The sequence below is a fragment of the Pleurodeles waltl genome, chromosome 11 (genome assembly GCF_031143425.1).
Source record: "Pleurodeles waltl isolate 20211129_DDA chromosome 11, aPleWal1.hap1.20221129, whole genome shotgun sequence".
Classification (NCBI taxonomy): domain Eukaryota; kingdom Metazoa; phylum Chordata; class Amphibia; order Caudata; family Salamandridae; genus Pleurodeles; species Pleurodeles waltl.
The window spans coordinates 578,446,608-578,518,696 of NC_090450.1; positions in this window are offsets into that span (position 1 = coordinate 578,446,608).

Here is a 72,089-nt window from a genome sequence, read left to right on the forward strand (position 1 = left end):
TTCTCTCCCCGGCCTCCCTGGCCTCTTCCCTTGGGAATGGGAAGCAGGGTGGTGAGAAAGAGGCTGCACAAGCTCAACCTGTCGAGTATGGTGAAGTACAGGGTCCTATGTTGATGAAGGCTTTAGAGCCAGGTCCATCCTCTCATGATTCTGTGGTACAGAACCTCTTGATTTCTCTATCAGAAGAGATCAGGGGTAAATTTGAGGTATCTGAACACAACCAAGCAAAAATCTGAGAATCTTGTGCTGCATTGGAAAGTAAACATAATGCGCTGGCGGAGAGGATGAGTAAATTGGAGACAGCAGTCTCAGAGCAGGAGGCCTGAGTACTGTCTAATTCCCAAGACATTTCCCAGGTAACACGTAATGGCAAGATGGTCCAGGAGAAGCTGGAATCTTTATAGAATAATATACAGAGGAGTAACATTAGGCTATTGAATGTTCCTGAAGGGCTGGAAGGGGATGATATTAAGGGTTACGTTATAATGCTTTTTAATCAATGTTTCCCTCTGTGGATCAGTCCAAGTTGGAAGAAGACATTCAGAGAATTCACAGTGACCCCTTTAGAAGGAAGCTAGACAGGAAGACCCCAGGAAAATTCTTGTTAACTTTGGCACTTACTCCGTAAAAGAGAAAATTCTATTTGAAGCCCTCAAGGCGGACAGTTTTTCTATGGACGATTGGTCCTTTCCGATACGCTCTGATCTTTCCAAAGCAACTCTAGATAGGCATTGGGAACTGGGGAAACATATGCAGGACCTCAGGTCTTTTGGTGCCACGGTTCAGATGAGGTTCCCGGCGTTCTTGAAGATTATGTGGAACAATACTATGTATAATATTAGGGAGCCCGTAGAAGTTCAGGCATTAATTGAAAAGATGAAGATTTCAGGATGATGGTCTATTTCTTTTAGAAGAGCCGACCGGAAACTGATTTGGGTCATATGGGTGGTAATAGTCACCCTATTAGAAGGCAAGGGAGGGTTCCCATGGGTGGTGGTGGGATGGGGTATACTTGGGATATAGGTTTGTGGCGTTTTTTCAATAGGGATGGGTTATGGGGTGGGAAATGGGGAACTATGCATATGTTTGAAAATGTCCTCAGTAGTGTGGTATGCAGTTGTGTGAGGGGTTTTGATTACTTGTCAAGCTCATGGTCTTTTCCTGATAATTTTGTTTCTTTGGACAATGGCTAAAAGAGGGCTTTGATTACATTTCTATCTTGGAATGTTAACGGTTTGCAGGTTCCAGGGAGGAGGAGGAGAATCTTTGAGTTCTTAAAAAGGATAGAAGAGAAAGTGATCATCTTACAAGAAACTCATTTGTTAGAGTCTGAATGGAATGAGTATTTAAAGCATTTGAATTGGGTGGGCTATTGTGCATGCACTAACCAATCATGTGCTGTCAAGGGGATGGCAATTCTCATCAAGAAGCTGGTAAGCGTGAAGGTTGCAAATGTCAAAAAGGATCCTAGAGGTAGGTGGTTGATTGTGGAGGCCGGCCTGTATGGAGTCTGGTTCACGATTGCTGGGTATTACGGGCCTAATGTTGATGACCCCTCACCTTTTCAAGATCTTTATAGCCATTTTTTGGTTGCCAAGTATCCGATTGTAGTTGGTGGGGATTTTAATGTTTTATTGGACCCAATGTCAGATAAGTCCACATCAAGACCAATGGAGAATTCACCTAAAACTCGGTTGTGGATAAAACAAGGAATGTTAGATCTCGGTTTGATAGACATTTGGCATCAGAAGGGCAGAGAAGGTCTTAGGTTCACATTCAATAACAAGAAGTATGGTCATCGTTCTAGGATCGATTTTTTCCTAATTCAGCATCAGTTAAGGGACATGGTAAGATTGGTTAGTCATGCTCCGGCACATCTTTCAGATCATTCAGCTGTAAAAATGCACGTCTCCGTTAATATTCAAGTGTCTACTCCTAGGTCCTTTTTGGACGAGCTGATTGTGGATGGTTTGAGGAGGGATACCAAAGAATTTTTTTAATTTAATTATGGATCCACCACATTGCAGATATTGAGGGATGCTTACAAAGCATTTATTAGAGGTAGGCTTGTGGGATTGGCCACCTAGAGTTACAGGGAAGAAAAGAATCAGTTAAAACAACTTGATTTTCAGGTGGCCTCCCTGCAGGAGGCCACTTTAAAGGGTGAGGAGAGACAGTTGGGTTATTTCAATGCTCAGTTAGAATCGGCCAGAACCAAGTTGGGGCTATTTCTCGGGAGGAAAAATAGAAGGACGTGGGAATGCAGCAGGTTTGCTCACTTGGAATACGGGGAAGGGTGTGGGAAGCTTTTAGCTTGGAAAACCAAATCAGACCACTCCAGGAACATTATTTCTTCAGTTAGATCAGAGGTTACTGGAGCTTTATCCACAGCCGAACCTGAGATAGAGTATGCTTTCGTTGGCTTTTTTCAGAATCTTTACACTGAAGATTTGTACTTTTATGAAACGTTGGAAAGGGCTTATTTGGCTGTCCTTCATCTCCCCCGGTTAACAGATATGGATCAGAAACAACTGGTTAGGGAGATAGATTTTGGGGAGGTGAAAGCAGCAATTCAGAACTTAAAGAAGGGGAAGGCCCCAGGCCCAGATGGTCTGCCAAATGAGTTATATGGCAATCTCTGTGAGGAGCTAGTGCCAATTTTGATAGAGTTGTTTAATCTTCTATTACAGGAGGGGGCCGATATGCCTAAGTCTTGGGGTGAGGCTGTTATTAGTCTCCTTCTAAAACCAGGGAAAGACCTGGCCTTTTGTAGTTCATATAGGCCAATATCTTTGTAGAATTCAGATTATAAGCTTCATACCCATATCTTGTCCAAAAGGCTCCAGGGCGTGATTAGCAACTTGATCCATGTGGACCAGAAGGGGTTTGTCAGAGGTAGACAATTGCACGAGTTAACTCATGACGTATTGGGTGCGGTGGATTTGGCGATTTCTGAAAAAGTTCCCTTATCGGTTCTTACTTTTGACGCGGCCAAAGCTTTTGACCAGGTGAATTGGTGTTTTTTACAACGTGTTATGGAGGGTTTTAAGTTGGGCTCAAATTTTATTGGGGCTATTCAGGCTATTTATAAAAACCCGTCCGCTTGTATTTTGATCAGTGATAGGATCTCCTCTAGATTCAGGATTGAGAGAGGGACGCGTCAGGGTTGCCCACTATCCTCCCTTCTTTTTGATCTATACATTGAACCTTTAGCAGCAACAATTAGGGCGGATAGAGAGATTCTTCCTTTTCAATGTCAGGGTTGGGAGGAAAAGGTTGCTTTTTACGCCGATGACCTTATGATCTACACTGGAGACTTGACATATGTTTTTTCCAGAATTTTACAACGTTTAAAGGATTTTGGTGAAGTGTCGGGCTACTCTGTTAACCCCGAGAAAACTGAAATCATGTGTTGGAATACTACCTTTGATAGCCCTCTGGTTAAGCAACAGATCAGATACCTGGGGATTCAGGTTATCCCCAACCTTAATGAATTAGGCAGGATTAACTTTGATAACCTTTGCAAGGAGACTCGTAAAGCTGGGCTTCCTTTGTCTTTTATAGGAAGAGTTAATGTTCTTAAAATGATTATTCTTCCTAAATTCACGTTCTTGTTTAATGCCATCCCCCTGGAATTTAAGAAGAGTTGGTTCCAAAAGATGCAAGAAGATTTAACTTTGTTTGTATGGTCCTCTAGAGGGGTTAGGATCGCCTGGCAAAAATTGTGCAGGCCCAAGGTAAAAGGGGGGATTACAGCTCCAGATTTTTATAATTATTACTTGGCTTTTCATCTGAAGAATGTTCGGATTTGGTTACGTGACAGTTCTGAATATACGTCCTTTTGGGGTGCAATGACTCAAGAGTTTTTAGTGACTGACAGTTTCTTCTTGTGTAAGTTTGGTCATCCCAAATGTTTTAAAAAGATTGGTCTGAAGCTTCTTAAGGATGCTGCTAGAGTGTGGTGGTTGGCACAACAAAGATTGGGTCTCTATTATTATAGTCCTCGGGCCCGGTCTGGGATTCACCCGTTACTCCCGTGCTTCTTTTAGATAAACTGGCTCTTCCATTAAAGGGAGTGACGAGGTGGGGACAAATTCTGGAGGAGTCCAAGTTGGTGTCTTGATCTAGGCTCGAGGAGCTAACAGATCACAAGCTTTCACAGTTCAAATATTTGCAGTTAGTGAGCTGGGCGGCCTCTCTCAAAGAGAAAGGGGGGGGGTGTATAAGTATTGGGAAGAGAAATTATCTTCAGCCTTGGTTCATAAAGAAACCTCTGTCTGGTATCAGGCGTTATTTGATGCTTCAGATTCAGTGGTTTCTGTTTCCGAGAAGAAATGGGGAAGGGTTCTGCCAGCCCTAGACATAGCACACACTTGGGAATCCTCATGCTCTATGCTCTGGTCAGTAACTAGATCAGCCGCCTTGAAAAAGAATCACTTGTTTACGATGCATAGGGTCTATTGGTCCCCCCAGAAGTTACCTACTTTAGGGAAGTCAGAAAGAAAGTGTCCACGTTGTGGTGAGCCTAATGCGAATGACATACATATGTTCTGGCGCTGCCCTAACCTTTGTGTCTTCTGGTCTTCGATCAATGGTTTTCTCAAACAGATTATAAGCTTTGAGGTGGAAGTGACCCCCTCTTTAGTATTTTTTGGGGTCTCTCCTGGCTCCCCATGGGACCGGAAGCTTTCTAGGCCGCATTAGTGCATAATGTTTTTATTGATGCTGTTGGCCAGAAGACAAATATGTTTAAAGTGGATTATGCCCACACCTCCGAATGTATCTGATTGGTTGTCATCTATAGATAATTTTTTCTGTTTAGAACGTTTTGGCGCAATGGGTAATAGAGTTGAATGCTGGGCCATCTGGGAAAATGTTTAGCAAAATGGGAATATATAGTCTCGGTATATAGTCCAATGATTACTATCTTTCTTCTCTCCCCCCTTACTGGGTGTGCTGGGTGGCTAATTCCTACAGTTTTTTTCTGATCGCCTTGGAATGTACTGTGGGACTGCCATACCCACAAGCATAGGTTCTGTCCTGGAGAAGGTGAAAAGCTGTGTCTGCTCAGGTTTCAACCGTTTAAATTGGATCACCTTGCTGGACGCAGGTTGATGACCCTCAAGCTGAGAGGCGGGATTTCTTATGAAGACAAAAAAAGAAAAAAAAAATACTGGAGAAAAGTCCTACCCAACGTTAACGCTACACCACGTTCAAATGTCACTAGTCACTTCTGCACCACAAACTAAGACATACCCTCAGAAAAACATTTAGAGTTTTCTCGTTGGACCTCACCCTGTCAGACCTTTGCCCGAGGTGGGCAGGATGTGCAACTTTACATTATCACTTTGCAAGTCACTTTGCGCAGGTAGGCACATGCTGCAAGCACAGAGGAAAAAAAGGTTTTAGGGGAGCAGCAGGACTATGCGTTGCATACCACTTTTTTTGCGTTTCATCCTAAATCTCCTCCTCTAAACTAGGCCAGCTTAATAAATATAACCTGGCTGGTGAATTAACTTATCAAGTAGGATTACTATTCAAACTGCAGCTGAGTTGTAGTCCTTTTAACACCTCGTGGAGTAAGCCTCGACTGCTCACTATTGCACCGTTTGTGAGACAAGTTTAGAGAATTAACATCTCTGGTATCAAAATGAAAATGAAATGAAATAGTCTTACGCTTTGAAACATCAATGGTTAATTAATGTCTATCATGCATATGGTCCAGTAACCACCTATTGCCTAGGAACTAAGATACTGGACATCTAATCTCAGCTTTACTACTTCACCTAAATATGCTGGAAATAAACCCAGTAATTTGTAATTTAAAGCTGGGCAGGTACCACAACACAGTGACATTTGAGGGCAGCCTTTTGCCCCTTGTGTTAGAATCCCTGCCACCTAAGATGTAGTCTAGTGGACTATGTGGAAATGTGAAACACTGAAATACTTTCTTTTAAATCCAGGACTCCCATTTGTACTCTTGGACAATCACTTTTATAATACACCCCTCACTCCCTTTTTGACAAGATTGTAAGTATTTAGAATAATAAGTGTAAAAGCGGCCAGTAAGCATGTAGTTAAAGGTCTAGGGACTTTCAGGAGTACCAGATACAGCACAATTACCACCTGTGCCCCTATCTGTGCTCAGTCTTGTCTTTTTGTCCTAACTTTCACAGGATGAGCAAGTCCTCTCAGTAACATTTCACGGCTGCCAGTTATTCTGGTGGGACGCCAGTACACTCTCAAGGGCAGCGACGCACTGGCAGTTTTCGGGAGTATCCTTGGAGCCAGGCTTCCACGACCAACCTTCATTTCACAGTGGCCTCCTCATGACGTGTAGTTGCTCACCTGAAGATCATTAATCCTGAGATGACACAGTCCCATAGGGGTCCCTCGCAATCAGTAATTGTAGCCCACGCCTGGTCTGATTGATGGGACAACAGGTGTAGCCCATCCGAACAAGGCTACATAGACTACTTCCCTCTCTCTGTAGGCTTCTAGCCACTTTAGGGCATGTACACTGCTTTTACAGCACGAAATCCAGAATTCGGATGATGTCCTCTCACCCCTGGAGGACCGGCTGTCAGTCAGACCCAACCCTTGCTGTGCAGCCACCCTCTGAATACTCTGCAGAACAATTCCTTCCTTGTTCATAAAGGACTTGGAACTGGAACAGAGTGGGGTAGTTGGGATACCACTATTATATACGAGTAGAAGAAAGGAGATGTGGGTCCAATGTCTCAAAATATAGCGGTTAGGTTTGCTTTATTTTTCAAGAGTCATTTCGAGGCTGTTTTCCAGATACACATAATTTTGCATAGCGTGATGCTTCTCACGGCAGGCAATCCCAGTGCATCCACAACAGACACACAAAGAGGTGTGATATTTCTGTACCTTGCTGCCATCATCCCAACTGAAGAAGTTATGAGGAAAAGACATAAGACAAGCCCCACCTAAAAACCTCCTCACATTTCCCAACATAGTCTACAGTCTCAATTTCAACCCCATTGTCCACCAAATACGACTGTTCAGGAAGACTAATCAGCAGTTCCTTCTATCCAAAAGGCCTCATGGAACATCCTAAGGACCCATGGCTCCACTCCTCCCTTCAGTGTCTAGGTATCCTCCCTTCAACTGCACTTCCAATGTCTTGAAGCACTGACCTTCCACTCCATCTTAGCAAGGCCAGTCCAGGGATATCCAAAAAGGACTACACTAGTTTACATTACTCTGGCTCACTCTCACACAAGCTATGCAGGTCCCACACAGGTTACACAAAGAACTGGGTGTGCGCATAAGAGCAGAATGTGTGGGCCAGCAGGCCTCTGTAGGAGGCTGGCCTGGTTTGTAGTGGGTACCTTGGATACGTACACCTTATACCAGGTCCAGTTATTAGTGAAATGTAGTAGTGTTCTAGCAGCTTAAGCTGATAGAGGTAGCTGTAGCAGAGGAGCTTAGGCTGAACTAGGAGACATGCAAAGCTCCTGCAATACCATTATAGTGACACAGTACTTATACACAATAAAGACAATACTCTGTGTTACCAAAAATAAAGGTATTTATTTGTGTGACACAGTACCAAAAATATCTTAGAGACAATACTCCTTCTGGAGGTAAGTATTATATACAATATATACACTAGACACCAACATTAGACAAGTAAATAGTCATAGAACAATGCAAACAATAGGAAATGCTATAGAATGCAATGGGAGAAATGTGTCTAGGGGCAACACAAACCCTATACTAAGAAAGTGGAATGTGAATCAAGAATTCCCCCCTAGACAAGTGTACTGTGTGCAGAATCGCTCGGAGAGTAAGAATACAGTAGAGATAAGTAAATTCCCCAGAGCATGCACGCCGTGGAAACTGTTGCAGTTGCAGACTTGGAGCTGAGGTTGCTGAAGAAGTGTGTCTCTTGTAGACACTTTGTTGCAGTTACAGCGTTTCCTGGAGCAGGCTGCAGTTGATCTGAGGTCAGAAGAGTCTGAAGTTACTGCAGAGGATTCCTGAAGGAAACTTGCAAGCAGAATCTGAAGAGAACCCACAAGAGAGACCCTAAATAGCCCTGAGAGGGGGACTGGCTACTTTATCAGGCATGGACCTATCAGGAGGGGTCTCTGACATCACCTTCTGGCACTAGCCACACAGAGCCCTCCAGAGTGCCCCCACACCTTGCAAAGGAAGATGGCTGAAGTCTGGGACACACTGGAGGAGCTCTGAGCACCACCCCTGGGGTGGTGATGGACAGTGGAGTGGTCACTCCCCTTTCCTTTGACCAGTTTCCCGCCAGAGCAGGGGAGAAGGGGTCCCTGAACCGGTGTACACTGGTTTATGCAAGGAGAGCACCATCTGTGCCCTTCAAAGCATTCCCAGAGGCTGGTAGAGGCTACCCCTCCACAGCCTGTAACACCTATTTCCAAAGGGAAAGGGTGTAACACCATGCTCTCAGAGGAAATGCTTTGTTCTGCCTTCCAGGGACTGGGCTGCCCAGACCCCAGGAGGGCAGAACCCTGTCTGTGAGGTAGCAGCAGCTGCAGTGCAAGCCTCAGAGAGCTGGTTTGGCAGTACTGGGGGTCCATGGTGGAGCCCCCAGGATGCATGGAATTGGCTCCCCAATACCAGATTTAGAATGGGGGGACAATTCCATGATCTTAGACATGTTACATGGCCATATTCGGAGTTACCATTGTGAAGCTACATATAGGTATTGACCTATATGTAGTGCATGCGTGTAATGGCGTCCCCGCACTCACAAAGTCCGGGGAAATGGCCCTGAACTATGTGGGGGCACCTTTGCTAGTGCAAGGGTGCCCTCACACATAGGCCCTCATTTCGACCTCGGCGGTAATTTTTTAAAGACCGCCGAGGTACAGCCCTGCTGAAGCCCGCCAGTGCAGGCGGTTTTCCACGCAGTGTATTATGACTGCTGGCAGCCCTCCAGCAGCCATACTGGCTGTCGGCGGGGAAGTGGAGGCTGCTCCACCTCCACCGTGACGTCATCAGAACACCGTCCACCGAATCACGTCCCATGATTCGGTGTTGCAGTGTTCTGGTGACTGGGTGCTGGCGGCGGAGCAGCCCCCATGGATCCCGTCCCCTCCTGGAGGATCAACTGACAAGGTAAGTTGATCGTCCGTTAGGGGAGGGGGGTGGGAGGGTGTTGTGTGCGTGCATGGGGGTGTGCGTGTGAGTATTTAGAGGAGGTGTGTGAGTGCGTGTATACATGCGGGGGTGTTGTGTGTATGGGAAATGTGTGCAGGTCGGTCTGTGTGCATGTCTGTTTGTATGTGTGCGAGTATGTGTTGTAGTGGTATGTGTGCATGTAGGGGTGTGTGTATGTGCATGTTGGGGGTGGGGAGGGGGGTCCTGCCACCTTTGGGGGGGTCGCAGGGGGGTGGGTGGTGTGGGGGGAGGACTCGTGGTTGGGGGTGGGGGAGGGGGCTGGGGGAGACCCCTATCAGTGCCAGGGAAGGAATTCCCTGGCACTGATAGTGCCTACCGCCATGGATTTCATGGCGGTTCCAAACCACCCGAAATCCATGGCGGTATGCAGGGTCTTGATACCGCCAGCAGTCTGGTGACGGCCACCGGGCTGGAGACCGAAGTCTCCAGCCCAGCGGTCGTCACCACCCTGGCAGTCGGAGTGGAGAAGTGGCGGATGACCATGGCAGTAACCGCCATGGTCATAATTAAAAAAAAATCCCACCGGCCTGTTGGCGGTATTACCGCCCCTTCTCCCCCGTCCTCCAGGGTCGTAATGAGGGCCTTAGTAACTTTGCACCTAACCTTCAGCAAGTGAAGGTTAGACATATAGGTGACTTATAAGTTACTTAAGTGCAGTGAAAATGGCTGTGAAATAGTGTGTGCACTATTTCATGCAGGCTGCAGTGGCAGTCCTATGTAAGGGTTTGTCTGAGCTCCCTATGGATGGCAACAGAAATGCTGTAGCCCATATGGATCTTCTGGAATCCCAATGCCCTGGGTACCTAGGTACCATATACTAGGGACTTATAAGGGGGGTCCAGTGTGCCAATTGAAATTGGTAAATGTAGTCACTGGCCTACAGTGACAAATTTAAAAGCAGAGAGAGCATAAGCGCTGAGGTTCTGATTAGCAGAGCCTCAGTGACACAGTTAGGCACTACACAGGTACACACATTAGGCCATAAACTATGAGCACTGGGGTCCTGGCTAGCAGGATCCCAGTGAGACAGACAAAACACACTGACATATAGGTTTTTATCTATGAGCATTGGGGTCCTGGCTAGCAGAATCCCAGTGACACAGTAAAAACTCACTGGCACACACTCACAAATAGGCCAAAAGTGGGGGTAACCATGCTAGACAGAGGCTACTTTCCTACAGCCTCTACTCCTGTGACCCAGATAAAAAGGTCTGGTCACACTGTAGTTTCTTAAAACAAAGTATACTACTACCAATTTTGTATGTACTAAAGCCAATGACAGCAATAGTAGTCCCTTGTCACAACAGACAGCACACTTGGCGTGCCCTTCCAGGTCTCAGGTCAAGTCCAACACCTCATATAGTCAGGGGAAAATGAACACATGCTAGATTAGTGAGACACCAAGGTCAAAAATAAAGAAAACTCAGGCAACCTTAGGGACCATTCCAGTCCCAACAGCCCCAGAAACAGGCAACCACCTCCAGCCATAGACATAGGATCTCAGATCAAAGTTTGAAGTTCTGTCTTGTGAGTTCCAGTGGACAAGTAAAGAGGTAGGTACAAGCACTGTACGATACATGGAGTGTTGGGGTTAGAGCTCATACACCTATACAGTTTTTTGAAGGCAACAGAGCCTCTCCTGAACTCAGATGTTGTTTTGCTAGGTGGTCTTTCTCCTTGATAGCTGGCTCTGTGACCTTGTGGCTCCAGGCCAATCCTTGGTCCACTGAGATGACCTCCACAGAGATTCTTTCAATCAACTGAGCCTTGCTTTTCTCTTGCAGATGAAGTTGCTTATTTTGGTAGGCAAAATTCTGCTCCTTTCCAAAGCATGTATGTTTCCTTCTCTCCACAGGGCACAACCAGCCAACTTTCTGTGGACTTAAACACAGTCCAGAATGACAGTACCAACTTATCATTCACCCATCAAGGTACACGTGCCAACACACATAACCACCCATACCTATATGGGCAGGCAACCTTCATTCATGTCTCTGGCATCATGAAGACAAAAGACTATAGAATGTTTCTGGAGGAATGGTGGTTATGTATATCCACCATAGCTGTAGTTGTAAAAAACAAAAATGGTCTGTACCCAGACTACAGATTATGCTGCTATCAGTTTCAGTCCCTCAAGGGCTGGTCTGAGGCATGACGGTCACCCTAAGAACGAGGGATGCTCTTTGGCTGCCCTCTCTACATAATAGCTCAGCACCAATGTCTTACAACATTAAATACAAGGGTACCTCCACTAGATTCCCATGTCTGTCGAGCGTACTGTGGGAAAGCACACAGAAATTACCAGAAAAACAAACATGGATCGTGCATCAAGAATGTTCCCAATCCATCAGCAATAAATAAAAACATAATACATCAGAAAAACAGGACAGGATGACAATAGGTGGGTGGGTCTAAGGAAGAGATCAAGGAGGAGGGAGACAGAGACCTGCTTCTTTTATGGTCCATTTAAAATATATAGAATGTTCCAATTAGCAGAACAAACCTAAATATGCATACGTCCGGCCATAAAATGTGAAGCTCTTATAATCTCCCAATTCCAGTTGTGATTTTAAAGCTTGGAAGTCAGTTTTACTTATTTGTTTTGTGGTCACATTGTGAACTTCTAAAAGCACTACCTTCTGATAAGCAGCAGCATCAAATTGTATGAGTCAAACATTCATTATTTTAGTGTCTGGCTAGAATGCATTTTCAAAATAAACTAGGAATAGCATTTGACCTAAAAAATAGAAGTAAAAGAAGTGGGGTTCTAACATAGGTGTAGGTGGGTCACGTGGGTTGTGACATCATGTGATCATGTTAGCCATGTGCCCCAGTGTCTAGAGCTATGAGCTGTGTAAATTGGGAGCCCTGCTGGTGTTCACCCTGTTTCTGCGCCTAAGAGGACAAGTCTGGACATGTCAGACAATCAGGATCATGTGGCTGCTGGGTGTCTCCTCACAGGGAGGAGCAGTGGAAATAAATGTGAGGCCAAACCTCCAGACTGCTGGCTAATCCAAAAAAGGGGGCTGGTCAAATATTGAAAAGGATATGACACGTGGTTAGCGTCACGTGTAACCCCTCAACGTATCAGAACCATCAAGGAGAGCAGGTGACCGCTAAGTGTTGTAGAGGAGTATGCCCTTTTGAAACAAAAAATACATATAAGGAGCCTGCTAGAGCCATATGCCAAACAGTGAGCCACAGCTGAAAAAGATTTTTAGGGCATTATGAAGAGATGCAACCCTCTCACCAAAAAAGCCGCCTCCACAGGTGCCTTGAACACTATCAGTAGATATTATCATACCCTAACACCTTCGGTGATGGATGAGAATGCACAGCCGGCTGCCCCTAAATATGGGGGTTCCGACGTTACCGGATTTCAAGAGGTACCATCGGCTTGAAAAGCTCAGCCTCAAGGATTTGCTGCAACTGATATCCCCTATTAAGGCTGACAGCAGCGGCAGCGAAGTTTCGAAAGGCGAATTAAATGTTGGAATCAACTTCATCGACACTGAAGATGATGAAGAAGGTCTAGCACCACTGAATTCGCCGGTCTATGAAGATATGGGCTTTCAGTAGGACTCTGACCCTGAGGCATTCATCGTACAGCCGGCAAGTGTAAACTTTGACGCCGCTTATGCACCAATGGATCTATGCGACTCCCAAGATTTCAGAGCAGCCGCTGAGTGTGACGAAAATTATGAGGTTCATACTTTTAACTAATAGTTTGTCTTTCTTTCTGTTTGAACCATAGAAAACAGCCGCAAAAAGAGATGTGCTAGAGGGGTCGGTGCCAAAGGTTGACAATGTAAATTGTTACTGCTTATGCTGTTCCAAACAGTCTGTAAGTATTACAAGCCAGAACAAACAGCTGCGTAAGAAATGTGTTTGCACCTACAATAGCACAGATTTTGAAAAGAAAACCCTGGGTGTACCCTATGTGGCCTGTTAAGAGTTTTGCGGCGACTGCTGTGAACACATGTGTTAAACGTGACTATTATAACCTAGGGGATGCTCACGAGTGTCTATATGAGTTGTACACAGCAAGAACAATTTGAGACGTATGTAGCAGGTTAGACCCGCACAAGGTATATAAGTTGTTAAGGGTGGTGTACGGGTTGTCCGTGGAGGAGAAATATGTCCATGCTGATATGATTAAGGGCTTGGCAGCAGAGCTCAATTAGATCCGATAAGCAGACAAGCCCTGCTCAAAATTGGAGCGTATGCAAGGCATGTGTACTTATTTTGACAGAATATGGATAGAAAGGTTCATCGAAAGACGAATGAGTGATATTTATCATAAAAATAGAGGGAATCGGATCTTTAGCCCCACAAAAATACAGAGATCGAGGGTAGCGGGCGATAACTGTTATTTAACGTAACGTACGTACTCACTTTTAGGATGAGAATCAAGATGTCTATGAGTTACACCCAGGATACATATGCATTGCCAGAATGGTATATGTGCTGATTAAAGAAAGAATAGCTGACATACACCCTCTAACTCAACAGAACCTGAACATTTCTGAGCCAGCAGCTACAGGGGTGTGTGACATTCCTGAATGTATAACCAGATTTAGTATCAAAGCGTGGATGCCTACAACGGATAACTACTGGAGCGTGTACAAAGGACTTGTGCAGGAGTTAAGTCTATTGCCGATGACAGCGTTACGCACAGCTTTGGAGCTTCTGACCGATGATTATTTCACAAATAAGGGTTTTGTACTGTCCGGCCTAGAACTGTACGAGCTTATGAATGCTGTCAGTATCCTGAGTGTTCAAAGGTATAGGAGGGGTGAGAGGGAAGTTGTGTCTTGAGCTGTCGAGTGTATATCTATAAAAATAGCAAAACTGGTGACAATGAGACCAAGTAGCGACGTGGTCCCTAGTAATGTATGTAGCATGTGTCATACTATGCACACAGTGAGAAGTCAACATACTGTCCAGCAATGCCGCCCATAAGACTGGTAGCTAGAAACTGTAAAGTATGATGTGTTTATGCTGTGCTAATAGTCTTTATTTTTAATAAAATGGCCTCACACAAAACAGTTGTCTTTCATTTTGTGGATTATAACAGCTATTAACATGTCCAGTGGCAGTGGGTTAAGGAAGCTTTATTACGATACAAGTGGTGTCGGTAGCTTTGGGGGTGCTGAAGCACGGTTTAGAAGAGCTCTTGTTGAAAATAAACCAGTAAACAGAGCACAGTTGAAGACGTGGTTATCTGGGGAAGAGGTGTATTCACTCCATAAGCCCGCCTGGAAGCGGTTTAAGAGAAGACCTAAGATCAATAACGCTCAAGTAGATTATCAATGGCAGGCGGACATAATCAGTCTTCAAGATTTAGCAAAACATAATAACGGTGCTCGATATATATATATAAGCTGTCATAGATGTCTTGTCTAAGCACACCTAAGCCTTATTTGATAAAAGTGGGAACAGTGTGACCGCCGCCTTTAAAGCCATCTTCAGGAAAGGACGAACACCTCAAAAACGACAAACATATGCTGGAATACAGTTTTTAAACAGAACGTTTCAGAAATTACTAAAACAGCACAATGTTAAACATTTTGTAACACATACTGAGGTAAAAGCTGCCATTATAGAGCTTTTTAACAGAACCTTAAAGTCTAAGATGTGGAGATATTCACGGCCTATAACACTTACCAATACATGGATGTTCTACTGGGTTTTATAGACGTTTATAACGCCACTTACCACAGACCCAGCAAAACGGCACCCGTAAAATTAACAACAGATAATTTGTTAAGGGTGTGGAGAATGGTGTACGGGAACTGGATTGCCGCAGGTGTAAAGAAGCCTCTTTTAAAAGAAGGCAACCATGTTAGGGTTTCAAAATTAAAAGGGGGCTTTACAAAGGGTTACCAACAGAATTTTAGTGACAAGATATTTATAGTTGAAAGTATGGAGCTCAAAGAAGATGTATATATTTACAGGCTAAAGGACTATGATTGGGAAAAGGTGGCAGGCGTCTTTTACAGGGAGAAGCTATAGAAGTTACCTAATGATCCGAACAGGGTGTATAGGGTTGAAAAGATTCTGAAAAGGAAAGGTAGTGGCGCTAACCAACAGGTTTTTGTCAAATGGCGAGGGAGGCCCCAGAAATTTAACAGTTGGGTGCTGGTTGTGTGAGTACGACGAGGTGTTGTTGTAGATGCAGAGATGGAGACAAAACCATTTTATAGTACGCTGCCATCCAACACCTCAAAAGACATGTTCTCTGAAAATCAAATTTCTAATTATACGGTGAAATTGGCTAAACCCATAGACCTGAAAGGGGATTGGGAGTTAGCCTTAACAGAAATCCAATACCCCAGAACATGGAATACTTTTTCAATGCTCAAGGCCAAATTTAATGTAAAGCATGAGCAGGACCCTTTGAGCATCCACGCATGATTTCCTCAAGGCTATTAGCCAACCGTCGCTTCGGTGGTCGACGCCATCAACAAATCTATAGCCAACACTCAAACGTATACAAATGTTCATTTAGTGTTAGATAACGTTAGACGGAAGGTGTTTCTTAAAGCTCCAAATCGCTATACCATGTTTAACTGTTCTGGTAAATTAAGAAGGGCTTTAGGGACAGTACAACATATCAGAAGTCATATAGAACCGGACCATTCGTGCCCCGATATTAATGGTGGTTTCTATACACTCTACGTGTATAGCGACATCGTAGAGTCTCAGAGAATAGGGGATAGTTATTTGCCATTGTTAAGATGGGTCCAGGTGAAGGGTGAAAATAACACAATGGTTAATATACAATACAACAAACCCAACTACATGTCAATTTCTAAAAAAACATTTTGACACCATTACGATCATGATCTACGACAATCAGGCTGAGCCGGTGTCCTTTAAATACGAGAAAGTTATTGTTAAGCTTCATGTAAGACCGCGACGTGACAGTGACTTTTAACAAGTCATCATGGTGATTATGAAAACATACGGTGACCCCGCTACGTATAGGGATTATTACAGAAACCAGGCTGGATATGGAGCTCTGCCGCTGTACTTTCAAGGGGCCCCTGTTATGTACAGGGCCGGTTGGGGGGTTTCTTCTGTAGTTTGTTTAAAAGAGCTATGCCATAAGAAATTGCAGAACCGCACATCAAAGCGGCTGCTATGAACATTGCGCAGGACGTGGTGGGTTCCGTGACCTCAGTAGTTGTCGAACGTATGAATAAACAGCCTCAAGAAGGAGCGGGGCTGGTGTAAGAGCCTCTCACACACACATTAAAAGGAAGCGCAGTGCTTCAAAGCGCAGGGGGCCACCTGCCCCCTATAAAAAAAGTCGCCAATCTTCAAACGGCGCTCACAAACGCAGATCCACAAGTCGGGGGAGAGCTATGAAGAAGAAGAGAAGGGGTGCTAACATAAATATTTTTTTTAAAAGCTGAACACTCTGCAAACATGGCCTTCATACATTGCGCATCGGGTGAATGCGCTAAATCTGAGTTAGACCTCTTTACCCTGAAACCCACGCAGACTAGCATTGAAAACTGTTTTTTCATGGAGGCATCACCGCTAGCCTCTTTAAAGCCTTTGGCGCCGATAGAGTTTTGTGTGTCAGGGTACAAGGATATGTATCTGGATCTCAAAAATACGCCAGTGCACCTCACCTGTAAAATTGTAAAAACGGATGGTTCCAACACAGAGAACGATGCTAAAGTGGTGACGATCGCTTATCCCATAGCAACCATGAATAATCAGGTGGACATCACCCTCGGGGATCGGCTTATCACGCAGAATGATAACATGTACGCGTATAGGGCATACATTGAGAGTATTCTGAATTACAGCAGTGATGACCTGGACACCCAACTTTCAGCGGAACTCTTCTACAAAGATACTTATGGCCATTTTGAAGCTATGGCGCAGGATGGTCACAATCAGGGTTTTATATCAAGAGCAAACTTCTCCGCCGGCAGTAGACAGTTTCACCTCCTAGGACGCTTACATCTGACCTTTTCTACCAACTACTTGTCAATTGTATCAATCTTAAGATCAAACTAACCCGCAACAAGGACTCGTTCTGTCTCATCAGTGGGAATGCGGAACAGTATAAACTTGTTATACTGTCCGCCAGTTTGTTTGTAAAGAGAGTAAAAGTGTCACCAAGCGTCAGACTGGCTCACTCAGAGGCCCTACAGTTATCAAACGCCAATTACGCGAAGGTGTAGCTCTGAAGATATTCAGCATACCAACCAGTAGCAGATTAACCCAACTAGATCATTTATTTCTGGGTCAGCTAATGAAACTTATTATCATAGGGTTTGTGGACAATACCGCTTTTAGCGGTCTGTGTACCTCAAACCCTTTCAATTTCAAACACTACGACATCAACTACGCTGCACTGGTACACAAGGGTGCTGTGATTCCTGCAAAGCCGTACATGCTGAGTTTTGGAACATCTAATTTTATCAGGGAATATCTCGGACTGGTGTTGATAACAGGAAAACATCTGAGGGACTCAGGAGTCGTGTCAAGAGAAGGATATGGGGCTGGGTACACCATTTTCGTTTTCAATCTGATGCCCGACATGGAAGATGGGGATCACTATAATCTGATAAAAAAGGAAATCTAAAAGCTGAAATACACTTTAGTCTACCCCTAGCTACCAATGTGAACATGGTTGTATTTGCGGTGTTCAACAGCGTCATTCAGGTCAACCACACCCGACAGATTATGTTTGACTATCTTTAAAACATTGTACAAAGGACACTGTACAGATATGTGAGTTCTTAAGATGACATAAATATGCAAATATATACTTTTTTAGATGTTTTCCCACGCGAAGGGCTAACCATGTAAATGGGAGCAGAAAGACCACGATCGCTAGTCTTTAACACAGATCCACATTACAAGGGTGGAACACACTGGGTGGGAATGTTTTTGGATAAAAACAAAGTTACACTGTTTGACAGTTCAGCAGCTTTCCCAAAGCATAGCATCTATACAAAACCCGTATTCAGGTATCTAAAGAAAGCAGCTGTTAGGGTTGAGTATAATAAGATGTGGGTGCAGGATCCTCTAGCCATTACATGTGGGGATCACTGTACATATTTTATTAGTAAAATGTCTGTGGGTGTGATGTTTAGAAATTTTCTAAATCTGTATTCGAACGATCTAGTAAACAATCATAGTATTGTTGTGAAATATGTAAAAGAAAACGCAAGGTCTACGTCGAGCTCTGTTCAAACAGAATACGCCGCCTGTCAAAAGTGTAAGGCCTTGTAATGCATATATACGCGTAATGTTAAATGTCTACAATTAAAGAATTTAAGCTCAAAATCAGACTATACATTTTCATTCTGCCGCCAAGACCCACATTAAAAACATTTAAAAAATGTTAAAATATGATATAAGAGTGATGAAACAGTTAAAGCGCGTTTATTACACATAATTTTAGTACAAGCATTAAGCATCCAAGCATACTAAAGAAAATAAAAGATGAAAGCAGGCAAACAATACATTAACCGCTGTAAAACTATACACACAGACATTGTAAAACAAAATACATAGGATCACAAGTATCACACATTTAACCATGTTCTCCTTTTTGACAACGGCTTTTTAGCCTCCGAAGGTAGAGGCGGCGTGTTCAAAGAGGGGGATAGATTGGGGATAGCCAGGGGCATTAACACCCTCCTGTGAGTTTCAAAACAACTGCTGATGGTGTACTTGGCGGGCTGTAAGTAGGATCTTTCAAGCAGCCGCCGGTGTTTAACATTACCAACAATCGTAGAAGGAACGTTGAGTTCTGCAGTGGGCTGTAAAAACTGTTTCCAACCTCTACGCACTTTCTGAAGCAGTAGAGCCTTGGGGTGTGTGGAACCTTTGATGAGGTCGTACATATGGGACTCAACAGCTGGTTGCCCATTGTAGAGGAATTCACCCCGTTCATTCCAAAAGGTTAGGTCTTTAGAAGCAGCCATTGTACTTAGTAACACTGCGCTGCACCTTTGTACCTCTGACTTATATTTTTTTAAAGTTCTTCAACAGAGACGTCTGATGGTGGTCATGTTGGGCCCATCAGCTGTGGGGGCTGTTGATCCTGAGGTGCTGCATGGGCTGGAGGTGGCAGATCAGAGAGGGGGAATATAGAGTCAATGTTTTTTTTTTCAGAAGTCCACGGCTTATAGTGCTGTAGGAAGTTTTGAAGAGCTCTGGAGTAAAGATCACTTTGTCATAAGGTTTTAAATCAGTACAGTTCAAAATGGTTTTAATCTCGTCATCTAGGTGCAGTGTTTCATTTTTTCATATATCTCAGGCGTTGCCTGTAGACGGCCCCAACTGTTCCAGCTGTTGGTGTAGTACCAAGTACATCTTTTCCCAATTAGGAGGTTTATAATTGAAGGCAGCACTATGCCCAGGCGAACTCCTATAAAGCCGCCCAACTGTTTTACAAGTTTCTTCCTAGGAATGAGGGACGGCCTTTTTTTTTTTTTTTTAAAGATGTGTATATTATTAGATGCTGTTTAAAGATGTTTATATTATTAGATGCTGTGGGGTACTCTTTAGTGTACTTCCAGCACAGAGCTGCGGTCTCATCATTGATGAACTCATAACTAGACACCTCATAACAATGGACAAAAAGGTACTTAAACAACTCGTCAGGATCTGTTATTATGGTTGTTTTTGACAATTCTGTAAGCTGTTCAAATTTCCATCATAAGGAATTTAGGCAGAGTTTGGCTAACTGTTGACGGGCAGGGTTGACCTGGATGAATTCAAGTCTCAAGCTTATACCCTTATGTGTGCAGTAGTCATCTATGTACTTTTGCTTAGAGGCCTCATCAACACACCACTCTGGAAACCCCGAAGCCTCCTGTTTGTCTCTTAGAAACAGGTTGATATAGTTAGAAAAGAGTTGTGTAGTCGTTCTTTCAAAGTGCCATGTTTCCACTATTTTACCAAGTAGGTATCCGTTCTCTAGGGCCTTTTGTACCTCAATGCTACACCACGTACTGTTCAGCATCCTTTGCTCTTCACTGTGTCCTCACACTCTAGTCTCTTTACTTTCAGCGTATGTATGACATAGAGGGAACATTAGCTCACTGTCGACTCTGTACAGTATTACAGGGAAGTAAAGAAGGCAGGGTGGTTAGATATGGCACTTAATGAGCCCAAAGTATTCGCCACTGGCCTTAAAGTCCCTGTTTATGATGGTTGGGTGACCTACAGGGTATAACCTTTGCTTGTTCACAAACAGATATAGACTTGTGAAATCATAATAGTGTATTTTCTCACCATCGCCCACAGCTCTGTACAGCTGTATAGCGTTTGTACACCCCCCCAACAAGGCGTTGCGGGGCTCGCTAGGCTCTGGTAAGTGACGACTCTTAATAAAAGACACACACTCAGCATTTGTTGTCAACATATCGAACCATTCATGCTCCCAAAGGGTTGTCATGACAAAGCCGCAGTTTGTAACATTTTGCACCTTCATTAAGTACGATGGTGTAAGTGCTCAAACTTGGTGCCCAGCAGTCTGTTAAACACATGGGGTTTGTAACAACAAGGACAACCGTGGTAAAAACACCCATTGTATTCAAAGGCCATTGGCACACCATTAGTTATGACATAACCGTCAAGATAATAAGGCCCCAAGCGGTATTCACCACCCTGTAATGCATGTTGAATGGCTATGTTTTCCATGCCCGAGATATACATGAGCCATTGGATCGAGGGGGTTGAATATCGCTTCTGCTTACCATTATACAGGTCTGGTAGTACTAGGGCGATGCTGTACGATTTCAAAAACATGTTTGTAGATAGACATTCACATGGAAGCCAGCGTGATATTCTGGATAGGGTCTATGTATTCTACAGTCTTTGTCATCTGGGGCGTGTTGGGCTTCAAAACCTTGCCCTGTTTGGTCATCTGCACCACTACATCTCTGAAAATGGTTGCAGGCTTTTCACAAGAACATTACAGCGGCCTGACAGTATGCTTTCAACTCAGTTTGAAAATTAAAGTTATTTTCACGTTTTTTACCGTACCATTGCAGAAAGCTCTCTTTCTCAGCAGGCATCATATACTCTACACTGTAGCTGGAGAGCGGAGGCATGGGACCCTCGTAATTCTGGTTGGCCCATGTGTTGAAAAAGTGGGGGAAATAGCCTTTGCATCCTGAGAAACCAAAAGCTTTGAGTAATTTACTAAATTTCATAGGTAGAAAATTTAGGGTATCGATGAACCTTATTTGAAAAGGCAAAGCCGTTAACAGCATCAATTTGGAGCCCTGGGTTATGAGTTCTGCAGCCATCTTTTCACCAATCATGGTCTGTAACATAAAGAAGGAGTAGTACGCTTTAGAGTTATGAGCCGTCACAACTTACCCTTTGAATTTAGGCTGCATGAAAGTGGTGAGGAAGTTGTTCACGCACGTGCGCCCTTCAATTTCCCAGTTGTCATCGGAAGTTAGATAACGAGCATAAATATAAGTAGGCTGGTGTACACCTGTCTCCTGTGTACACTCTATATCAAACACTATGTAGGCTTCAGTTTTGGTCTGAGGCCGCCCTTTAACCGTGTAACACTTGTGCTTTGCTCCAGCCTGAAAATACACCTTAAACCAGGGACATTTCATGCCTTTACATTTATGCTGATAGAGGACGTAATGATGGCAAGCCCTACAGTCTATTTTACGGAAGCAGCCAACAAGTCTGTTGTGTATGCTCAAGCAGTTTTGCAAGCGACAAAAAAGATTACACGTGCGACATTGGACATTCTGCTCAGCGGCCTCAATATAACCGTCCCTCTGACACATTTTACAGTGCATTTCACACCGATGAGTTGTCTGTGTGTTGCAGATACGGTTGCAGTGGGGGCATACGTACTTGGCTCCTAGAAAACCCTTCAGGTTCAAAATACCATAAAAGTGGTTTTCATGATGGAGAACATAAATGGTCTTGTTTTTCGCATGCTCCCCAGTTGTGAAGTACTTCCAGGAACCATTGTGGTGAAGACCTTTTACCATAATGGCAAAATAGTTTTCAAAAAGCCCTAGGTCCCCGAAACAGACCATTCTGTTGTGTGGTATTTCAAGAGCCCTGTGTGCTTCAGCAGCTCTTGACATAATATTAGAATCGGTGTAGTGCGATCCATCAGTAACCCCACTGTGCTGGCATCCAGACATGCACTGGTTGCTTTGGTGTTAAAATTGAGCAACAATCGTTGTTTCTTACCAATGATCTTACTATACAAGATACTCTTTAATGGTCTGGAAACACCACTGTCACGGCCCGGGACAATGAGGACTATAACTCTAAAGTTCCCGTATGCTACTATTTCCGCCTTACTCTGCAACAGGTGACAGAGATTCTCTAGAAATTCCACTGCGTCAAACACATCTCGGGGTGTTCTCCGTGTGAACAATGGACTGTCAATACCCTGCCCCTGGAAACGCAGTTGGAAGTAATCATTAGGACCCACATTGTGTAACAATCTTTCTATGAGTGTTTGTACCGCTTGATGGATGGTTAAACACCATGATCAGAGGAATTTATATGGTCTAAGTTAACAAACCTGAATTCCTCGTTGTGTTCTGTAGCGCTAAACCGTTCTATAGTATGACTGTACTTCTAACTCTTTCTAAAAACACAGGTTCTGATTCCTTACCTTGAGGGCTCCCTTGAGCGTCACTCTGAGGTAGGGGGCTAAGGCTCTGTGTTGATGTGTTTTTAAGCCTCCTTGCGACACATAGTTTGGCTTTCTTTAATTTCCTTATTATACACCTACTTCATCTAGCCCTACTAGCCCACTTCTGTTTGTTACAAGCCCACCTGTTTTAAGGTAACCGTTCCCATCCTATTTGAACAGCAGGATTTGTATTTACAGGCTGTGTGATTACAACTTTACCTACTACAGCAAAGTCTAAGGACCCTTCAGGGTGTTGGAGAGCTACCAGTCTCTGAACACCACCCTCTAAGATCCTAAAACACCTGATGTTTATGCTGTTCCCTCCTGACTTTATGTTTTGAGGCCTAGCAGGGGTCGCTTTATATGTCAAGGTATTGGATGTTGGGGCTTTTAAGGATCTGTTCGGGGGTTCTAATGGCTTTTTGCTTTTGAGTGTGCGTAAGAACTGTAGAGCCTTAGTGAGTATGTCAAGGGTTTTAGACCTCTGGGCACCCTTATTCCAAAATGCGGATCTTACACTCCTTAGGGGGACACGGCGGTCTAGTCATGCTAGTATACTGTCAATGTCTACAAGCTTGGACCACCTCCCTTCTACACTTTGCCAGCCTCAGGATTAACACTCTCTGGGAGGGTATGGAGGACCCAATATTGCACCCCATCTTCCCCAGCTTTGATGTCTTGAGGTTCAGGCGTGATTTTAGTTTCCTAACAGCCTGCTGTTTTTCTTTCAGATATGTTTCCAAAACCCTGTTGTGGGCCATTGCGCCATATTTTGGTTCGTTACGTGAGTCATTAGATGTGTGGTGCAAATTACCCCGGGCCACCCCTGCGGCAGGATCGTTGATAACCTCAATATGCCCTTTCTGAATGGGAGGGTCAGGACAGGTAAAAAAAACAGGGCCCCAATGTGAACACCCTGGTGCTTCGGAGGCCTGATCCTCGCTAGATGGGGTTCCAAAACTATGATTTTGTGAACGGTTACTGCCTGTACTGCTGTCAGGATATGTTAAGGAGGAGGGGGAAGACCAATGCACGCATGCACTTGATGTAGGGCTGGTGGGGTCATATGCCCCCAAGGGTGTAATTGGGGACATCTGATATGGAGAAGTTAAATGGTGGTCATAATAACTCAAGGCCTATGAGGAGTAGGAAACGCTGTGGCTGGGAGTGGGTGTTTGAGGTCCGGATGATTGCAGCCCTTTGGGGGTTGCGCTAGAAGGGCCACTGGGCATTGCTTCAGAACTCTGTACCAAACCCGCTAGTGCCCTAAGAAGTCCAACACACCCAGAATAAGGATCCTTTATGGGGTTATAATTTTCCAATTGTGTGTCCAGAAGACTAGGAGGGCTAGTTATACAGGGTGTTGGTGCTAGGTCACCAACAGACCCCTCTATATTAGGCTCCTCAAACGTTAAGCATTTAGGATGCTGCATGTTATGTGAAACAGTCTGAGCCATAACTGTAATTTTAAAAGATGGGTCTAAAGGCAATGACTGCAGCTCAGGGGATGCCAACTTCTTCTTGCGGTTCTTTAAGGACAGACGATTTATCTTAGGCTTGTTGCCCTGGTTAGGGTCCCAACCATTGGTTCTACACGGTACCATGTGTTGTGTGTCTGAGCCTGTAAGCGCCTCACTGTCAGTGTGTCCAAACCCTTGCACATAGGGAGTTTCTGTAGAACTGTTCACAGTACTGAGCATAGCCTTAATTATTGCAGGTGTGGTGTAGTTAAGGGCCGTACCTGGTCTATGACAGATGTCTGCAGAACCGCTGCATTGTTTGACCTGGTGCCCTGCGTTGATCACGGATGCTGCTGGAGCCTTTGTGTTTTGAAGGGTCACTATGTTGTCCTTTAAAGGCAATGCCGTCCGCTTAGCCTTACAGCTGACTCCACCAGAGCTCTTTTGTAATGACTGAATGTAAAGATAACAAAATACATATTTAGTATTGCTATAGCAGTGATATCCTTGAGGCGAAAGAGATTTGAGAGACAATAAGGATTGAATTTATTTTGCTCTACTGTTTCTAAAATGCACCTGCTGTGTTTCGCTATGAGGGCCTTTCTTTATAGGTGGTCCGTCCTTAGGCGATGGGGACTTCCTTTTGTGGACCTTCTTTTTAACACCCCCCTACCACATTCTGCATCACGGGCATGTGGGCCACTTGTACCGCCTGGGGGTCTGGAGAAAAAAATAATTAAATATCACATTTACAATATAATACACTGACTATGCATGTACTCTGAGGGTGCCTTCTACAGGGTGTTTATGGAGCTTTTTGTGGTTTTCACAGCGTTTACACAAGGACTAATTTTATTTACCTGTAAAAGCTGTATCCTGAGACAGTATGCTAGGGCCATCTTGAGCCTGGAGGATTTGTTGTAGAGCACCCACCGCCAGCTGCAGTTCTGCATCATAACCCGTAAAAGCACACAAACACACAAAAACATTAATGGTAAAAATAATAAATAAAAAAATCAAGCCATCTTTGTTTAGGATGGAGGCAAGGTTCTCTGAACTATAAATCTCTAGATACATATACCTTGTTGCAAGGCATCCATTTCCTCTGGGAACATCGTTAGCTCGAGGGGCTCCTACGTACAGGAGACACAAAAAGAAAAGGACTTTTAGACCTAAATGCTTTTTATGCTATATTCATAATTGCCAGGTAGCCAGCAGATAAATGATAGCTGAAGTGTTATCCCTCCTCACGACTGTAAGCCTTGTTAAATGGCACTTGTACACATACTTTTAGAGACATATATTAATACATATGTCGCATTTCAACATACAAAATTAAAAAATAAAATTCAGGTTAAGCAAACTCACTCAGGATACTATCTGTTAAGTATCCTATCAATCCACACAAATCCTCGCCACTACTAATGTTCTAAAGGTACAATACACAAAACCTCCTGTTTACATTCCTCAACACCCAAGAGCTGTTTATCAAAAGCCCACAGGGTGGCGCTGATGCACAACTTAAGAGCTAGGAATCTATCAATATGGCATTATTTACATGGCCCCAGAACATTCACAACATTATTTACACATATTAAGCTGTAATTTTACAGAGCATGTAATGCCCCCATAATTACAATAATTATAAAAGTATAACACATAGCATATAACAGTTTGAAATAATAGAGCTAATGTTTGTATATATACAATGGAATGGCTACCAGATCCTAGGATCAGTTCCAGGTTTGTACCCTCACTCTCCAGACTCAGCCATGTGGGGGCAGTGCTATGGGCCTACCTTACTAGGAAGGAAGGAAGTGGGGGAGGGGTCAGCTGAGGCACTGCCTCGTGCTCCTCCACACACAAAGAGTTCATGCCGGTCTCCTCAAGCTCATGGAGACCTCATGGGCCCAGACTTGTAATTCACCACTGCAGCCCAGGTATGTAAAGAGGTCCCCTTGCTGGGGCAACCATGCTGTATAATATTTAAACCCCCACCGCTCCTGGGGTACAATTAAAAAACACACTGCGACCCACACGTTGTGCCTTTCGTGATATTAAACTAACCCCTTTTTATATTTTACCCTGTACTATGTGGTGAGTGGGGGCACTGGGGGTTTATTGAGGGGCAAGGACCTTGGTCGCGAGCGGGCACCCGCCTCCCCACCCCACGTCACAAGCACTCTTTTAGGGCTGGGCAGAGACCACAGCCTGGCCCTAATAACACTTTTATAATGGAGGATGGGTCCCCGGGCTGCTCATTACAGCGGTACTGTTATGGCTGGGCGGTGGTCTCCACCCGGCCCTAACAACACTTATCCCGGTCGGGGACCCGTCTCAGCAGCCATTCCCGCTGTACTATTAGGGGGCTGGGCCGTGGTCTCTACCCGGCCCCCTAATAACTCTTCTGCAATGGATGCCAGGTAGAGACCACGGCCCGGCCCCCTAACAACACTTCTGTAATGGCAGTCAGGGACCCGGGACCGCGCACGGCCCAGGTCCCCGCCCACCATTACCAATGTACTATTTGTGGCAGGCTGTTGTCTCTACCCGGCCCCAACACTTCATCTGCAATGGAGGCCAGATAGAGACCAGGGCCCGGCCCTAACAACACTTTTGTAATGGCGACGGCCCGGTGCCCGTCCTGCATTATACTGGTACTGTTATGGCCGGGCTGTGGTCTCTGCCCGGTCCTAACAACAACCACCCTGCTCGGGGACAGTCCCCGACCGCAGACCCTAGCAACATTGTTTCATGGCTGCTGGGGACCCAGTCCAGGTCCCCAACCCCAAACCCTAACAACACTTCTGTAATGGGGCCAGGTCCCCGGCCCGCATTACTGATGTCCTATCATGACCTCTGCCAGGCACCCAACAATCAATAAGGCCAGCCTTACAACAGGGGCTTGCTTTAGCGCCCAGTGGCTCCCTGGGGGCAAGTATTTTTTTTTTGTGCCCTCCCCGACCCCATGCCCACATCCTTGGGTACCCTCACAGCCATTCGGCAAATGTACTAACGTCCCTCCATAGCTCCCCTTTCACATACATTCATTTGTTTTACAAAGTTTGTCAAGGACGGCTTTACTAATCCACACAACTGTCCACATAAAAATATAGTTATGCTTTTCGCAGCAGGCATATTAACACCCTCTGTGCTACTTTATGGGGAGTCGAAGCAATCTCTAGACAAAACTTCTGCATAAACGTTAATTACAAGCGGTATCTTGACATTATAAATGTTTTCTGAAGGCAAGATGCCCAAGGAACTTTTCAGTAGGTGTTTTTAAATTGCTAGTTTCATAAGTTATGGCTAAACAAAGCGCCCAAATGAGGCCTGCCCCACCCAACCCATATCTTAACCCGATGCGGTCGCACCACTCACACAATCTTAAAGCCTTCCCTGCTAATAACCCTTAAAACACACAGGGTTAGATAATCCTATTTTAAAAAATGGTTGCGTAATAAAATTGTACGGGTCTAAACTACATAGCTAGGGCTTACAAATATTAAAAACATTTAATTATGTATATTGTACTATAAAGTTAACCCTTCTATTTTTACCACAACCCATGTTTTTACATTTAAAATACGTCCCCCCCTATGAATTAAAAAGTGGCCTAGACAGCATATAAACAGCCTTTTGAGTTAAGCCTGTGCAAAAATAAAAAAACACACACTACGCTCTGGCTCTGAAGACTATAGTAGGAGACACAACATTGTACATATAAAAACAATCCATGTTACTTATCTTAAGTAGAAGAGGGTTAGCATCACCAGTCGGCATTCTGCCCTTCATGTTTTCCTCCTTGGCGGTTCGGTGGGACCCTGCTGTCTGCAAATTTGAAATACGTAGTTCATTAAAAGAGACCTGTGAATGTGGGGGTGCTTTTAAAGCGGCCTCATGTTGCTAATTATACATAGGTTTTGTGGAGGGTTGGGCCTTGAAATAGACATCTGTGTTAGGTTTGCATTACATGCCCCCTGTTTTGTTTCAAGCTTTTAATTGCATGGTCAGTTTATACCCTGACCCCCTTCAAATCCTGTCCTGGGAACTCTTGGGGGACAGACATCTGCTTGTTTTACACCTTGATTGGGTGGTCTGCTTATACTCTAACAGCTGTAGAACACCTTTGATTCCTGTCCTTGGAACTCTTGGAGGCTAATATCTGTTTGTTTCACACCTTGATTGTGTGGTCAGTTTGCACTTTGACAGCTGTTGAACACCTTTGATTCCTGTCCTGGGAACTCTTGGGGGCTGACATCTGTTTTAGGGTTGCACTACACGTCATCTGTTTTTTTCACACCTTGATTGTGTGGTCAGTTTACACTTTGACACCTGCTGACCACCTTTCAATCCTGTCCTGGGAACTCTTGGGGGCTGACATCTGTTTTAGCTTCCCATTTCTAAAATTTAATGGCTGGCTCTAACAAAGCCACATTTGACCAGCCCCCTTTTTTGGATTAGCCAGCAGTGTGGAGGTTTGGCTTTACCTTTCCACTGCTCCTCCCTGTGAGGAGACACCGAGCAGCCACATGATCCTGACTGTCTGACATGTCCAGACTTGTCCTCTTAGGCGCAGAAACAGGGTGCACACCAGCAGGGCTCCCATTTTACACAGCCCATAGCCTAGACACTGGGGCTAGGACCCTGGCCCATGACTAACATGTGATCACATGATAGCACAACCCACGTGACCCACCTTCACCTATGTCACTTCCGGGGCGGGCTCTCAGGAGCACCAGAAGTCCCAGTAACGGAAGTGACGTCATTTCCAGGGGATGGGACAACTGTCACTTTCCAGTTTGATGAGGAAAGGTATCCTATTATTCTACTAGGGGAAGAGGCAACTAAATTGTACAAAACGCCTCCCAGCTCTCAGAGACGGCGTCCCTGATTCTAGGAACTGTACTCCCAAGAACTTGGTTGGATGGGTTTAGAGCTAAAGTGGAAACCACAAGCACCGATATCTTAGCAACTACCTGTCAGGCATGGGTTCTCTTGACACCGGTTCTGGATGTTCCAGGGACCAATGAACAGAGTTATAACAAAGGGATAGGACAATCTAGATTGATGTCCCGCACCCTTTGCTGGAGCAGCTACCACCAGGCCTGTGCCACTGCTCTCACAGTTTGTGTCTAGACTGCATCACCTCATCTTCTCACAATCTAATAAGGTCCAATACATACACAGTTTGCCCTTTTACAATTAATTTATTTAATGTGTTGTTTTTTTTGTTTCAGCAGTTGACACGGAAGCAAAGTCCTCAGTTGCGAGAAGCAGTAGCAATCTGCCAACAGGAGAGAAGATGACTTTGGCAGTTTCAGCCATGTATTCAGACTCCGTGGTGAACACCACCAGCGGCACCTGTACCTTTACCACCACTACCACAACCAATATGAGCACTCCAGGCAACCACATTCGCTTCACCTTCCTGTCCAGTCAGCTCCTGGTAGAGGATATCTCATTACATAGCCAAACAGAAAACTGGTGACTGGAACATGATTTAAAAAAGGAGAAAAGAATAGACTGTCATCGAGAATGAGACCCACCACAACAGCAGACATAAAAGTGCATCCAGTCAACTTCACTTTTTAGCTGCTCTACTTCCAGTTGCTAAATGCAACACCAAGACACCACATTCTGCTGTAGGCCATACTGTCGCAGACAAATTATCAAGATGTGTAATCAGTCAATGGTGACAAGGATTATGAGCAGTAGCCTCATTTGGCAAACCACAATAGAAGAACCACTGACCGCCCCAGCTGCCTTGGAGATTAGTAGAGCACCTTTTCAGTGGTTCTGGGACATGTGAAGTGGCAAAATATAAAAATAAAACGGCAAAAAAAGAAAAAAAATTGGTTCCCGACACTATACATTTTGCACACCAAATGTGCGCAAAAACCATCTCAGACAAAAAAAATGTATGTGAATTTTGTCTAATTCAAATTTTGGTAAAATATTTTGCCCAAGCCTAACCGGAGTACTGATCATTATCAAAGGTGGTACTGTCTTTTCTCCTCATTGTGTCGGGTCCCTAGATATCATTGATTTCAAAGATTGGACTGTGACATTGTAATCAAGGTTTAGACAGTATGGGTGGTGACGGCCAATATAATAAAAAAAGTACTTATTTATAATCCTAATTCTTCACAATGGAAATGTCCAATGAATTTGTGAACAGTGAATATTTCGGTCAACAACTGGAAGAACATTTGCGAGAGAAATATTTATTTTTTCTTAACATGCCTATCTAGAAAAGGTAGATATTCTTTACTTTCTTAACATGTCAAACATTAAAACTAAAAAACTCAGAAGAAACAGACTTTGAACTTTTGCAAGGCCCCTCTTCCAAAATATGAAAACCAAAATCACGCAGCTAGGCATCAAATAAGCATCAATAGGGATAGGTGGATAGACCTGCTACACCTCCTTTTGCATTTGTTGTACAAGTTACTTGCCTTCGGGAAGGCTTTTTTGGTAGAGATTCTATATAAACGCAGAGTCCTCACCTTAGAATATTCCCCAGAAGTCCGCCTTATTACAATTCCATTATGTCCTATGGACATCGTTATACAGTGGATGAGATATCTGTCACGTTTGTGATAGAGTAACCCATCTGCCAAATTCAAAATCAGGCCCAGAGATCTTTTCGAATCTAGGCCATGGAGCCTTTCCTCATCTCTGGAAGAACGAGGTGGAGTGAAAAATGACAGCAATGTGATAGTTTGCCAACATGGAAAGGAGTTGCCATCCTTGGAAAGAGGGAGGCACAGTCTGAAGAAACAGTTTGTCCGGGCAGAAGCTGGTGTACGGAGGATGAACTGAAAGAGTGTAAAGCTTGTTGGCTCTCTTGGCAGATGTAATGGTCACTATGAAGACAACTTTAAGGGACAGAGCAGCTGTGTAGGGCTCAAATGTGGAGTCCATAACAAACATCAGGAAAAATTTAAGGTCCCATTGAGGCATAAAGAAAGGAGTAGGAGAGAACAAATGTTGCAAACCCTTAAGGAAACGTGTCACAGTAGGAGACTCAACTAATATATCAGTGGTAAAGAGTAGGGAAAAATACAACAACATGTTCACCTTATCAGTGAAAACATTATTTGATCACTGGGAAATTTATTATTTTTCTAAATCACAGTTGGTGGTTATAAATTCATTTTTAAACTCAGTTTGTCTCACTCCTCTTCCTACATAAAAACATATAAAGTGTTGACACAAAAAAATACATCACTACTTTCCTCCTTCCATCTGTGGCTTAATCAACGGACGCCAGATTTGAGATTCACTATGACCAGAGACACTAGATGTATACATTTTTTAGACCTTTGGATACAGTCAAGAGAGGGACATACTGAAGTGTATTTATACACAAAACTAAGAGACAGGAATACACTTTTACATTTTTTCAGTAGTCATCCCCGTACACTGAAGAATAATTTACCGTATGGTCAGTTTCTTTGCATCAGAAGAAACTGTACAAGCAAAGGAGGATTACTTTATAAATGCTGAGAATTTTACATCTAGACTGATTGATAGAGGGTACCCTAGGAAGCTAGTTAAAGGAGCTTGTAAGAGAGAATGGTACACGCCTAGAGAAGAATTACTGATTCCTAAGGAGTGTAGAAAGCAAAGTCCTCTGACGTGTGTCCTAATACATAATCCTATGGGCAAACAGAATAAGATCAGTCATTGAGAGGAATTGGAAAATACTAGCTCAATTGGACGTCCCAAAACCTCTTTTTCCTTTAAAAGAGGCTGTAATTTACTAGACACATTGGTTCATGCCACTTCACCAACTACAAAGAAAAAAGATCTTAGAGAAATGTTGAATGTCCCCCCTGTGATCGGACAATACAGGTGTAATACATGAACGGCCTGTAGGTATACGGAGAATATTAAAAGTATTGAGATTACTGGTAAAAATCATAAACAACTTAGTTTCTCAAATTGCAACACAAAAAATATCATATATTGTATGAGATGCCCATGCTCGTTAATATACGTAGGTCAAACTGTACAACCAGTTAAATCACTCATCTTACAAAATAGATCTAGAATTAAATGCTCTGTACGGGGTGCTCCTCTTGTAGAAATTTTTTGGGATAGAAATCATAAAGAGGGAGACATCTGGTGGTCAGTACTATTTGTAGCAGAGGCAAAGAACCAAGGAATGACGGTAACATCTATCTTAGATAAAATGGAAGCAAGATTCATTGAAAAATATGGTACAGCTAGACGTGGGCTGAACGATGTTAACGAAATGTGGTCCTTGATACAAGGCTAGAATCTTGAATTCTAGAGTTTTATAAAGGGTTGGGGTCGGCATAGGGAAATTTGGGTACATGTGGTTTGGCAAAGTATATTTCTTCTGATTTTTCTTGCCCTTTTGATTTCCCTTTTTATCGGTTATGATATTCATACATGTCTATGTTATATATATTTTTTTCTCTATTACCTGTATGGGACTGATTTAAAATACACCGGAATTATCTTTAGTCCTAGTAGATGTTAAATACCCCTTGGGGTTTCGTAATATAATGCTCAAGATATATTTTTCATCAATTTTCTGTCAACCTCACAGTAATAACTGGGTGTCTCCAATAGGTTTAAGAGGTGTATTGGTGAGTTCAACACTTGTTTTTTAATTTTAAAATTTTTGTAGGTTGCAATATTGCTTTCTAATTTAAGTTTCTCATTTGTTATATATTTTGATACATAGTTAAATATGGCTGCTAATATAAAATGACAAGAAATGTATAAATGGCTAATAGATGCGCTGATATATTGTTAATACAGGTGAGTCTAACATCTGTTCCCTCAGCACTCCCGCATTTTTTCTGTGCCCACTGAATTTTTGGTGACTATGTTCCCTAGCCAATTACTGCCATCTGTTCTAAGAGACGAGCGAAATGTTTTTTGGTGACTTTGGTTACAGTTAAGCAATTGCGAGTGTGCCAAAGACAGTTTTTCCATCAATAAGGTTTTTATTCTTTGTTTCTAGTAATAATTTTCCCACTTTGGAATAGTTTGACAGATGATAATATGGCTATTTATATGGGTTTACGCTTTACAAGATAATTTTACCATCAGAATCAGATATCTATTATTGTAGAATATATCCGTCGGGTTATCACTGTCATCTGTTTTCAAGAGATGAGTCACCTTTTATTAATTTTAGGAGTGATTCTGTTCTCTTTCAATTATTTGTGAGTGCGAGTTCGACATTAGTTTCTGTAATATCTTGGTTTTTAATAATAACCTCTCCTTATCATAATAGTCTGTTGTATATTACATCATGGCCGCCTATACTGGTGCACGCTATACAGGAGAAGCCTTTTCCTCTGGGAGGTAGGTGTCCCGGGTTTCTACTAAACTTTGACTTTGAACAGTCGTACAAATGTGAGTGCGCCTGAACAAGTGTCTCTTAAAGCCGCCGTACATACGCGAATACACCAGCAAACATGAGTAGCCGCTTCCCGTTACTAGGTTAGAGCAAGAGGACTGTTTTTGCAGGCCGTATGGAATTATTAAGGTATTTTCTGTTTCCATGTCCTTAAGAATGTAATACAGTCGGAGAAACAATTCAAAATACCGAAATACCACTAATGGGATAATTCAGGTTTATTTATTATATACAATTAGGTTTCCCTTAACCTGTTCTGTGCCTTGGACGAGGTGACCTCGTCCAAGGCACAGGGGAAGTTGGGGAGCGCTAGCGCACCCCCCCTGCCCCCCCAAGGCGGGGATGGGAAGGGGAAGACCTACCCCTTCCACCCCGCCCCCCCCCGGCAATCCGATGAGGTCAGCGCGCGCACGGCGCGCCGACGTCATCAGGTGTTGCCGGACGCGCTGGAAGCCATTTGCTTCCAGCGCGTCGAGGAGGAAAGGACCCGAAAGGTGAGTCCTTTCCGTTTTGGGGGTTTTGGGGGGAGGGGGGGGGGGGAAACAGACACGGGGGAAAGGAAAGGCTTTTTCCTTTCCCCCTGTGCCTGTTTTCACAAGATTCCTGCTCCACGATCGTGGGGCAAGGGTCGCCCCCCCCCCCGGGGTCAATTTTTTTTTGTGTTTCGCCCCAGGGGGGGGGGGGGGGGCAAAATCCACTAGACACCAGGGATTTTGTTTTGTTTGTTTATTTTGGGGACGACCCCTTGGTCAAGGGTCGCCCCCCCCCCCCCCGAAGTCGATTTTCGCCTGATCTGCCCCCAGGGGGGTGGGGGGGCGAAATCCACTAGACACCAGGGATTTTGTCTTGTTTTTCTGTTTTGGGGGCAGATCGCCTTTTGTTTTAGGCGGATCTGCCTGGGGGGGTGGGCGAAATCCACTAGACACCAGGGATTTATTTTTTGTGTAAAGTTTCTTTTGGGGGTCGCTCTCCTGGGGGGGCTATTTTTTTTTTTCTGTTTCGCCCCCCCGATGGCAGACCAGACACTTTTTTGGACGATCTGGCCCCCGGGGGTTGGAAGCACACTAGGCGCCAGGGATTGTGTGGTGTGTGTGTGTGTGATGTGTGTTTGGGGGCAACCCTTGGGCAACGGTCGCCCCCCTAAAGGGGGGAAAGTTCGTATTGGCCATCTCTGCACCCTTTGGGGGCAGAAACCACCAATACGCCAGGGATTTCTTTTTTTGTACTGGGGGTGCCCCCTTTGGGAAGGGTCGCCCCCTAAAGGGGGCACAGAGGTGTTGACCATTTCTGCCCCCCTTGGGGGCAGATTGGCCAATTTATTTACGCCCATCTACCCCCGAGGGGGGCAGGATCCACTTAGGTACCAAGGACAACTTCTAAGTTCTTGGTGGTGGGGTGTTTGTCAACTGGCGAAGTATTTGTATTTGTGATTATAACAATTTATTTCTTATTTTTCTTCTAGTTCAACGCTTTTGCTTCCTTTGCTGTGGATCCTTGCGGTTTTGGCAGTAGTTGTCCTGCGGTTTGCATAGTTGCATGTTTTAGGTAAGTGAAAGCAATTTACTCCAAAGGAGTATTGTTGACATGCATGAATGACATGTTTGTAGGTGGTGTACTAAGTGCAGTATTGTGTGTTTGACATTGTCCTTAGATTTGAGCACAGTGATGTTTGTGTTGTCATATGTCTAATTTTCTTTTTTCTTTTTTCTTTTTAGTGGGATATCATTGGTGATTGCTGTGTCTGTGCAGAGTAGTTGCTTGGTGAGTAGCTTTTTCAGGCAAGTGAGTGGTATAGTTTTTTGTAGTACATAACTCTTTGTGATAAAGCTACACTTTGTTTATTACTTATTTTAGTGCTAGTTGTTGTTGCCAATCCATTTGTTGTTAGTGAGGATCATAGCTAGCCGCAAAGTGACCGCTCACCAGGTTGTTCGCATGCTCTTTGAGTCGTCTTCAGACCATGATTACGACACTGACTCTGCATCTGAGGCAGAGGAGGAAGCAGGAGATTCTGGAAGTGAGTTTTCTGTCCGAGAGTATTCTTCTGATGAGGAAGCTACTCTCAGTGCAGATGAAGGGCCTGTGTTAGAGGAGGACATTGATGTGCCAAGAGTGCAGCAGCCTGGGGCTGAAGGGTTTCCCATTAGAAGACCTGACACCTGGATTGCCCCAAACATGGAGCAGCCACAGTTACCTGCATTTACTGGTCTCCCAAGGTGTAGAGTTAATACGGAAAACTTTTTGCCTGTCCATTTCTTTCACTTGTTTATGGACGATGTATTTTTGGAAGAGATTGTGGAGCAGACAAATGTGTATGCAGAGCAATATTTGTGGGACATCGCTGCCCGACTTAAGCCTCAGTCTAGAGCTACTCAGTGGGTTCCCACATATCTGGAAGAGATGAAAAGGTTTTTAGGTTTGTCTTTTTTGATGGGGTTGTAAAGTTTCTTTTGGGGGTCGCTCTCCTGGGGGGGCTATTTTTTTTTTTCTGTTTCGCCCCCCCGATGGCAGACCAGACACTTTTTTGGACGATCTGGCCCCCGGGGGTTGGAAGCACACTAGGCGCCAGGGATTGTGTGGTGTGTGTGTGTGTGATGTGTGTTTGGGGGCAACCCTTGGGCAACGGTCGCCCCCCTAAAGGGGGGAAAGTTCGTATTGGCCATCTCTGCACCCTTTGGGGGCAGAAACCACCAATACGCCAGGGATTTCTTTTTTTGTACTGGGGGTGCCCCCTTTGGGAAGGGTCGCCCCCTAAAGGGGGCACAGAGGTGTTGACCATTTCTGCCCCCCTTGGGGGCAGATTGGCCAATTTATTTACGCCCATCTACCCCCGAGGGGGGCAGGATCCACTTAGGTACCAAGGACAACTTCTAAGTTCTTGGTGGTGGGGTTTTGGCAACTGGCGAAGTATTTGTATTTGTGATTATAACAATTTATTTCTTATTTTTCTTCTAGTTCAACGCTTTTGCTTCCTTTGCTGTGGATCCTTGCGGTTTTGGCAGTAGTTGTCCTGCGGTTTGCATAGTTGCATGTTTTAGGTAAGTGAAAGCAATTTACTCCAAAGGAGTATTGTTGACATGCATGAATGACATGTTTGTAGGTGGTGTACTAAGTGCAGTATTGTGTGTTTGACATTGTCCTTAGATTTGAGCACAGTGATGTTTGTGTTGTCATATGTCTAATTTTCTTTTTTCTTTTTTCTTTTTAGTGGGATATCATTGGTGATTGCTGTGTCTGTGCAGAGTAGTTGCTTGGTGAGTAGCTTTTTCAGGCAAGTGAGTGGTATAGTTTTTTGTAGTACATAACTCTTTGTGATAAAGCTACACTTTGTTTATTACTTATTTTAGTGCTAGTTGTTGTTGCCAATCCATTTGTTGTTAGTGAGGATCATAGCTAGCCGCAAAGTGACCGCTCACCAGGTTGTTCGCATGCTCTTTGAGTCGTCTTCAGACCATGATTACGACACTGACTCTGCATCTGAGGCAGAGGAGGAAGCAGGAGATTCTGGAAGTGAGTTTTCTGTCCGAGAGTATTCTTCTGATGAGGAAGCTACTCTCAGTGCAGATGAAGGGCCTGTGTTAGAGGAGGACATTGATGTGCCAAGAGTGCAGCAGCCTGGGGCTGAAGGGTTTCCCATTAGAAGACCTGACACCTGGATTGCCCCAAACATGGAGCAGCCACAGTTACCTGCATTTACTGGTCTCCCAAGGTGTAGAGTTAATACGGAAAACTTTTTGCCTGTCCATTTCTTTCACTTGTTTATGGACGATGTATTTTTGGAAGAGATTGTGGAGCAGACAAATGTGTATGCAGAGCAATATTTGTGGGACATCGCTGCCCGACTTAAGCCTCAGTCTAGAGCTACTCAGTGGGTTCCCACATATCTGGAAGAGATGAAAAGGTTTTTAGGTTTGTCTTTTTTGATGGGGTTGATCAGGAAGCCGTCACTGGCTTCTTATTGGTCTACTAGTCCCTTGATGGCAACTGCTATATTTCCTGCAACTATGACACATAATCGGTATTTGCTTCTTCTTCGTATGCTGCATTTTGTAGACAATGCTTTAGCCTTGCCACGAGATCACCCTGATTGTGACCGTCTTTTTAAGATTAGGCCTGTCCTTGATCATTTTGTGGATCGGTTTTCAGAGGTCTATGTTCCAGGCAAAGAGATAAGTGTGGACGAGTCTTTGGTCCTTTTCAAGGGGCATTTAGTTTTTAAGCAGTACATTCCTAGTAAGAGGGCACGGTATGGGATTAAATTGTATCTGGTGTCAGAAAGCAGTACAGGATATGTGTATAATTTCCGGGTCTACACTGGTAGGGATTCCAGTATTGACCCTCCTAGTTGTCCGGCCACTTTTGGAGTTAGCGAAACAATTGTGTGGGAACTTGCTAGACGGCTGTTTAACAAAGGTCACCATTTGTACGTAGATAATTTCTACACTGGAGTGCAGTTGTTCAAGGAGTTGTTTAAAGTGGACACTGTTGCTTGTGGCACAATCCGTTCTAACCGGAAAGGCTATCCAAGGGAGCTTGTCTGTAAGAAACTTGTGAGGGGACAGTGCAGTGCCTTGCGGAATAATGAGCTGCTAGCTATGAAATTTTCAGACAGGAGGGATGTGTACATGCTATCGACCATCCATGATGAGAGTACTTCCCCTGTGGCCGTTTTCGGTCAGGTTGCGGAAGTGTGCAAACCTGCATGCATTTTGGACTACAATAGGCACATGGGTGGTGTTGATAGAGTAGATCAGAGGTTGGAACCTTACACTGCTCTTCGTAAGTCTTATGTGTGGTATAAAAAGTTGGCCCTACATTTATTTAATTTGGCAACTTTTAATGCCTTTATTGTATAGTAGGATGACATTTGTTGAATTTCAGGAGTCGGTGATAGAAAGCCTTATTGTGGTGGAACCGTCAAGAGTTCCTAGAGTAGAAGTGGTGGAGGATGTGGCTAGATTGAAAGATCGGCACTTTCCAGATCACATTCCTCCCACTCCCAAAAAAGACTTGCCCACAAAGAAATGTAGAGTATGTGCCCGGAGATTAATCCGGAGGGAGAGCCGGATGTACTGCCCCGAATGCCCTTCAATGCCTGGGCTGTGTGTGCCCAGCTGTTATAGAAGTTACCATACCAAAAAGAAATTCTGGGAAATACCGTGGGCGTAAGCTGTCTGTTTTATATTTTCATATGTTTCACGGTTGGTATCTCTGTCATGTATTTAGTTAGAGCTTTTGTGTTTGTAGTTTTGTGCTTATTTTATAATTAGTGGTTTCTTTGTTGTTTATAAACAAAAAAAGTGATGGCAGTGTGCGTGGGGTGGCGCTTGGCTGGCGGTGTGCGTGGGGTGGCGCTTGGCTGGCGGTGTGCGTGGGGTGGGGCTTAGCTGGCGGTGTGCTTAGGGTGGCGCTTGGCTGACGGTGTGCTTGGGGTGGCGCTTGGCTGGCGGTGTGCTTGGGGTGGCGCTTGGCTGGCGGTGCCAGCCAAACGGCAGTCCACACTCCCATCAGCTGGTGTGATTCTTGTATCAGGCATGTGGGCGTATGTAAGTGATGGGCCCTTGAGTGGCGCGGTCTGTCGATGTAAGTGTTGTAATGTGCTGGGCCCGTGGCTGGCGGTGTGAATGGTCTTGTGCGTGTCATGTATGAAAGGTGTGTGAATGGACTGTAAAGCGGTTGGTGCCTTGTCGCGGCTTTACAGCTCACGAGCTGTGAGTCATTGGTTCAGTTTTTTGCCTTTCAGTTATTAACAGTGCATTTCATTTTTGTGAAATCTCTTGTTAATAAAATTTGATCCACTGAACCATCACTCACCCTCGTGCCAAATCCAACCAGTATGTGTGGTAAAAATGACAAAACCTGCTCCGCTGTAATCAGGCGTTGCAGCACACCTGTGACACGCTAGGTGCCTCGGGTGGGACCCCGATGATGAAGCATGCCACCAACTTGGTTGGTGGGTGAGGGGTCTTCTTCACATAACCTAAGTGTGTTTCTTTTCACAATTTTAGTGTTTGGCACATCACGGATGTATGTGCACACATCAAATGATATATTACAAAAATACCTGTGTTTGGGGGGGAGGGCCCACCTATGTTTTTGGTCCTGGGTGCGGCCTTCATCTACGGAAACCTACAAAACCCAGACATTTTTTAAAACAAGACACCCCAAGGAGTCCAGGGAGGTGTGGCTTGCGTGGCTCCCCCAACATTTTCTTACCCAGACTCCTCTGTAAACCTCAAAATTTGCATTAAAAAAGCATATTTTCCTGACTTTTCTTAGTAGGATCACCGCTCCAGGAAAAAATTCCTACTCCCCAGTTTTCCCCTCAGTCTCCCAAGTAAAATGACACCTCACTTATGTGGGTCCCCAAAGCAGAGTCCGTCTAAAGATGTATAAAAGAATATGCCCTTATAAACTCGCTGTGCTATCCTTTCTATCTCTTCAAGTTTTGGGCCTTATTCTGTTGCAGGCACCTGGCCCACCCACACAAGTGAGGTATCATTTTTATCAGGAGACTTGGGGGAACGTTGGGTGGAAGGAAATTTGTGGCTCCTCTCAGATTCCAGAACTTTCTGTCACCGAAATGAGAGGAAAGGGTGTTTTTTTTAGCCAAATTTTGAGGTTTGCAAAGGATTCTGGGTAACAGAACCCGGTCAGAGCCCCACAAGTCACCCCATCTTGGATTCCCCTAGGTCTCTAGTTTTCAAAAATGCACAGGATTGATAGGTTTCCCTAGGTGCCGGCTGAGCTACAGGCCAAAATCCACAGGTAGGTACTGTTTTCTTTCAAAAAATGGGATGTGTCCACGTTGCGCTTTGGGGCATTTCCTGTCACGGGCGCTAGGCCTACCCACACAAGTGAGGTATCATTTTTATCGGGAGACTTGGGGGAACGCTGGGTGGAAGGAAATTTGTGTCTCCTCTCAGACTCCAGAACTTTCTGCCACAGAAATGTGAGGAAAATGTGTTTTTTTAGCCACATTTTGAGGTTTGCAAAGGATTCTGGGTAACAGAACCTGGTCCGAGCCCCACAAGTCACCCCATCTTGGATTTCCCTAGGTCTCTAGTTTTAAAAAATGCACAGGTTTGGTAGGTTTCCCTAGGTGCCGGCTGAGCTAGAGGCCAAAATCTACAGGTAGGCACTTTGCAAAAAACACCTCTGTTTTCTTTTAAAAAAAATGGGATGTGTCCACGTTGCGTTTTGGGGCATTTCCTGTCGCGGGCGCTAGGCCTACCCACACAAGTGAGGTATCATTTTTATCAGGAGACTTGGGTGAACATAGATTAGCAAAACAAGTGTTATTGCCCCTTGTCTTTCTCTACATTTTTTCCTTCCAAATATAGGAGAGTGTGTAAAAAAGACATCTATTTGAGAAGTGCCCTGTAATTCACATGCTAGTATGGTCACCCCGGAATTCAGAGATGTGCAAATAACCACTGCTCCTCAATACCTTATATTGTGCCCTTTTTGGAAATACAAAGGTTTTCTTGATAGCAATTTTTTACTCTTTATATTTCAGCAAATGAATTGCTGTATACCCGGTATAGAATGAAAACGCACTGCAGGGTGCAGCTCATTTATTGGCTCTGGGTTCCTCGGGTTCTTGATGAACCTACAAGCCCTATATATCCCCACAACCAGAGGAGTCCAGCAGACGTAACGGTATATTGCTTTCGATAATCTCACATTGCAGAGAAAAGTTACAGATTAAAACGTAGAGAAAAATTGATGTTTTTTTCACCTCAATTTCAATATTTTTCTTTTTCAGTTGTTATTTTCTGTAGGAAACCCTTGTAGGATCTACACAAATGACCCCTTGCTGAATTCAGAATTTTGTCTACCTTTCAGAAATGTTTAGGTTTCTGGGATCCAGCATTGGTGCATGCCCATTTCTGTCACTGACTGGAAGGAGGCTGAAAGCACAAAAAATTGCAAAAATGGGGTATGTCCCAGTAAAATGCCAACATTGGGTTTTCTGATTCAAGTCTGCCTGTTCCTGAAAGCTGGGAAGCTGCTGAGTTTAGCACCGCAAACCCTTTGTTGATGCCATTTTCAGGGGAAAAACCACAAGCCTTCTTCTGCAGCCACTTCTTCATATTGTTTTGAAAAAAACGAAATTTTCACTGTATTTTGGCTAATTTCTTGGCCTCCTTCATGGGAACCCACAAAGTCTGAGTACCTCTAGAATCCCTAGGATGTTGGAAAAAAAGGACGCAAATTTAGCTTGGTTAGCTTATGTGGACAAAAAGTTATGAGGGCCTAAGCGCGAACTGCCCCAAATAGGCAAAAAAAGGCCTGGCACAGGAGGGGGAAAAGGCCTGGCAGCGAAGGGGTTAAATGTCTTTGAAGTAAACGTTGTGATATGGGCCATTACCACGCCATGTTGCGTGCATCTTGGTATCAGTTTAGCAAGCATTTTTAGATGGTCTAGCTCTTGCTTACGGTCGGCTTAATTTCCGTAAGTGATATAAAGGGCAGCGTGGCTGATGCAACACCACTTGATTGATGTTTAATACACCCGCTTTCTTAGAGCTCAAGTTTCACTTGTGGTGATTTACTTGAACTAATCTTTGCACTTTTTATTGCAGTTCTCTTGGGAACGTAGCGCTTACCTCACCCCACATTTTTTAAGATACATTAATATGAGTGTTGGCCTCACCATATTACTAGTTTATTAATATTATTGTACGTGTTTGGCACAATACGTATGTTTGTAAGTTAATGTTGATAATAAGCACTTTAAAAAAAAAATATATATAATGGTATTGCTCACAAGGTGAATAGTAGAGTCATAGGTGAACAGGGTATAAAATGGTCCTGGTGGCATTATTGATAATATAGGCACTCTTCTAAGAATAAGTACTATACTTGATATATATGTTTTATATAGGTACCACTTCCTTTGTCCTGATGAGGCCAATAGACAAAGGGCCGAAACACGTCGACCAACAATCTGAGGAGTGCTACGAATTTAAGAACTGAAAAGAATTAGATAAAATACTATACCACACATACTCGGTGTGAACAATTTGTTACCAGTGACTGTATAAAATCATCACTACCTCGTATAAGAGGACTGCCTCTAAAAAAGTGTTGGGCAGCCCATCTCTCTGAATTACGCTGGAAGTGTTGAGTGCTTATGCACTCTGTCCCTTTTGTTTGGGATTTGTGTTGTGTATATATATATATATATATATATATATATATTTAGTTGTATTGGTATACGTATATATATGTTCTAGTGAATTTTTTTCGTGTCAACACTTTATATATTTTTATGTAGGAAGAGGAGTGAGACAAAGTGAGTTTAAAATATGAATGTATAATCCCCAAGTGGGATTAAAAAAATTAATACATTTCCCAGTGATCAATTAATGTTTTCACTGACAAGGTGAATATGTTGTCGCATTTTTCCCTACTCTATACCACGGATATATTAGTTTTGTCCTTAGCCCTGGTATAATAGGGTTACGAAGGCTTTCCCCCATTGTTTTTGACACAGTAGGAGACTCAAGCAGTGATGGCTCATCCGGCAACTACAAAAAAGTAGAGATGGCAGAAAGATAACCTTTAACGGTGCCCAAAGGAAGGCCTTGGCAGGGTATTGACGGCACAAACAATAACAACTCCAGCAAGGAAGCAGAAAGTGGTTCAACATGATAGAGGAATACCAAGCCAGAAATTTAACCCAATGGCTGGGGTATACAGTCTTGTTGAGGGACGCATGGCTGCCAAGATCAGAAATCTCAGGAGGGAGATCAAAGGCATTCAACTGTCACTGTCCAATCTTCATGCATGAAGGTGCGCAGATTCAGGTGCAGGACCCTGCCCTGTTGCCGTGACAAGAAACAGCAGCCTGATCAGAGAACAGATGCTCACGGTTAGCAGTTAGGGATACCAAAGGTGCTCTGCTAATCTTCGAGGCAGCTGGGGCTGTCAGTGGTTCTTCTATTGCGGTTTGCCGAACAAGGCTACTGCTCAATCCTTGTCACCATTGACTGATGACACATCTTGATCATTTGTTGGCAACAGTATGGCCTACAGGAGAAATGTGTTTTGTCGGTGTTGCATTTAGCAACTGGAACCAGATCGGCTAAGTTGACTTGAGCCCAGCTTGTCCTGATCTTCTTGGGAACTTGGGCCGGAGCAGTATTGATGGAAAGACATATAGGAGTACCGGGTTCTGATATAAACAGAACGGATCTCTGAGCTAAAGCTGCTTTGGAAACTCCAATGAGAAGAAGTGTTGACATTGCGGGTTCTCGTCAGTGGCAAATGGATCGCACTAAGGTTCTTCCCATTCTCGGATGAGACCTTGCACCGCCTCCAGATTAGACGCGATTCATGATCTCCAAGACATCAACCGCTGAGTCTGTCTGCCCTAGCTTTCAGAGATCCCACCAGATGCTGCACGACCAGGAAGTTGTCCTGGCACTCCATCAACATCCAGAGTGGCATGGCCTCCTGGCAAAGTGCCCACAACCCTACTGTGCCCTGTTTGTTGAAATACCAAATGGCAGTGATGTTTTCCATGAGCACCCTACTAGTCTTTCCTTGATGGATGGGGGGGAAACCTTCAACGCCAAGTGGATAGCCTGCAGCTCCAAAAGGTTAATGTGGAGCCTAGATTCTGTGGAGACCAGAACCCTCTGATTTCCACCTCTCCCAAGTGGTCACCCCAACCCAAGGGTGATGCATCAGTCACCACTGTCAGCTCGGTGTTAGGAAGAGAAAGGGTTCTGTCACTGGTCCAATTGCGTTTGTCAACCACCACTGCAGATCTTTTGCAGTCTTCTCTAAGATTCTGGACCAGGTCGGAGAGACTCCCCTGGTGAGGTGTCCACTGGGACTTCATAACCCAGTGTAGAGCCCACATATGCCATTGAGCGTGCTTTACCAGGAGGATGCCAGAGGCCATGAGACCCATCATCTTCAGAGTCAGTGTCACTGAAATCCAGGACTGAGGTTGAAACATCAGGATCATAGTTCAAATGTCCTGGACTCTCCACTCTGGAGGGCAGGTGCCGCACTGTACCATGTCCAGAATTGCTCTGATGAAAGGGAGCATCTATGAGGACTTTTGCCCATTGATAGTGAACCCTAGTGAGTACAAGAGGTTTGCAATAGTCTGGGGGTGGGTGACGCTGCTTGGGGCAAGCCCACCTTTAACAGCTAGTCAACAAGGTTAGGGCTAGACTGGGACACCTGACCTCTGCAGATGTCCTGGAACCCCTTGTATCACTTTCATGTACACTGGATGGGCACACGTGAGGTTAAAGGGGAGCAAAGTTAACTGGAAATGCTTGTGGCCTCCTGTGAACCACTGGTAATGCCTGTGGGCCTGCAGGACGGGAACATGGAAATATGCATCCTGAAGGTTCAATGTTACCATCCAGTCTCCGTGATCCAGGGCCCAGGCAGACGGAACCTGAGCCAATGTGAACACCTTGAATTTCTCTGTTTGTAGAAATGTGTTGAGAGGGCAAAGATCCACTATAGGACAGAAGCCTCCATACTTTTTTTGCAAAGAGTAGCAGGAATAACAACCACAACCTACTTCTGATGCTGGCACCCCCTGATGGCTTATTTGGCTAATAAAGCCTGCACTTCCTGACAGGGCATAGAGAGATGGTCAACCAACAGCCATTCTGAGGATGGTGGCAAGGCAGCGAGGTTTCCGCAGTGCATAATCTTTCTGCACTATTTGGAGCACCCACTTGTCGGACGATATTGACTACCACTGGGACTGGTGCTGCAAAAGGGATGGCTGTGCTGCATAGAGAACCCATGAAAGATGATTCAAGGGTGCAGAAGCTGGGGGGTAAAGACAGGTATTGCACTGGACAATATGCTGGGTGTGGGTCCTGTGATCTCTATGGGATTCGCAGCCTGGTCATTAAAGGCATGTGAGGTTTGTTGGCCTGAGAGGGTAAGGTTAGTATTGCTGAAGCCCATGGATGCCCTGACCATGGCTACAAAGGGGGCAAAAGGACTGTTGCTGTTCATGGAAACCCAAGGAGTGGCCCAAAGATCAGGCTGTGATTCTCTTTGATGTGCTTGAGCGCTGTTGCGTCATGTCAGCCTTATCTCTAAAGAGGTGGGAGCTGAAGGACAAGTCTATTAGAGATGATTGAACATCTCTTGAAAACCTAGTGGATTGAAACTAGGCATGACAGCCAAGTGCCACTGTAGAGGCCATGACCCTGTCTAGTGAATCAGTAGTGTCCAATCCATACTGAATGATTAACTGCACAGGGTCTCGCCCATCAGCCAAAGCCTGGTTGAGAATGGCCTAACTATCCTAGGGAAGCATGAGAAGCAGCTACACAACCGAATCCCATATGGCATTGGAATATTGGCCCAAGAGATGCCGTTTTCATCGTCCGCAATGCCAGGCTGGTGTAAGAGAAGAGCTTCTTCCCAAAGGTATCCAGACTCTTGTATTCCCTATCCTGGGGAGTGGTAGGGAACATGCTAAGGTTGATCTAAGCTGTTGAAGTTTGCACCACCAGGATCTTGTAGAGTGGTGCTGGTAAAGGATGACTGGGTCTCAAGGGGCAAGGCAACGTCAGCAAGCAATCGTTATGTGCACAGGAGCCACCATGCAGGGTTTGCCTACGCCCCCAGAAGAACGTCTGTGAGGACCTCATTAAGAGGAGACGGAACTCTGCAGAGCTTTCCCCCGTGAAGCACCTCTGTCAAGACATTGGTCTTGATCCGACAGAGGGTGGAAGTAGGTCAAGGACATCCGCCATCCTGAGCATCACTGGTGCGATCATTACATCTTCATCGACGGCAGGGCTCAGAGGAGAAATCAGCTCAGAGTGTAGGAAGTGTACAGGCCACTGGTGTCCCCAGATCCTCATATCAGTTTTCGTCTCAGCAGAAGTCGTCCTACATGAGGCCAAAACCTTCTTCAGTGTCAACTCCATCAGGGAAAGGTGGCAAATCTAGTGTGGAATGACATGGCATTGGTGTCGACATCGAGCTGCCTCGAGGGGCTCCATCTCGGACTCTGAGAGGAGAATAGGTTCCTCTCAGATCAGGCCAGAGACAAGATCGGATAGACTGGAAACAGGGGGGGGCGGAAGGACTGGTGTCAGTATGGATTTGGGGGTGGATCCTAAGGGTCTGGTTTGCATATTGGGAAAGCCTGCTGACGGGAACCCCACTGGGGCACCTCTCAGTACAGTGGGGCTCGAAAGAATGCCAGAAGGAGCTGTGGGCCCAAATATGGGGTGCACTGTGTCATGAAACGCCTTAAGTTCCGCAGCGGTAGCTCTGGGGAACCTGGAGAAGCGTGGAGTGGTCCACGCTACCAGTTCTGAGGGTAGGATGCTGGCATGAAGCCTAGAAGCACGATGCTTGTAAGGGCAATTCAAAGAACACTTCAACAACTTTGAGTGCTTTTTGAATTTGTAGTCTGAGCAGGCCTTGGGGTCATGGCCTGACCCCAAGCATCACAGCCAAACCAAGTGTTGGTGAGAGACAGACATCCGTCTGTGACATTTGTCATAAGGCTTAAACCCTGTGGGTTTGTTGGAAGACACATCCCTAGCAAAGTAGACAAAAAATTAGACAAAAAGTCCAAAACCGTGATAAGAAAATGACCAAGATAGCTCTCCAGATCCACGCTTCTGATGTGGGGAAAAAAGGGAACTGATGTCAGCGCACTAGAGCCTATCTAAGCACTATCCACTTCACCTGCGGCACAGGCTATGCAAACAGCTGCTAGATGCCACAGAGGTACTACTCATGATTTTCCGGATCCAGTCCGACCTTTGGGGAATATTCTAAAATGAGGAATCTGTGGTTAGAAGTCTCTATCACAAATCCCTGGTACTGCCATTGCTACCTCTGGTCTTAGAGGTCATGATGTCAGCAGAAGAAATAAAGAAAATAGGAGTCTTACTGTCTATCATTTCACTAGTGTCTAAACACCAAATAATAGGCTATGGAGTGGCTAATTACTTGCCAGCAAAACAGGAGGCTTTTCTATGCAAATATATTATTCAGAGATTATTTAGTGGGTGGGTCATCGCCGACGTGCAGAGCTAGAAGAAAATTTCTGTTGGATGCTGGCGCATGGGGAAAATTCATTAGGTGAGGAATCCACAGGTAGTTGTATCCATCAGAATACATTATTCAGAGATGCTGCCTCCTTGTATCCATTTTGGAGTCAGAGACCGTATAGTGGCTGTGCAAAGTCACATACTCATCAGGTAGTTGTTCTGCAAACCCCAGCAAAAAGTGTGTTTCTATAAAGGACTGGATAGTAGCTTGAACTTAAGTCTTGACACCAATGGCTTGTTTGCTTTCTGACAGAAATTATGCAGGTTATCCACTTTTTCGATGCTCATCAGCATAGGAAAGCGGCTATAGCTAAAGTTCTGCTTAGACTGCCTAATGTGTTTGGTTTATCTAAATAATAAAAGAAGGCCCCTGTCAAGTCCAGGTTGTGAAGTCATTTTTCAGATGAGAATTAGGATTTGGAAAGAACATAGGAAATTGTATAGTTTGATTAGAGGCCAGTTAAAATGTTAGGTGCATACATGCCTCGCCCCGCTGTTACTAGCTTGTAATCCGTCTATTTGTGCCACTTGTGCACAGTTACCTCTGCCAACGAGGCAAACGTTTGGGACATTGCATCAAACCCGTCTGTGTCTGAAGCAAGGAGCACAGGGGCCATGACAGAGGCAATGGCCTCCTCCGAAAGGGACTATGCAGCCAGGCCCAAACACCAGTCAGTGGAATGCGCACTCTCCCAACAGGACTAGGAAGGAACTGAGACTGCTCACACACTTACCTGTTGGAGGGCCGTACCTGCGGCTTGTTCGACGACTGGACAACCGAGCAGTGTGTATGCTGCTGGTAACTCACCGCTGCAGAGGAGGGATTGGGGGTGTGGGGTAGGATCTGCTGCCCATGCCCTCCGGCTCACAACTAGTGGACTGTGTGCTGTGCTGTTGGCTCTGGCAGCAGGTGATCACTGCCTTCCAGCGCGACTAGTTGCAGCTACCTATAAGACCTCTTCCGCCATTACACTTGTGACAGTGCACCATGTCTTGGCCTTCAAAACCTGGATGCGAGGCATCCTGCTGTAAGGATCGTGTAGGCAAGCAGGGCGCCTGTAGGCGGCAATTTGGTGTGTGTGAATTAGGACCCTCTGACCTTCACCCCCCTCCCCCCACCCCCTCCCGCCCCCCCCACAAGCAGGGAGCAAAGTGCCATGGACCCCTGCTTCAGGATCAGAGCTGAGAAAAGTCTGGCAGTGGGTGGGACACCGCCTATTTGCCTCTGCCCCCTCCGGACTGCGCTAGGTTGCCTCACAGGGAGAATCCTGCACTACTAAACCTGCTATTCGTATCACGCTTGACTGGGATGCTGGCTGCCCTAATTAACTGCTGTGTCCCCCTCAAGGGCCCCTACTGGACGAAGCTGGTGCAGGCTGCTTGTGCCACAGAGGGTGCTGGGGTCCCTCTGAGCCTGAAGTGGCAGGCTGTTGCAAAAATAGAGTGAAGTATAAGCGATTCGCCAAGAAAGGTAAGTTTATTTATTAATTTATTTTAGTTCAAAGCCACAGAGCCCACAGATAGCACAACCTGAGCCACAGTAATTCGCCAGGAAACAGACTCAACTGATACACATGCTACACCAGGGAAGCTCCTATATTCAAAACAAAATACAATCAGTTCACAAGGCAAACAACTTTAGAACAAAACCAGTTCCACTATAAGAATGCTTGGCACACTGAGCTGCTCTCAAATGCAGCATCCAGCATACACGTGCAATTACTGAAGAAGGCACGAGAGCGGCAAGATCCTTAAAGTTACAATGGTATAAATAAGAGATACTCAACATAGAAGGTACAGCTTAACCTCAACAAAACAAAAGGACAAACCCCAGTGGTGCTACGGGGTGTAATCAAATACAACCAGGTTTTCTTCCTTAAAAATAATTCAACCTTATAGCCCATTGCTACAGCAATTTGCACACCCTCCTTCAAAATCCTGTTCAAGCGCTCCACTAAACCAATGGATCAAAGAGAGCAGAGTGCTGCCTTCAAGTATGTAATCAGATGTTCAGCAATAAATTCTTTCATTTTGTGTGAAACAAAATGAGTGCCATTATTGGTATCTATTTCTTTTGGTGTTTCCTCTAAGGAAAAATAATCTGATGGGATTTGTGTTGGAATTAGCAGTAAAATCTACATAAAAGATTTGAAAAAATAATCCACAAGAACCATCATGTACTTCTGTGAACATGGGAGTACTTCAAAGAGTCCTGCAAAGTCTAATGCCTCCTTTTGCCAAGATTCCTCAGGATGTGGAACATTGTAAAGTTGTGACTCATTGAGCTTCTAATGTTTATCAGACAACAAACATGTAGAACAAACACCAATAAAACTAAACACTTGAGATTCCATGCCCAGCCACCAATAGAACTTCTTGAGAGCTGTACTTGTACTGCTAATTCCTAAGTGCCCTTTGTGTGCTTCTTCAATGAGCAATCCTCTTAATGATGTTGGAGGTACACATAGATCAGCACGTAACTATACCCGATCAACCAGTGACAATTCTTCATGAATTTGCACATAGGGGACTAAAGGTGCTTCCAGACTCCTCTCCTTAGCCCAACCATTACAAATTAACTTTTGTCAATACTGGATCCTTGCATGCAGCTTCAACCCACACACTGTGTGAAAATGTGGCAGTGTCATGAAGAATGTCATCCACATCTGTCAAAGGTTCATCTGAAATGGGTAACCTGGAGAGGCAATATGCTCCCACCAAGAATAAACTTTAGAGCAAAATCAAATTCCTGTAGTATAGAAAGGAATCTGACTAGTTGTACAGGTGCCTTTCTTGATCCATTACCATGAAGAAGGTCAGAGTACATGTCAAACCGTGTGCCCCAAATGAAGTTCTTAAATCTCTCAACTTCCCATGAACACACTAATGCCTCACATTCAATCGTGGTGTTATGTGATTAAGGAGTACTAAGAGAATGTAAGGCAAAGGCAATAGTGTGTTCCTTGCCCTGATAAAACTGTGACAGAACAGCCCCTAACCCCACCTGACTGGCATCCACAGTAATGATACATTCCTGCCAGCCATGAACAGTGATGTAGCCGGAGCGGGAATAATCAGCTTCTTCTCAGTTACAAAGGCCTCATCAACTTCGTCAGACCAAATATATTTCGTACCTTTCTTTAAAAGATTTCTCAAAGGTTGCACCACATATGCATATCCTTGACAAAATTGTGAATAGTACACACTTAGGCCAAGAAATAATCTAAGGGTGTCTGTATCCTTGGAAGATTGTGCCTCCTCAATGGCCTAGACCAGTAAATATTGTTGTGAAATGCCTTTGGAACTATTGGTATGTCTCAAATAAACAAAGTTTAGAAAATTCAATAAGCATTTATCAGCGGGCAGGGTAATGCCAAATTCTTTAAAACTATCAAAAACAGCAGACAAAATTTGGTTATGCTCATCCAACGTCCCTGGAAAGATGAGATCATCATACTGGAAGGCCTGCACACCCACCATGCCCTCTAAGTCGGTGTTTATCAATCTCTGAAAGAAGTTGACTGCAGAAGCAAAACCAAATGAAAACCTTACAAACTTGAAGGCGGCAAATGACATCACAAATGTAGTGCGGTTTTGAGAGGTTTCATCCGGAGGAATTTGATGGTAGGCAGACTTGAGATTCAATAGAGAAAAATACTTTGCATTGCCAATACTAGCTATAAGTTCTTGCACTTTAGGTAGAGGATGACATTCAATAATAATGTTCTTGTTGAGGCAGCGAAGGTCAGCACAGAGTCTGATGTTGCCATCTTTTTTATGAACAATAACTATGGGGCTCACCCACTACAATGATCCAGCCTCTTTAATGATACCATCCCTGACCATCTGTTCTATTAATTTCTTCAATTCAGCACAGGCACTCAAAGGTAGAGGGCAAACTTTATATTGCATTTTATTTAGTTTGATAGAATGCACATTTTTTTTTATGCACCCAATATTATTGTTAAGGAGCTCGGAATATGCATTACAAATGCTCTCCTCTGACATTTGATCCTGAATTGGAACAAGTGAAATGGAAACATTTGAGACTCTCACGGGAGGGTTAGCACCTGGCACATGTTCTACCCTTAATGGCAACATACATTTTAGTAATTATTGTCTTGCCCAAACACATAGGGGGTCATTCCGACCCCGGGGTCGGCGGGAGCACCGCCAACAGGCTGGCGGTGCTCCGCAGGGCATTCTGACCGCGGCGGTTTGGCCGCGGTCAGAACAGGAAAACCGGCGGTCTCCCGCCGGTTTTCCGCTGCCCTCAGGAATCCCAAGCTGCGCCGCCATGGGGATTCCGACACCCCATACCGCCATCCTGTTCCTGGCGGTTCGCCCGCCAGGAACAGGATGGCGGTATGGGGTGTCATGGGGCCCCTGCAGTGCCCATGCCAATGGCATGGGCACTGCAGGGGCCCCCGTAAGAGGGCCCCACAAAGAATTTCAGTGTCTGCTTAGCAGACACTGAAATTCGCGACGGGTGCAACTGCACCCGTCGCACCTTCCCACTCCGCCGGCTCCATTCAGAGCCGGCTTCCTCGTGGGAAGGGGTTTCCCGCTGGGCTGGCGGGCGGCCTTCTGGCGGTCACCCGCCAGCCCAGCGGGAAACACAGAATCACTGCGGCGGTCTTCAGACCGCGGAGCGGTGTTCTGTCGGGGGAACTCTGGCGGGCGGCCTCCGCCACCCGCCAGAGTTAGAATGACCCCCATAATGTGCTGTTAAAAAAAGGGAGGGATATCTAGGTCCTGGCCACCATACGTCTTGGGATGGACATCTGGTTTCTTTAAATCCACCACACCTCTCCAATGAGAATTAAAAAGAGCATCTTAAATAATTGTAATTGGTGTGCCAAATACACATCATATCAATGGTAAGTATATCACCAAACAACACTTGACACACATGGTCACTGACCCTTCCATTTAGAGATGTATTGACTTCTAAATTGAGCACTAAATTTGAGAAATCAAGTGACTCTTTCTTGTCCACTTGTTCAATGTTATGTACTTTCATTGCATTTTTGCCCATTTTACAGACACTATAAAAATGATCTTGTTTCTTACACTTGGTGCAATGTTAGCCTACAGCCGGACACTGCAGAAGGTTGCTTAAATGTGATCCAGAACCACAACTGAAACAGAATTGATTAGTTTTCATAGCATTAGACTAGATATTATTTTTCTCCATGAAACAAACCAAATCTACATGTTCAGTTTCGTCAACTGCATTCTCAGATAAAGAAGTAGCACACTCTTGAGACATTGCACGTATAGAAACAATTGAGTGTTCAATGTTCTTAGCTAAATTCAATACTTCATTTAACAAAGGATCCCTGCAGCTCAAGAGTTTTTCTTGGCTTTTCTTGAAATAGCAGGTATTGACAAATTGGTAACATAAATAAACATCTAAAGATGCACTATAGTTACAAGTAACTGCTAGTAACAAAGCGGAAACAAAGTCTTCCACAGATTCATCAGCAGAGTGTTTCTTTCTAAAGAAATTGAACCTTCAAAAAGAGAGCTTGATTCTTCTTTAGGTCAAGGTGTGCATTAGATTCAGCAAGTTCATCCCAATCACCCGCTGCATCTGTTGGTAGGGCTACTCTTGGTAAATTATCAAATACTTGTTGCCCTTCCTGTCCAAGGTGGCTGAACAGAACAGCTGCTTTATGTTTATTCTCAAATTCATCAACACCTACACCAACCAAGTAATTTTCAATGGATTGTAACCAAATGTGCCATTGAATTGGAGGTCTCCGTGAATGCTGTAAAAATGGAGTAAAAGAAGTCAAGTTCATGGCAGCCACAGATGTCATACCAGGTACTGAAAGTAAATATCAAAACTGCACAAAATATGTTACCAACATGGGAATTGTTGCTGAAATAAATAGAAATATCAGTCAGATTTGTTAAAAATACCTCTAGACACCAGAGGAAGTGAAAGGTGTGCCTGTTACCGATGTTCAGGCATTAACGTGTTTTGCCAGAAACTGCTGAGGTGTGTCTGTCATCGAATAACAGGCAAAGTATGAAACAAGCCAGTAAAACATTGTGTGTTGCAAACAGTTTAATTTGAATTGCCCCACAATTTTGATGCAGTGCATAGCATAGATAGCTAGGCAACCGGTAAAGAAAAACCTCAAGGCATGCGCATACACATGCGGTCCAGCTAACACAAAGATAAGGTGACGAAAATCTCCAGCGGCAATTAACGTAGTCAGCAAATAAGGATCGTTCCAACTGCGATTAATGTGTTTCGCAAAAACTTGATTTAGGAGGCCAAAACGTCCCACGGCACTGTGAAGTCATCGTCGACGTGCAGAGCTAGAAGAAAATTTCAGTTGAATGCTGGCACGTGGGGAAAAAAATTTAGGTGAGGAATCCACAGGTAGTTGTATCCATCAGAAAGAATATTATGCTCCACCTGTCTAAGTGCTCTAATTACAAAGCAGACTATTTGGGTTGCACCATCTCAGTTCATACTCCATTGGGGGAGACCCTTAGCTGGGGCCAAGCTTCTGCAACTTTCCCTACTCAGTTCATGCAGCCTTAGATTCCTGAAGATTTAGTGTTCTGCTTCTCACTTCGCACAGTGATTGCAGAGCTCTTTGAACTGAACCAGGGTACAGTCTCCTCTACAGGGACGGAGTGGGAGGCATTGAAAGTCCTTATCAGAGGGCAATGGATAGGTGTCAGGGTAGGTCCGAGGCGTGAGCTGGAGGCGCAGCTTAAGAGGGTCAAGGAGTTTCTTGCATCCCTAGAAAAGGAGCAGTAGAGAGGGGCATCCGGCATCCTCCCTTACTTCAAGCATACATCCATCACACAGAGATTCTGGAGCAGCTTTCCTGTGTCAATCCTAATGTGTACATGGAGTGTACGCACTCAGAGGCGGACAAACCCGCCACCCTCCTAGCCTGGTTGGTACGAGAGAACCAAACTTGCCAACCCATCACTTTCCTTACAGCGGGATCAGGCTTGCTTCTCCTCACACTGCTTTCACAGATCACAACTGTGGCTTTTATGCCTCACTTAGTCCCACAGCGATGTACAAAGCAGCTCACTAACCAGAAAATATCCCCTTACAAGGCATTACTCCTGAGCAGCAACAGCCCCTGAATGCACTAATTACTGTCAAGAAAGCTATATGTTTGCTGGCAACCTAGAAAAATCTGGGCCTTGATGGGCTTCCTTTCGAATTCTACAGTACGTCCACTGATATACTACCACTGCATCTAGAAACACTTTACTGCACTGTGCTCAACAAGGGGATCCTTCATGCCTCTCTTCGAGAGCCCATACTGGCTTTCATCCTGAAACCGTACAAGGTTATGCAGATTTAGACTCTGACTGGCCTCTGGCAATATTAAACATGGAGTATAAAACGCTGACTCCTGGCAAACAAGATTGCTCCACATTTGTCCCTTTGCTTCATCCAAATCAAAACGGTTTTGTACCAGGGCGCAGCACATCTTTAAATATCTGCAGTTTGTTCCGGGTCATGGAGTTCACCACCTGAAACATTCCCTCCCCTCTTTCCGGGCTTACCTTAGATTGGCATGCCTTGTATTGGACCTGAAAAAGGCCTTTGACTTGCTGGACTGGACATAACGCTTTACTCTTCTCGCCGTTTTGGCTTCAGCGATTGTCTGGTTTAGCTACTTCAGCTACTCCCTGTCCTCCCTGCAGCCTTGGTACAGATTGGTTGTTATATAAGAGACGCAATCCCAGTCTAAAGGGGCACACATTAAGGCTGTCAGCACCACCCTCCCCTTTTTTTCTTCGCCTGTAAGAAGCTTTTGTGACACCGCTGAGGTGGAGTAGACTGGGGCACTGCTCTTGGGGACAGAATGCATGCAGTCTCACTTTACATGGATGACATGCTGTTATATTTGCACAATACTATTACAGGCTGTCGGGACATAACAATAGCTCTCAAGGAGTTTCATGTGGTCTCAAGCTTGTATGTAAACTGGAAAAAGTCATGCCTCTCTCCTCTTTGCCTGCAAGCCCCAGAAGTGCAGCTATCTACTGGCCAGTACACAGTGCACTGGCAGCCCCACACTTTCGATACCTATGAGTACATATTTACCAATCCGACAGTGACTTACTTGATGGAAATAATTGCGGCCTTACATGGGCAGATAGTCTTTTAGAATTCTCTACCTTTGTTGGTAATGCGTAGGATTCTGTTGTTAAAAATTATCTTTATGATTTTGCTAACCTCCCTCTTTACTTTGCAGCCATGTGAATTCCGCTACTTAAAATCTATGCTTAGCAAGAGCATGTCAATTTGGAACAGAGGTCAAAAACTGGTACCAGTGGTGAAATTCCAACACTCCCTTGGGAAGGGAGGGCTGAGTGCTCTCAACCTTGAATACTATAATCTTGCCTCATAACTCCAGTGGGTAACTCAGTGATTGGCCAATAAACATCTGGATGACACTAACACTATGGCTAAGGCATGGCACCTGAAGGACATACTCCAATGTTTTTGCCCTGCTGGCCACTACAGCGACCTCTAACCCAACTCACCTGAGTAGCTCACCAATGCTCTAGAAGAGCCATGCATCTCACGTCCCCACTCCTTCCTTATGCCCCATCCATGCTGCAGCAAAGCCAGCAAGGCCTTGGAGCTCAGGGGACCCTCACTCCTACTCCACAGTAGTATGCACTGGGCACCAAAGCACTGGGAGATCTTTCAGGATAGGTTACTGCTCTCCTTTGACACCCTGGTGGAAAACTATAGGCTACCCGAGGGACACTTTATGGCCTATAGTGCACTGCTGCATCTGCTACACCACTATTGGCAGACTACTGCCAACAAACTGTCTACGCACAACGTTTTCCAATCACTCTATTCCTTCTGCAACGGCCATCACATTATTAGATGAATCGCCTCCTCACTAGTATCTCACACACTGGCACCCCTTGATACATTGTGAGCCATGTGGGAGACTGAGCTTGGGAAAGCACTCTGTGATGTGGAATGGAAGCAGGTTTTTGCCTACCCGTGTACAGTATCAAGGAAACTAACACCATATTATGCGTTGGAAAGAGCCAATCTGACCCCAGAGAAAATAAATGCCTTCTTCCCGGGAGGCACCTCCGCCTGTCCCTGCTACCACCACATTGGGCTGGGCATTATCTGGTCATGCCCAAACCTTATAAATTATTGGACTTGGATTAATAGCCAACTCCAGGAAATGTCCGGACATACTAACCTCTACAGATGGGAAGTCTGTGCCTTGGGGCTTTTCACACACCCCAAGGCCCACAGTGCATTTTGCGTTTCCTCCAACTCGTGTTCTTGCTTGCACTTTGCTCTGTGACACGCCTTTGGAAGGCCACAACACCTCCCATCATTGACACTTGGTAACGAGATCTTGTGTTGTGGGTGGAAGGCGAGAGTGCCCTACTCTTTTGTGAAGAAGTTTGCGGGCTCTGGAAGTAACCACTGTCAATGAGCTGGGATGTCCTCCTTGAGGCTTTCCATACCTAACCCAGTGACACAATTCCATAGTTAATGCTCATTTCAGAACTGCCGTCAACTGGGATGGTAGCTACTGACATAGCAGCACAGCTAGTTCTGGCCTCCCTGCGTTGTTTCTCACACACAGGCCGAACACCAGCAGACAATATGTCTTACTGTTGTTGTACTTGGTGCATGTATTGCTTGTTCAGATGCCTAGGATTCTAGCTTTGTCATAATTGGTCACAGCACATCCAACTATTTATGTCACATCACCACTCCGCCTGTCCAAATCTTTGAACCCCATTTCCCTTCCTGTCCTTCAGCCCCATCCCAAACATTGTGATACATCTCCAGTCTCACCTTGCCATCATTCCTTGTAATATTCTTAGTTGTTTTTGTTTACTGTTTGCATTGCAACTGTTTCTCCCTTGTCAAAATGCCTCGACACTATCCTATGTTTGCATCATTTATGCTTATTACGATATGTCATATTGTATTTGAGATTTAACTATTGCCATGAGGTTTATGCATGACTGTGCGAAACAGTGCAGCTCCTTTACAAAATCAATTAAAAAAAAAAAATCACAAAAACTGTTGTACAGTTTGATTAACACAGAAGTTTGAAATAACCTCAGAGAGCAACATAAGGGAGGAAAGAAGGGCAGTTTTTAAACATAATATTGTTTTGTAAATAAATAGTAAGTGGAGCAAAATACATGCAATGACTTTCTGCACTTCAAAAGGTGCTGAAGTAATTCTCAGAATGAGCTTAATCAGTTTAGGAAAAACCTCCCAACCAGGGAATAATACTGAAGTTCTTTGATCACAGGGAGAACGAGGAAAGAGGTGTGGGAAGGCCTGTTACCATAGACATTAACAGACATCAAGGTCATTTTTATGGAGAAAATTGCAAACTAGACTTAGTCAGTATACTAAAATGCCTTCTCCTTGGTACTTGACAGATCAATAGCTCTTTTACAACATGAGCAGAATTGCTTCAACTTAAAGGTACAAGTTGGCTTTGTTGCTGGGCTTTTCACTCATATACACACACTATATATATATATATATATATATATATATATATATATATATATATATATATATATATAGAGAGAGAGAGAGAGATAAATATATACACACACACTAAAAAAACAAAGGTTACAGGGGCGTTATAGTTAGGTTCAGATTTTACACTGATAAAACCTTAGAAAGTCAGCAGTTATAGTTATTTCAAGAAAATATGGGCCAGATGTATCAAAGGGTTTTACCCATTCTCTGTATATATGGAAATGTGTTTGTACATATGGGCCTATAACTCGTGCTCTAAGGTAACTATAACTCCAGCCCTAACCATGCACTGCTAATTATCCTACTTATTACATCGGTCATGTCATCTTCTATGACATTATTGATAATATCACTGCACCATTTGCAATAAAATTATTAATGACAAAACTGCATGGCGGGGGAGTGAGTTATGGTTACCTTAGGGCATGAGTTATAGTTTACTGGGATGACTATAACTATAATGAATTTCTATGATTTTATGTGTGTAAAATCTAAAACTAATTATAACGTTCCTGTAATCCTCCCAGTGCGGGCAGAGAATCGCTATGCCCCAGGGGTGGAGGTCCCAAGGGTCATTAATGACATGCAGACCTTCGTCCCCATTATGGACACAGTCAGGCTCTAGAGTGTGGCGGCCCTCTGGGCCGATATTGTATCGAAAGGGGGGCGTGTGCCCCACTCCCATTCATTGTTTATGGTCGAGCCCCAGGTGGTGGTGGCACCTGGAGCTGTAATCGGCCTGGGGATGGCACTTGCGCCCCCTCCCCTTAATGTAAACTATATATTCCCCCAGGGACGTTGCCCACCCGGGGGACCAAAAAAAATCAAGCACCAATACTTTTTAAAAGAAAAAATTTCCTCACCGATCCACCACAGTTTTGCAGAAAATGTTTTAAAAAACATGCCTAAGAGGCCAGGTTATTCCTACTCTGCACTCTTCTGTTTTTATTTTTTTTGCTTTTTCATGGGACTCGGCTGAGTCCCGAGTCCCAAGATGGCCGCCACCACTTACTGGTTGAACTGGTAGCAGCCAATCATATCTAATTTTGAGACCCTACATGTCCCCATACGTATATAAATCTCATTTAATATCTCCAAAACTATTGAGCGGATTTACACCAAATTACAAAAAGCCCTCTTTCTGGACCAAAATCTATCTTTCTGCCAAATTTGGTGTAATTCCATTCAGTGGTTCGGGCTGTAGACATGTTCAAAATTCCTATGGGAAATTGCATGGGGGAAAACAAGCTTTAGGACCTGCCCTTTTCTCTCGGACCCCACTTGACGAATCACCTCAAAACTTGCCAGACAACCGCTGAAGTGAGTGGCAAACTAATTTTGAAAATTCAGGAAGATTCGTCAAACAGCACTAAAGTTATAGGCAAAACAAAAAACGTCAGTAAGTAATATGAAAAAGTAACATACCTGTAGCCATAGTTCTGCATCGTAGGAATCTCCATTGAAGTCAAACACCTTCTTCAATATATCATTATACCTTTAGATTTCATAAAAATGATTTAATCATGTTCATCACTTGAATCATTTTCTTCTTTCTTGCAGTGTACACTATCAGTGATGTATTTTCCTTGAAATGCTGAAGTAGCGTAGAAAGAATAGTAGTGAGAAAAAATGCCTTTTTGAGATCTGCAACAATTTATCAGAGAAAAAAGGCTGGCCCTGATATAGGCAGCATAAGAGGAAAAACAGCCTGACAGGCTTGCACTGAGAGCTTGAAATAGAGCCTGTGCCTTTAAGAATTCTTCATAGACCCCCCTCCCAGAATGCACTGCAGCAGCAGTTTGCATGAGAGAGTCGGTTATTTTTTTTACAGGAAGTATAGCATATTGATTGATCTGGCAGCCTGTGAGGAGGTAGGGTGTTTAGGACTTCAATGAAGATTCCTACAATGCCGAAATATGGCTACAGGAATGTAATGTTTCCTTCTGCATCAAAGGATCTTCATTGACAGTCATAAACTTAGAATAGAATAGCAAGCTAACAAATATCGTCCTGACGCGACTGTCAGAGACCATATGCTATGAGATCACAAACTATTGACACGGGTTTAATAGGTTAAAAACTGCAACTTGTACGTAGGAGGACGATAGACTATTTCAAAAGGTTTCTTAATGTTTGTTGTCCAAACTGAGAATTAGCTACAATATCACTGTCTAGACCAACAGTGTTTTCTGAAAGTATGTAGAGACCTCCAAGTAGGTGCCCCACAAATGTCCTTTACAGGGACATGTCTCATCCAAGCTGTGGTAGTGGCTTTTCCTCTTTGAGTGGGCTCCAAGTTTATTTGGTAAAGGTTTATTTGCTATTTGATAGCATAAGAAGATGCAAGATACAACCCATCTTGCAATGGATTGTTTATACGTTGCTAGACCCTTTCTGATAGGGCCATAATGTATGAATAGGTGAGTAGAGTTCCTAATGGATTGTTTCTTGTCTTAATAAAATCGTCTGACTCTTTAGATCTAGGAAATGAGGTGCTCTCTGCTGGAGAAGAGGGATTAGGAGAAAAAGTAGGGAGCATGATAGATTCATTGATATGGAACTCATAAACTACTTTGGGTAAAAAGGAAGGATGTGTACGAAGTACTACCCTGTTATGGTGAAATACCATGAAGGGTTCTACTGAAGAGAGGGCCTGCACTACACTAACTCTTCAAGCTGAGGTGATTGCAACTAGAAAAGTCATTTTCCACATCAAGTGTTGTAGAGATGCCTTATGGATAGACTCAAAAGGGGGACGCATGAGCCTTGACAATACTAAGTTCAGTTCCCAAGGATGTGCTGGTGTTTTTATTGGTGGAAAAACCTTCTTGAGCCCTTCCAGGAAATCTTTGACTGCTGGAATCTTGAAGAAAGATTGTTGTCTTGGACTCTTTGTATAGGCTGTGATTGCTGCTGGATAAACATTAACTGAAGAGAATCAAAGTCCTGATTTGGCCAGATGTAAGAGATATGGTAGAATTGTATTCTCCTGCATAGTAATGGGATTGTAGTTTCTATTCTGACACCATAAACAGAAGCGTTTCCATTTAAACGCATAGCATGTTCTTGTGGATGGACGTTTGGCTTCTTTCAAAATGTTCATGCATTCTGCAGGGAGACATAGGTGTCTGTTCTGGGTGATCTCAGGAGCCATGCTGCCAAATTCAATGATTGGATCGTTGGATGTAGAATCTTGCCTCGGCATTTGGAGAGGAGGTCTGGTCTGAGCTATAAATGTTTTTGATGGGCTATCGAAAGCTGAAGGAGATCTGTGTAACCACCTCTGTCTCTGCCAATCTGGAGCTATCAGAATCATTGTGACATGAGATGCAATTAGTTTCTGTATTACTTTCGGAATCAGCAGAATTGGTGGAAAGGTGTACACAAATGGATTTGACCAGTTCACCATAAGGGCATTGCCTAGAGATTTTGGTTCCATAGCCCTGGATGCGTGGTGTTGACATATTTTGTTTTGAGCGGTGGCAAACAAAACCAATGTTGGTGTGCCCCAGTGTTAGACTTGGCATCCTTGGCGTGGTCTTGATGTGTGCTGGACTCTGTTTTTCCTGTTTTTGGTACTCTGGGCACTTTACCACGGCTATCCAGTGCTAAAGTGCAAGTGCTCCTACGTAAAATGTATGTGTAATTGGATTTCCATGATTGGCATATTTGATTTACTGGTAAGTCCCTAGTACAGTGCACTAGAGGTGCCCAGGGCCTGTAAATCAAATGCTACTACTGGGCCTGCAGCACTGGTTGTGCCACCCACATAAGTAGCCCTGTAAACATGGCTAAGACCTGCTACTGCAGTGTCTGTGTGTGCAGCTTTAAACAGCCAATTCGACTTGGCAAGTGTACCCACTTGCCAGGCCTAAACCTTCCCTTTTCGTACATGTAACACACCCCTAAGGTAGGCCCTAGGTAGCCCCATGGGCAGGGTGCAGTGTAGGTTTAAGGTAGGACATATACTAATGTGTTTTATATGTCCTAACAGTGAAATACTGCCAAATTCGGTTTTCACTGTTGCAAGGCCTATCCCGCTCATAGGTTAACATGGTGGCTGCCTTTAAATATTATTAAAGTGTAGATTCCCTTTGGGAGTGGATAGACATGGAGTTTGGGGTCTCTGAACTCACAATTTAAAAATATATCTTTTAGTAAAGTTGGCTTTGAGATTGTGAGTTTGAAAATGCCACTTTTAGAAAGTAGGCATTTTCTTGCTTAAACCGTTCTGTGACTCTGCCTGTTTGTGGATTCCCTGTCTGAGTCAGTTTGACAGTTGGGCTGTTTGCACCTCTCTCTAGACAGTGACATAAAGGGAGCTGGGGTGTAGCCTGCATATCCTTATGAACCATCTGTGCTAGGAGGGAGGGAAGGAGTGGTCACTTACACCTGAAAGGGCTGTGTCTGCCCTCGCACAATGCAGTCTCCAACCCCCTGATGTGTGGCTGGCGCCTGGCCTGGGCAAGGCAGGATTTCACATTCAAGAGAGACTTTACTTTGAAGTAGACCTACTTCAAAGGAGAATTTAGGTATAAGAAGGGCACCCAAACCCACAGACTTTAGATCACTTTTGGACATCAAGAGGAACCTCTACCTGGAGACGAGCTAAAGAGCTGAAGAGAACGACGCACACAGCTGGAGAAACGACATGAACACCCGCTGACGGAGGCAGATAATGCCGCAGCCCACATAGCGTGGTTTTGATGATACTGTGCGGCAGGATTTTCGTTGCAAACCTTGGTGAGCGCGGAAAAATGATGCAAAGTCTGTCCGGACCCGAGTGTTTGCCCAGATCGACGCATCGCTCTCCTGTGGAGAGGAAAAACAACGCATGCTGACCCGACCAGAGGAGGAGAAACGCTCGCTTGAAGGGTGAGAAATCAACGCATCACTAGACTTTTCGAACGCACACTCGCCCGTGCGTGTTATTTTGACCCCACCCAGGTACTTTTCAACGCGAACAGTGTTTTTACTGTTTTCTCAAGGATTTAGGACTCTTTCGCTTTTAAAATTAATAATTTTATTTGTGATTGGTGGATTTTTGTTGTTTTGGTCTTGTTTTGTTTAGATAAATATTTCCTATTTTTCTGAACCGGTTTTGTGTCATTTTGTAGTGTTTTCACTGAGTTACTCTGTGTGTTGGTACAAATACTTTACACCTTGACTCTGAAGTAAAGCCTGCCTGCTCGTGTCAAACTACCAAGGGGGTGAGCGGGGGTTAGCTATGGGTGATTCTCCTTTCCCCTGACTAGAGTGAGGGTCCTTGCTTGGACAGGGGGTACCCTGACTGCCAACCAAATACCCTATTTCTAACACCCAGTCTTTGAATATACCTTGTACCACCTCATTGCTGAGGACCTGTAGGAAGTTGGCTTTGTATGTACTATCTCAAAGTGAGTCCAAGGGTTCCCCTTAGAGGCTGATAGTGACAAAATTAGATAATTGTAATGCTCTATTTTGTGGTAGTGTGGTCGAGCAGTAGGCTTATCAGAGGGTAGTGTTAGAACTTGTTGTACACACACACACACAGGCAGTTAATGATGAACACACACTCAAAGACTTAACTCCAGGCCAATAGTTCTTATATAGAAAAATATATTTTCTTAATTTATTTTAGAACCACAAGATTCATGATTTGAAGTAAATACATAAAATGCAAGGTACTCCACATAGGTAAGTAAGGAACTTTGAATTAAAGCAGTAGTACACACAGTATAGGTTAAAATGGCAATAATCTATTTTAAAAGTGGACACTGTGCAAAAATCAACAGTTCCTAGGGGAGGTAAGTAAGGTTAAGTCACTGAGGTAAGTAAAGCACCTACAAGTTCAGTTTCCTGGGCATAGGCAGCCCACCGTTGGGGGTTCAAGGCAACCCCAAAGTCACCGCACCAGCAACACAGGGCCAGTTAGGTGCAAAGGTCAAAGGAGGGCCCAAAACACATAGGCGCCTATGGAGAATCGGGGGCTCAGGCTCCAGTCTGCCAACAGGTAAGTACCTGTGTCTTCGGAAGGCAGACCAGGGGAGTTTTGTAGAGCATTGAGGGGGACGGGGGGGACACAAGTAGGTACACAAAACACACCCTCAGCAGCACAGGGGCGGCCGGGTGCAGTGTGCTTAGCAGGCATTGGGTTTTCAATAGAAATCAGTGGAGGGACCCGGGGGTCACTCTAGCGGTGCAGGCAGGGCACAGGGGCGCTTCTCAGGCTAGCCACCGACTGGACTAGGCAGAGGGTCGCCCGATGGTCACTCCTGCACTGGAGTTTGGTTCCTTTTGATCCTTGGGGCTGCGGGTGCAGTGCTTGGTCCAGGCTTCAGGTTCTTTGTTCCAGGCTGTCGAAGTTGGGGGGGGGGGGGGGGGGGGGGGTGGGGGGGGGGGGGAGCCTCTGGATCCTCTCTGCATGTGGGGGTGCAGGGGGGGTCATCTCAGGTTACTCACGAGGTCGCAGTCGCCTGGGAGTCCTCTATGCAGTGTTGGTTCTCTGGAGCTCGAGCCGGGGGCATCGGGTGCAGAGTGTGAAGTCTCACGCTTCCGGCGGGAAGAGTGAGTTCTTTGGAAGTTGTTAAAAAGTTGCAAAGTGGTTGCTGTTTTTGAACAGTGCCGCTGTTCTCGGGAGTTTCTTGGTCCTTCGGTTCAGGGCAGTTCTCTGAGGCTTCAGAGGTCGCTGGCCCCTGTCGGATGTGTCGCTGTGCAGGTTCTTTGAGTCTGGAGACAGGCCGGTAGGGATGCCAACCAAGTCAGTTGTCGTCTCCGTCGTCTCTGCAGGGCTTTAAGGTCAGCAGTCCTCCTCCTTTGTGTAGGTTGCAGGAATCTGATTTCCTGGGCTCTGGGTCGCCCCTAAATACTAGATTTAGGGGTGTTTTTAGGCCAGGAGGGCAGTAGCCACTGACTACTGTCCTGGAGGGTGGCTACACCCTCTTTGTGCTTCCTCCCTGAGGGGAGGGGGGCACATCCCTAATCCTATTGGGGGAATCCTCCAAACTCAAGATGGAGGATTTCTAAAGGCAGGGGTCACTTCAGCTCAGGACACCTTAGGGGCGGTCCTGATTGGTGGGTGACTCCTCCTTGTTTTTCTCATTATCTCCTCCAGCCTTGCTGCCAAAAGTGGGGGCAGTGGCCGGAGGGGCGGGCATCTCCACTAGCTGGGATGCCCTGGGTTGCTGTAACAAAAGGCATGAGCCTTTGAGGCTCACCGCCAGGTGTTACAGTTCCTGCAGGGGGAGGTGAGAAGCCCCTTCACCCAGTACAGGCTTTGTTCCTGGTCACAGGGTGACAAAGGCATTTTCCCCATGTGGCCAGAAACTCATCTGGTCATGGCAGGCTGGCAGAAACTGGTCAGTCTAGCACTAGGAATCAGACTGATATTCAGGGGGAATCTCTAAGATGTCCCCTGGGTGCATTTTACAATAAATTCCACACTGGCACCAGTGTGCATTTATTGTGCTGAGAAGTTTGATATCAAACTTCCCAAATTTCAGTGTAGCCACTATGGAACTGTGGAGTTCGTGTTTGACAAACTCCCAGATCATATTCTCTTCATGGCTACCCTGCACTTACAATGTCTAAGGTTTTGCTTAGACACTGTAGGGGAATAGTGTTTATGCACATATGACCTCACCTGTGGTATAGTGCACCCTGCCTTAGGGCTGTAAGGCCTTCTAGAGGGGTGACTTACCTATTCCAGAGGCAGTGTGAGGTGGGCATGGCACTCTGAGGGGAGTGCCATGTCAACTTAGTCATATTCTCCCCACCAGCACACACAAGCTGTGAGGCAGTGTGCATGTGCAGAGTAAGGGGTCCCCAGGGTTCATAAGACATGCTGCAGTCCTTAGTGACATTCCCTGGCATCAGGGCCCTTGGTACCAGGTGTACCATTTACAAGACACTTATGTGGGTACCAGGTCTGTGTCAATTGTGGGAACAAAGGTACAGTTTAGGGAAAGAACTCTGGTGCTGGGGCCTGGTTAGCAGGGTCCCAGCACACTTTCAATCATAACTGGCTTCAACAAAAGGCAAAAGGTCAGGGAGTAACCATGCTTACAGGACCCATTCGTAGTTTTCTTCGTGATGGCAGTGGAGCAAATCTGCTTCTAAATTTTGTACTCCTGGTACATGGAAGGATGTGATGGAAAGCCCTCTTGCCAAGGCCCAGTGGCACATCATTTGGTCTTGAAGAGAGAGTTGTCTTGATCTTGTTCCACCTTGTTTGTTTATGTAAAACACTGAAATGCTATTGTCTGTCTCAATCAGTAGGGTTTTTGATTCGAGAGCTGGAAGGAAGGCTTTGAGATCTAGAAGTACAGCTTTCAGATCCAACTGACTAATGTGATATTCTTGTTCTTTTCAAGGCCAGAGCCCTTGGATATTCAGATAATTCATATGGGGCCCCAGCCTGTCAATGAGGCATCTGTGACAACTGTTTGAGTCGGTATAGGTTTCCGAAAAGGGATGCCCAGTAGGGGATTGTATGAGTTGGTCCACCATCTGAATGACTAATGAGCTTTGGTCGTCAGAAGAATTCGATCTTTCCAAAAACCTGATCTTCCAAGCACATATGAAGTGGTCTCATATAAAGCTGTGCGTTCTGGACTATGAAAATGCATGATGCAATCGACCCAAGCAAGGGCACTACTTGCCTTACCGTCGGATTGGACTGAAGTAGCAGATATGTACACTTCCTTTGTATAGATAGCACTCTCTTCCGAAGGAAACACTTTTTCTTGTTGGGTGTCTAATGTTGCTCCCAGAAAATTGAGACGCTGTACTAAGTTGATATTGATTTTTCTGAATTGACTTGCAAACCTAGTGATGTTAGGATAGATCTTGTCATGGCATAGCCTTGTTTGGCTTTGTGTAGAGAGTCAGAGCTTATTAGCCAGTCGTCCAGGGATGAAAATACTAAGAATACTAAGACACCTTTTTTTCTTAGTTGTGCAGCTACTACTACCATGCATTTTGAAAAAGGTGTGAGGAGCTGGCTTTAGACCGGAAGGGAGTGCTGCATACTGATAGTGGTGATTGCCTACTACAAATCACAGGAATTATGTGTGACACAGGATTATTGGGATGTGAGAGCATGCGTCTTGTAGATCCACTGCTCAGAGCCAAATGTTTTTTTTGTATATGAGGGAATATGAGGAAATAGTTGATGGAGAGACAACGTCCTGAAAATGTCCTGAATTTTTCTTTCTTAATAAATGTGTCGAGCAATTAGAAGCAGTATAGGCCAAAATCAGTTGGGATGATGTTTCTTTTGAACTAGGAAATATCTTGAGTATACTCCACCATTCTTTTGCGCATGAGAGGTTGTTTAAGCGAAGATCTACCTGTATGCGGTGACATATGTCTCGCATAGACGTCGAGTGTTGTGACTGTGACGTCAAATGGTGAGAAATCTATGTTGATATCAGTGTTATCAATGGCGACCTATGAGATCTTGATGTCGATCTGGAGTGTGCTTGTGATGGCGTGGAGGTTCCTAGCGTCATGGGGAGTCTAGCAGTGGATTTTGATGTTGAACGTTGACATCAATCGTGTCCCGTCGGGATTAGACCTTGTCTGGAAGAGGAGCAGGATGGAGCCAGATCTGTTCATGACAATGGCGATGGTCTCGACGTTGATGCATGCTGTCAATGAGATTGGTGATCTTTTGATGGCAAAGATTTTGACGTCAAGGCATGCCGTCTATGAGAATGACTGTGGTGACAGTTTAGAAAACTCTTGGAGGCAGATCTACTGTGGTGGGAGTCTGTACCTGCTCTTTTCTTATTCTGTTCTTGTTTCATGTCTTCCATCAAGCCACAGTCTTATGCCTTCTCTGTCTTTGAGAGTTATTTTTGACATTCTTTTTTTTCTCCAAATGTCCCAGCCTTTAGTAGTGTGGTCAGGTGATAAACATACCACACATACTTTATAGGCATCTAAAAATGATTTTTTCCTACAACATGAAGGGTACTTTGTGAAGAGAGCTGGCACTTTTACTAAAAAATACTCTTCCACAAAGAGGAAAAATAATCAAAAAAGTGTTACTTGACAGAACAAGAGTAGAAATGTCAAGTGAAAAGCTTTGAAAGGTGCAGAGAAAACGTTTTCTCACAGATATTTGGTAAAAAAAAAAAGGAAAATAAAATCACCTGAGGTGTTCAGCGATCCTGCCTGAAGGAGCTGCAAAAAAGAACTGACTCTCTCAGACAAACTGCCACTGCAGTGCATTCTGGGAAAGGGTCCTTAAAGGTACAGGCTCTATTTCAAGCTTTGAGTGCTAGCCTATCACGCTGTTTTTTCGCTCTCAAGCTGCCTTTGTCAGGGTCAGCCTTTTTTTCTATAACAAAGTGTTGCAGATCTTAAAAAGGCCTTTTTCCTCACTACTATTCTTTCAACGCTACTTCAGCATTTCAAGGAAAAGGCATCACTGATAGTTTACATTGTAACAAAGAAGAAAATTATTTAAGTGATGAACATGATTAAAATCATTTTTATGAAGTCTAAAGATATACTGAAGAAAGTGTTCTGGGGTCTGCGCAGGCAGCACTGAATTTAATCTACATTTACAACTATCAATGAAGAGCCTACGATGCAGAAATATACATATGCATATATATATATTCCTATCACCCTCGCTTCTGCTACAGCAAGGATGCCGACAGTGAAGATACTTGTGCCTCTGATTTGTCTAAACCACTCATTATTGAAAAGGAAAATATTATTTTCCAAACATCTCTTAGTCATAGTCAATAACATCTTGGTGTGTTTCAACAGACTTAACAATCTAGTATTCAGAAAGTATTCCATGCCTCTTAGCCTATAAGCATGATTAATGGTAGTATACAATGTGGTAACATCTATTGTCATTAATACATAGCCATCTTCCCATGGGATATCAAATTCCTTTCCCAGGAAATTCCCTGTGTCTTGCATATAAGATGGAAAACTGCACACAAAGTTTCTAAGGAAGTGGTCTATGTAGTTAGATGTATTTTCAAAAGCACTACCAATAGCTGAGATTATAAAACAGCCTGGAGGATTAACCGTATCTTTAAGTATTTTAGGGATTAAATGAAACACTGGCGTTCTTGCATGCTCTATCTTCAGAAACTGGTTCTCCTCATAACGTAATAGTCTCTCATTGAGTCAATAATATAAGTCCTCATTGTACTGCTGCTTAATTCCTTTTAGTGTATCATTAGACAGGAGGAGTAGAGGAGTTTTTATTTTAATATTTATTGTGTTTTAGCCCACATGGGCAAAATATAAGAGATAAATACACTATAAATATAACATAAAAATTAAGTATTTTTATATGATTAACAGGGAGACATGTGAAGCTTATGGTATACATTATTATGGAGATATTGATGGATGTACTCCAACCACAAAGAATATTGCACATTGTTAAAAATGTTAAAATGTTCTACTAAACAAATGTGTTTAGACGTATTCAGTTTTATGGAAACTTGGTATGAATTTATAACGAGGGGACAAACGGAGCGAATATATTACAGTCTGTCATTGATGTCAGTCTTATCCATGTAACATGCACTAAAAAAAGAAGAGAAGATGGTGCCTCTGTACTGTGAACAAGGCTAGAAGCACAGCCGAAGGCACCAGTCAGTGGGTGGTCAATGGCTATGTATTTTATCACAGGAACACTTTACTAAAACTGCAGCACAAGTATCTTCGGTTTCGGCGTCCTTGCTGTAGTGGAAGCGAGGCGATATGAATATGGAGTGGAGATTGCTGAATCAGCGATACAGCCGAGACACCCTCCGTCTTGGAGCCCAGCGGCAACAAGGAACTGTGTGAGAGTGTGTGTGTATATATATATATATCACCACTTGCCTCCACCAATCCAGAAGGTACGGCACTCTGCGAGTGTATTATTTCAGGCTTTATTTACATACAGGAACGCGTTTCGGCGTTGCTGCTTTTATCAACCTGTGTATCGCCATTTTGGCGCTCCTTATATATCACATGATCTCGTGAGAGATCTCTTGTTCTGAACCACCTGACAAGTACATATCAGCATTCTGCTTCCTTGACATACCATGAGCATTATATATATTTCACATAATCATCTAACTTATCGCTCATCTCAGTCCGACATGCTACTTCAAATATTCACCTTAAAATACCCACCTTAAAACATAACGATGTCAATAGGCCCTCAATACATCTCCCAAACGGGTTCTCTTCACCCAGTGAGCCACAAAGCAAAGAAGGAAGCAAAGAATGAATGGGTCAGAAATGCAAAAAGCCAGTCCTATATGTCAAAAATCGAATACTGAAATGAGCAAAAGCTCGGATACGGATGCAGATGAATTAGGACGAATGCAATCACATACTACACTGCAAGAAGAATTTGATTTTTTAAGGAGAGACCGAAGAACGAATCACAGACCCTGGCGTGGTGGAGGCAAAACAAGAGGAAGAGGCAGAGACAGAAGAGACGAGGTAGCAAGAGAAACTCATGCAGAAGAACAGAGGAAAGTTACTCGAAGCAACAAGCGGTATTGATTAATAACAAAACGATTCTCAATCTATCCAAAGTTGAATTAGGGGAAGAAGATATGAGAAATCTTTCCTTGGGCCTTTCATTCTGCCAAACCAGCGCATTTGAATATGTACAGAGTCGGATAGATCTCTTCTTATTTATAAGAAAATTGAAGTTTTCTAAAATGCATTAATTAAAAACCAAGAAGATACAGCGAGCAACAGAGTTGGAGACGGATAGAGATATTAATGTGACATTTGACAACTTACGGATAGAGGATGTTGCCCTCATGAAAGAATTGTGGGAACTGTAGCAAAATGCAATGGAAATGATAGATGCTGAACAAGTAATTGAAAAATTAGAGCAGGAAGGTCTAAGAACAGATGAGGGAGGCCAGTCAGGTTTTAAACCTAAGTCCAAGATTGTACCAGCACAAAGAGGAGATTTAATTGATCAATTTGCGGAAGTCATAATTAAAGAGTTTAAATCTCTGAGAACAAAAGAAATGAAGAGTACTTCTAGGATCAAGAACAGCTATACCCAGACACTGGATAAATTGTCCAAAAATCCCCAAATTGTGGTAAGAGGTTCAGACAAAGGAGGAAATATTGTCATTTGGCCAATACATGAGTATATGGAGGAGGCCTATAGACAATTGAATGATGAAGTATGTTATATGAGAGTTGATATCAAACATGTGGAGAAAATAAAAATCGAGTTTGATATGGAACTACAACAATGGTGGGATTAAGGCTTAATCAATGAAGATGAATACAGATTCTTGAGAGTGGATCATCCGAAGTTACCAGTGTTTTATCTTATACCAAAGATTCATAAGAATGAACAGAAACCTCCAGGAGGACCTATAGTGTCGATTAGAGACAGTCTTTTCGAACATGTCTCACAATATATAGACGTATTTTTATATCCTCTGGTGTGTAATTTACCACCGTACATACAAGATACTACTGATTTTTTAAGAAGGATTTTTGACATTGGTTGGGACACAGATTTAAAGCTCACGACTCTTGATGTTACAGCTTTATACACTAGTATACCTCATGAACAGGGTATCAATGCAGTAGAGCATTTGTTGTGAGCGAGACCTATAAGATTTTACCAACATAGTCAAATGTTAATCAATATGATTAGGTGGTGTCTGCAACACAATATGTTTCTCTTCAACAATGAGATTTTTGGGCAGAGGTGTGGGACGGCGATGGGCACGTGCTTTGCTCCAAGTTACACAAA